The following is a 72089-nucleotide window of genomic DNA, read 5'->3' on the forward strand; positions in this document are numbered from 1 at the left end:
GAATAGGACAGCCTAGGATAAGGAACTTTCATCTAGGAGCTCCAAGGTAGTTAGGCTGGTGATAGCCAAGGCCTATAAAGCTAATTGGGCAGATAAGAAAAAGGGGTAGAATCCAGTCTGGACATGAAAAGGAGTCGTTCTTCTGTGCTTATTGGCGAGTAGAAGCTTCGTTGGAGCGGTGATCTATAAATGCATTTACTAAAGAATTAAACTTTAAAAAGCATTGCCACAGTGAAAAATATAGCAATAAACCTTGCAATTTTGATTGTTTTTTTTTAAAAAGGAAGACTATATTTGGGATATATTAATTTAAAATGGTTTTTCATTTACATTAACTTACCTTATAATTGATGTTTAGTTTTATAGATAGTCTTTTAAAGTTCATTTTGACTGAATTTATTTTCATTTATTATGTTCAGTTACACTACTATTTTAAAGGGATGGAGCCTGTTACCTAGCTCTAAATAGATGATTTCTCTTGTCTACCTCTCTAGCATTTTTTAACCCTTCCACATATGCTGAGAATCATTTTATGTTGGGTTTTCTCTTTAGTCCCTAGGAAAGGTAAATGCATATTCTAGGTTTTAGAAATTCCTAAGAAAATGCTACCTATGTTATTTATATGATATTAAGAAAACCTTTCAAAGTACTGAAAAATTACTAAAACCTAAGTAAACCAAAAATAACTTCTTGTATCATTCAAAGGAAGATTGGGAGATGCAGAAATAGTCTGCAAAATTTTTCAGTTCCTAGTGATTTTGATACTTCAAAAGTGAAAGATGATTTATGCATTAATTCAAATGGTAAGCTTGCCTTTCAGAGTCTTATATACATAGTATACTGTTAATTTAAACATACTTTGATTGAGTAAATTAATTGGGTAACTATAAAACCAACCATTTAGTCTTCCTATCTGCGAATTAGGGAATTCCATTAACACAGAGAAATATAATGTCTTACATTTCTTTTTTTTTACAGATGCATATGCATAGATTTTAATGGCATAAAAAATGAATTTGTTACTTTAGAAAATGAATGCAGAGCACTTTCAACAATATTATCACCACAGATTCTGATTGCTCAGTCCAGACATAAGTAGTAGATGCCTTCTATGGTGATATGGCTCTTCTCTGCACTAAATCCCATCAGCTGAGAAAGAGGGCAGGTTAAATAAAGACTAGATTGTTGCACAAAGGAACACTTACTTGTCAGAGCCCACTAATCTCTTCTGTGCCTGTTTCCTGAGCTACCTTCTTGCTGAAGCTTTATTGATCCAATTCGAGGTTTCATAAGGAATCCAACTCATGTCAACATCATTCTGACTTGATTTGCCCATCTCCATCTCTGCTTTCTCTATGTGTCTCTTGAACCACCTAGATTCTGAGAGTTGATGAAGGCCAAAAACAAGCAAGAACCAAAGACATAAAAAGAACATATACATAAAGGTGGTTTCTCCATCTAACCCATCCTCTCTTTCTTGTTCTTTTAAGATTTTATTTATCTTTTTATTATTTTTAGAGAGAGGGGAAGGGAAGAAAAAGAGGAGAGGGGCATTGATGTGACAGAGAAATATTGATTGGTTGCACTTGCCTGGACCAAAGACTGAACCTCCAACCCAGCACATGCCCTGACCAGGAATCGAACCCATGATCTTTTGCTTTGCAGAACCAAGTCCAACCAAATGAACCACATTAGTCAGGGCCCATACTTTGTTTCAATAATTATAACCATTTGATTGAAGATAGCATCTTGAAATATATTGTCATTCAAATCTTTGTAGTTCAGATCATGACTTGACCAAAATGTTGTCAACATTTTGACAACATTTGGACTCTGGAGGAATGAAGGAATACTCAAAAGTTGCCAGTGTCTAGGGTGGCAGTCCAGTGTTCACAGAGGAAGAGCTGTGAAATTCCAGGTATAAAACTGGTAGTCCCAAGGATAATGGAATGAGGCATCTAGAAATTCAACAACAAAATCTTCTGTACCCTTGTTTATACAGCCTACCAAGAATTTCATAGTGTTAATTTCTGGGAAATCTCATTTCACAAAATCTCCACTTGGTGAAGATTCAGGATCACCAGTTACATTGTCTGCCTCTTTATCTTCTGCCAAATCTGTGGGTTCAGCTTCCTCCACCCACGCTTCATCGTCTTTACCTTCAGTTATCAAATCTTCCACTGTTTCTTCGCCTTCTGTAATCCCTTGAGCTGATGCTACTGAACCTTGGTTTTCTGGCTCTATCTCTGGGCCTCCTAATTAAATCTTCCAAGTGTTTATTTCTCTCTTCTAAACTTTTTCTGTCATCAGGTTTCTTTCTGCATTCTGTCCTGCATTTCTTTTGGAAGAACTCTAAAAGACACATGTTTCCTAAGAAGAAAAGGAGAGCTCGGGAAATCTGTTAAAACACGGGTTACTTAACGAAAGAAGCAAATTATAATTTTAGAATTTCAAAGGAAGGTGAAGCTAATAACATGAGAAATGGGACAGATAATTTAATGTGTGAAAGGAGGAGAGGTATGAAGTTGTCAGCATTCCTTCCCAGTGGCTAATGTGGGCAACCATCACCTAGGGAGTGGCTGCAGGAGAAAATCCAAACGCAGTATTTCACAATTTTTCTTATGAAAAATCAGAAGGACCATGAGAGTCATAGTATTACAATGACTAGAGGGAAATCTAATATCCCTTGTTCCAAGAATATATGCTTTTAATTTTAAGTGAAATGTATGTTTACATAACTAGAAGCTTTTACTATTACATAATTTTGGAATTGTTAAATATTTGTGTTTAGTAAATTAATTCAATTTGACAGGATATCTGAATCTAACTTCATGTATGTAAGATTGACATTAGAATTTTGTATTAATAATAAGTCATCAAAGCTCAAATAATTTTTTTTTATCTACCTGCTCTACCTCTCTTTATTTTTAGATAACAGTATACTCCTGCATAAAAGTATTACAGTACAATAATATAGAATTTTTGTACTAGGTGAAAGTTTAATACACAATTAGGACTGTGCTTTCTTCTAACAAGTGCTACCATTCAACTTTGAAAAACAGCATTTCATTGAGTTACATAGCAGAATTTTGTGTTATTGTTAACAGTAATTGTTCACCTTGCCATCTTTGGCATCAAAATACATTGATCTCAGAATTTCTCCAAGAATCACACATCTAAAGGGAAAAAGTAAACTACACAGAACAGTTCTTCACTGTGAAAAATAGCAAAATTCCACACCTACAACAAATTGCAAATTTTCACATATTTGCTCCAGGCAAAAATTTGCAATTTTCACAGCAAATAAGGCTTTTGGCTCCAATACACATTTTTTTTTTTTGTCTTCTTTTCCCTTAGGAAAAAAAACTCACTCTTCCTATTTTCAGAAAACCAGAAAAACATTGAGGCAAAATTATTATTAATATCATGCTTATTATAGGTTTTTTAATTTTGATAATTTTGATATCTACCAATTTGGACCAAAGAATATCACTTCGACATGACTATGCTTGAAGGAAGCATCCATGAGTTTATATAAGGGCCCTGAAAACAAAACCCATTATTGTGACCTGGGATACCCAGTTGCAATTTGATCGAAGGGATTGCTCTTAAAATGTATCTAGTGCTTTTAGGACATAGAAATTTTTTTCAGCAATCAAGTAAAAAGAGAAGTTGGATTTTCCCTAAAATATTTATTTTTTATGTTAGTACGTATGACTAGGGTTCTCAGGCAAAGGACACCAAATGGTGTTTCCCACCCAATCAGCTATGAAGTGCAGAGAATTTTTTTTCTACTAATACTTATACTAGCATTTGTTTACATTAAAAAACTAAAACAAAAATCTAGAGGCAATACAAGGCTATCTCTATATTAATCTTTAATTTACTTGTCTTCTAATATAGTTTATGGAATGGAAATGATAATTATGACATTATTATAAAAAGTCATTAAATGTTGTGCATACTCACCTATAGGAGAATCATTCACAGCCTTTGTGCTGTGGTGAAAAGAGAAACAAAAAGTTGAAAGGTAGAGCATTGCCTTTATGTTACAAAGAGAAAGTATGTTATCTAACCAATGTTGGTTTAGGTTTTCAAATTTATAAATACTATATTATTCAGTTTCTTTACTTTAGAATCACTTTATCTAGTAATGTAGGTGTGTGTTGTGTCTGTGAGTGTGTATGTGAGTGTGTGTGCTTGTATGTGTTTGTATGATGTATAATAGAGACATTTCCATTGCAAAACTGTGTGATTTGCTCCTGCTTTCTATATAGGATCAGAATATTATTCTGAGGGAAGTCATTTTAAAGTACAGAACATATGAGGTATTTCTTCTCTCCAAATCATGTCTTTTATTTGATAACAGAAAAATGTCCAGGCCCTTTAGCCTTTTTTTAAAGACCAAGTACAACTTGGTCTCTGTCTACATTACCAGGTTCCCCTTTCATATCCTTTTGTCATCTATCTTTTGTGCTACCAATACCTGAACATTAGGACATGTTTAATCCCATCTGAATGTTTTTGCTTGTGCTAGTCTGGCATGTTCTCTTTCCATATAGTTTCCCTGCTGAATTCCTCATCAATCAAGGTTGACCTAATATACCATTTATTCAGTAAAACTTTTTATAATCTCCTTACTTGGAACTTTTTCCTTTCTTCTGTACCTCTACCTCTATAATACCATTGTCCCTTTTATTTCACAATTATTCACTTGTTGAATCTTGACTGAGTAGCTAATATTGCCAACATAGGATAGAGACAAATACAAAGTTTATTAAACATATTTTTGCTTTGTAAGAATTCATTCTGAGAGGCATTGTCCCAATCCAATTATATAAGTAACTCAAAGGACAGACTCTCTGTTTATCACTTACTAGTGCTTTAGTATGACAAATTCTTACAATTTTTTTTTTCAAAAATAAATTACCATGCTTCACTATATGAGGAATACACATAGCCAATTTGTTCAAAAGTTGATTTATGGAAACAGTGAGAGCAAAGAGAACCCAGACTATGAGAATTATTTATGTAAATTTATTTTTAAAAGTGCCATCATCTCCCCCACAACTGAAAATACAGTAAATTTACTGAGGGAAATACCCTGCTGGTGTGTTTGGGGAACTTTTTCCTGACATCAGCAGTGCTGCCAGTAGTGTCTACAGCAGCTTCCTATTGTGAGTTACTTTGTCATTCCGAACAAGGAAGAAAAGATTTGACCAAATAATTGTAAGACTTTCTCTAATTCTATTAATTCAATGTATATCTTAAATTCACCACATGTAGTATAAATACAAGTTAAATATTCTTTTTCAACTTCTATCTTCTGCACTTTTTAAATCTTAGGCTAATTGCAATAAACACAATGGAGCAAAAGTTTTTATTTTATTTTATTTTTCAAAGTATATTTTATTGATTATATTGTTACAATAGTTTCAATTTTTTCTCCTTTACTCCCCTCTACCCAGCATCTTCCCACCCCCAGTAATCCCATCTGCCCCCCCAGTTTATGTCCATAAAAGCTCTCCAGCTTCACCCTTTCCCACATTATTCTTTTTTTATGATTAATTAATTATTTTTTATAACAATAAAAAATAACAGTCCCTCCCTCTCAGACTTAAGACCCTTTATAATCTTATAAAGGACAATGGGCAAAGGTCTTGTGCTCATCTAGCTGCTTCAAGCTGGACATGGTCGTCGTCCTACCTACCCTTGGGTCCAGAAACCCTAGTAAGAGTGGGGGTGTGGAGGGGAGGGTGGCCTTCCCACAAGGGGAAGGATCGTGCAGACTCCAGGTTGGTTGGCTGTCTCTGGACAACGGCATGCTTGGTTTATCAGGCTGGTATCCTTGTTGTATTCTGGGGGCAACAGATTTGGCAACAGAGTTAAAAGGCATCATTCAATCCATAACCACTCGAAGACACAAGGCAGGGATTAATTTTTCAATGTCCCACATTAGGGGAAAAGAAAAGGGCTTCTTTGGAGGAAGGTGTGCCAGGCACGTCACATCTGTCCAAAACCCTTTTGCCCACTATACTTAGTTTGAGCTAAGGGGATATTTTAGGTTTCCCCCCTCTCAGACCTCTGGGCCCTTTCTGTCCAAGCCATTAGGATAGAAAAGAGAAACCAGTTTTAAAGTGAAGCCCACAGACCACCCCATTCTTCATCAACCCAGCAACTTAATTCAGCCAAACTGTTCAGTCTCAGGAGGCAGCGATGCAGACATGATTAAGTGGGGTCTATACTTTCAGACAATCGCTTAGGTAATGAGATCATAGGCTTATGCCCTCTGGTTCAATTTTTCTCATTTGTTTGTGTTGTTCACTGGTCTCCTGTAATAGGTGATAGCATAAGGCATTTTTCTTTCATTGCCTGGCTTATTTCGCTAGGCATAATTATCTCTAGTTCCATCCATGTTGTTGCAAATGGTAGAAGTTCCTTCTTTCTTTCTGCTACATAGTACTCAATTGTGTAAAAGTAACAGTTTTTTGATCCACTCATCTACAGATGGGCACGTAGGTTGTTTCCAGCACTTGGAAATAGTAAATAGTGCTGCTATGAACATAGGGGTACATAGGTTCTTTTGAATTGGTGTTTCAGGATTCTTCGGATATAATCCTAGCAATAGAATTGCTGGTTCAAAAAGAGTTCTATTTTTAGTTTTTTGAGGAAATTCCATACTGTTTTCCATAGTGGCTGCACCAGTCTGAATCCTCGCCAGCATAAGTTGTTTGTTGATTTGTTGATGATGGCCATTCTGACTGGTGTGAAGTGGTATCTCATTGTGGTTTTTATTTGCATCTCTCTGATGGCTAATGATATTAAGCATTCTTTCATATGCCTATGGACCCTCTGTATGTCCTCTTTGGAGAAGTGTTTGTTCAGGTCCTTTGTCCATTTTTGAATTGCGTTGTCTGTCTTCTTGGTGTTGAGTTGTATAAGCTCTTTATATATTGTGGAGATCAATCTCTTGTCTGAGGTATCATTGGCAAATATATTTTCCCATATGGTTGGTTCCCCTTTCATCTTGCTGATGTTTTCTTTTGCTGATCAGAAACTCTTTAGTTTGATGTAGTCCCATTTGTTTATTCTTTCCTTTATTTCCCTTGCCTTAGGAAATATATCAGTGAAAATGTTGCTACGCGGGATATCTAAAATGTTTCGGCCTATGTTTTTTTCTAGAACTTTTACGGTGCCATGGCTTATATTTAAGTCTTTGATCCATCTTGAGTTTATTCTGATGTATGATGTAAGTTGGCGGTCTAGTTTAATTTTTTTGCATGTCCCTGTCCAGTTCTCCCAACACCATTTGTTGAAGAGGCTCTTTTCACTCCATTTGATGTTCCTTCCCCCTTTGTCAAATATTAGTTGACCGTATAGACCTGGGTTTATTTCTTGGCTCTCTATTCTGTTCCATTGATCTATATGTCTGTTCTTATGCCAGTACCAGACTGTTTTTATCACAGTGGCCTTGTAGTATAGTTTGATATCAGGTATTGTGATTCCTCCTACTGTGTTCTTCTTACTCAAGATTGCTGTGACTATTCAGAGTCTTCTTTGGTTCCAAATAAATGTTTGAAGTATTTGTTCTAGGTCTGTGAAAAATGTCATTGGTATTTTAATAGGGATTGCATTGAATCTAGAAATTGCTTTGGGTAGTATGGACATTTTAATGACGTTGATTCTTCCTATCCTTGAATATGGTATATGCCTCCATTTATTTGTATCTTCCTTAATTTCTTTCTTCAGTGTTATGTAGTTTTCCAAGTTAAGGTCTTTTACCTCCTTGGTTAAGTTTATTCCTAAGTACTTTATTTTTCTTATTGCTATGATAAGATTTTTTTTCTAGTTTCTATTTTTGATATTTTATTGTTGGTGTACAGAAATGCCTTCAATTTCTGAATATTGACTTTGTACTGTGTTACTCTGCCAAATTCACTTATTAGGTTGAGTAGTATTTTCGTGGAGTCTATCAGGTTTTCTATGTGCACTATCATGTCATCTGCAATAATGACAGTTTCACTTCTTCTTTTCCAATTTGGATGCCTTTTATTTCTCTTTCTTGTCTGATTGCTGTGGCTAGAACGTCCAAGACTATGTTGAATAGGAATGGAAAGAGTGGACATCCTTGTCTTATTCCTGACCTCAGGGGAAATGCTCTCAGTTTTTGCCCATTAAGTATGATGTTGGCTTCAAGTTTCTCATCTATGGCCTTTATTACATTAAGGTATGCTACCTCTATTCCCATTTTGCTGAGAGTTTTCATCATATATGGGTGTTGTACTTTATCAAATGCTTTTCTGCATCTATTGATATGATCGTGTGGTGTATTACATTTATTGATTTGTGAATATTAAACCATCCTTGCATCCCTGGGATGAATCCCTTTTGATCGTATTGCATGATCTTTCTAATGTGTTGCTGGATCCAGTTTGCCAATATTTTGTTGAGGATTTTAGCATCTATGTTCATCAGCGATATTGTCCTGCAATTTTCTTTCTTTGTTGTGTCTTGACTTGGTTTTGGAATTAGGATAATACTGGCTTCATAGAACGAGTTTGGGAGTCTTCCCTCTTCTTGGATTTTTTAGAATAATATGAGGATAGGAGTTAGTTCTTTTCTCAATATTTTGTAAAATTCACCTGTGTAGCCATCCAGTCCAGTGCTTTTGTGTGCCAGGAATTTTTTTATTACTGCTTCAATTTCATTAGTTGTTATTGGTCTATTCAGGCTTTCTGCTTCTTCTTGATTCAGTTTTTGAAGACTATATGTTTCCAGAAGTTTGTCCATTTCATCTAGGTTGTCAAATTTCTTGTGATACAGTTGTTCATAAATTTCTTACAATCCTTAGTATTTCTATGGTATCAGCTGTGATTTCTCCTCTTTCATTTCTGATTTTATTTATTTGGGTCCTCTCTTTTTTTTTCTTGATGATCCTGGTTAAAGGCTTGTTGATTTTGTTTATCTTTTCAAGGACCCAACCCATACTTCTGTTGATTTTTTTTGAATAGTTTGTTTAGTCTCTATGTCATATAATTCTGTTCTGATCTTGATGATTTCCTTCCTTCTTCTCGCACTGGGCTTTATTTGTTGTTATTCCTCTGGTTCTTGTAGCTGTAGTGTTATATTTTTTATTAGAGATTCTTCTATGCTTTTTAGGTAGGCCTGTATTGCTATGAACTTTCCTTTCAGGACTGCTTTCACGGTATCCCATAGGTTTTGGGTTGTTGTGTGTTCATTATCATTTGTTTTCAGAAACTTTTTGATTTCTTCCTTGGTGTCATTGTTAACTCATTCATTGTTTAATAGCATGTTATTCATTCTCCATGAGTTTGAGTGTTTTTGAGTTTTTTCCTTGAGGTTGATTTCCAGTCTCAAGCCACTGTGATCTGAGAAGATGCTTGATATAATTTCAATTTTCTTGAATTTGTTGAGGCTTGTTTTGTGTCCTACCATGTGCTCTGTCTTTGAAAATGTTCCATGTGCACTTGAGAAGAATGTATATTTTGCTTCTGTGGGGTGAAACATTTTATATATACCAACTAAGTCCATTTGACCTGTAGTGTTGTTCATTGCCTCAATATCTTTGGTGTTTCTTTGCTTTGAAGTTCTGCCCATTGATGACACTGGGATGTTAAAGTCCCCCACTATCAGGATGTTGCTGTCTTTATACTTCCTGAAGTCTTTCAAAATTTTTCTTACATATTTGTGTGCTCCTATGTTGCATTCATATATGTTTACAAGTGTTATAACTTCTTGATGGATTTTTTCCCTTAAGTATTATGAAATGTCCTTCTTTGTCTCTTTTTATGGCCTTTGCTGTGAAATCTCTTTTGTCTGATATAAGTATTGCTACCCAAGCTTTTATTCATGTCCATTTGCTTGAAATACTTTTTTCCATCCTTTCACTTTCGGTCTGTGTAGATCTTTTGTTCTAAGGTGGGTCTCTTGCAGACAGCATATATGTGAGTCATGCTTTCTAATCCATTCTGCTACCCTGTGTCTTTTGATTGGTGCATTTAATTCATTTACATTTAAGGTAATTTTAATGGGTACTTATTCATTGTCATTTCCCCCCCTCTGTACTTGTTTTCCTCTCTATCTCTCTCTGTTTCTTCATCTTCTTAAAGCAGACCCTTTAGCATCTCTTGCAATGCTGGTATTCTTTTAGCTTTCTTTTATCTTGGAAACTCCTTATTTCACCTTCCATTTTGAATGAGAGCCTTGCTGGGTAGAGTATTCTTGATTGTAGGCCTTTGTTTTTCATTGCTTGGAATATATATATATTTTTTGCCATTCCCTTCTGGCTTGTAGTGTTTCTGCTGAGAAATATGATGATAGCCTTATTAGCGCTCCCTTATATGTTGATAGCTGTTTCTCTATTTCTGCTGTTAGGATTCTTTCTTTGTCTTTGAATGTTGCCATTTTAGTTATGATGTTTCTTGAAGTGGGCCTGTTGGGGTTCATCTTCATTGAGACCCTCTGTGTTTCCTGGACTTGTGTGACTCTTTCTCCCATCAAGTTAGGGAAGTTTTCTGTCATTACTTTTTCAAACAAGTTTTCTATCCCTTGTTCCTCTTCTTCTCCTTCTGGAATTCCTGTGATATGGATATTATTATGTTTCATGTTTTTCTTCAGCTATCTTAAAGCCTCTTCATTCTTTCTCAATCTTTTTTAATTTGTTGCACTGTCTGGGAATTTTTTTTCTTTGTTGTCCTCCAGCTTCTTGCTCTGATCTTCTTCTTCCTCTGGCCTGCTTTTAATTCCTTCTACTGTGTTCCTCAATTCATAAATTGTATTCTTCATTTCCTCCTGGCTCTTAATGATAGCTTCTATGTCTTTTTTTCATTATGATGTAATTCTCAGTAACTTCCTTTTAGTTTCCCTGGAGTTTTTTATAGTTTTCCTGGAGTTCTTTATAGTTTTCTTTGAGCTTGCTGATCTCATTGAGCTTCCCTATAATTCGCTTTTGAATTCCATGTCTGATAGTTTGCTTTCCTCTATTTCATTTAACTCTCTTTCTGTGGATTTCTCCTTTCTTTTTGAGAGGGGGTTGTTTCTCTGTCTCCCCACTTTTGTGACTCTCCTTGTTTGTTTCTGTTTCTTAGATTGATCTGAACTTCCTGGATCTGCCCCTGGTGATTTCAGATCGTGTACCAGTCTAGGCCTAGGCAGCCTGTTGGAGACTACCAGAGATCTACTGCCTTTGTCTTTCTGTTTTAGTTGTTAATCTATTCAATCTGTGATTAGCTGTCAGGCTTAAGGTTGGAAGGTGAGGCAGCTTAATTCCTGTAGGCGTGGCTTTTGCTTCCCCTCAGGCTGATGCCACTTGGAGGGGAATGGTCTGCCTACAGTGTGGGGATGAGTCAGCACTGGGACCTGGTCAGCTGCTCCCCCAGTTCTCCCCTCAAAGCCACCACCCCCAATTCTCCCAAAGTGTCTCTAGTACTCTCTACCCTCCCTCTGCTTGAGCCCAGGGTAAGTAGGTGCCAAAATATTTTCATGTGTGATCAGCTTAAGAGCTGTTTTTCTCCAGCTGTTTCTCTCAGGCTAGCGATAAACCCTATGGCTTTTCGCTTTTCACAGCTGGATACTATTTTACTTTTCAATCTGTTGCTGTAGGCTGGGAAGCCCAGGTGGGGGTTTAAACCCTGCCCTTCTCAGGGGGAACTTCTGGCTGCTGAGCTGTTTCTCAGTCCCTTCATCTGCCACCCATGGGAGCCCAGCCAGCCCTCTTGTGTCTCCGCAGTTCCTACTAGTCATGTTGTGATGAAGCAGCCTTTTCTGTCTCTCTGTGGTTATAAGACTTCTCTCCAGCTAGTGTTCAGGTGGTTGTTCCAGATGATTTCTCCACAATTAACTTGTAAGTCCAGACTTGTCTTGGGAGGAGGTTAGTGTCTGGAGCAAAAGCTTTTAAATGCCAACTCAATCAGTCAATTTAGTGGAGAAAACAAAAATAAAAGTTGATCATTATTTTTTGTTTTGCTTAGTTATGGGACAGCTGTATAGCTATTTTTTAATTAAAAAGAAGACTTTAATTATATATTTTAATCATAGTGATATGATTACCACATACCTAATACTATATCTATTACATTTTTTATTCAACACACATTGTATCCCTTCTACTTGCTGGACACTGAGTACCAAATATTTCCTCCATCCTTTCACAAATTTAGGCCTTTTTCTCTTAAGTGAACTGCTGTGATCATCTCCTAACTAAACAAACTCCCTCTCTTTTGGCTTAAAGACAGTATCAAGAATGATAGCATTTACTGGGTGTTATAGAATGCTTTAACATATTAGCTTATTTACTCTTCATGGAGCCCAATCAGAGATAGATAATATTAACTATTATATGTAGTTTTCAAATAATTAAACTAATGCTCTTAGAGGTTAAATAAATTGACACTCAAATTTCCTAACCAGAAACTGTTGGAGTTAGGATTTGAACCCATGTGATCAACACAGAGACCACGCTTTTAGTCATGATAGTACTATCCTTTATTTTCTCTGGCCAAGTTTTGTCAATTTTTATGTATTTCACAACAGTTAACTCGGGGATCTAGCCAACATTAATCCCAGTAGATTATGCTTTCATTTGCACAGGACATAATGTAAGCTCAAAATCGCCCTCATGACTTTGTACCCCTCTGGCTTTCCAGGCTCATTTTTTACTAGTCTCTGTTTCTCCTCTCTTTTCACATAATAAAGAACTGCTTGTAGCTTCGTTTCTTCTGTATTCTTGGCCGAACTTTTATGCCTATGTTCTTACCATACCTGCTTCCCAGAAAACTCTTCCTACCAGTCTTTGCTATATAACTCTAATTCTGATTGATTCAACACTGTTGTCATTTTTAGGGAACTTCTCTAATCCTAAGATAATTGAAATGCCATCTTACCATGCCTGAAATGTCTAACATATTGCACACAAAAACATTTAAGCATTTATTTACATTAACTTTTTACATATATCTATTTTACTAGACTACGTGTACTAAGAGGAAAACACTGCTTATTTTCATCTCCACTTTACTTGGCATATAAAAGGCATTCAATAACTGAATATTGCCAAACTGAAATAAATTTTTGGTTATAGAAGGCGGCAGAGATGGGCAGGAGACCATCCAGCCCATAGTGTCATTCAGTTTTATTCATGTGCTTTGTCATATCAAATATAAGAGGAGGACTTATTAAAATTCTAACAATTTTTAAAGTAATTTGTAAGGTTTCACATATTCAACACTTGGGTAACTCTTCCTGACTTTCTTCTATTTATGATTTAGTTTGATCTTCACAATGAAAGTGTGAGGTAGGCATTATTATTAACCCCAGGTCATAGAAGAGGAAATTCAGATTTAGAGAACTTGAATGACTTCTTTAAGATGACACTATTAGATGGCAGCCAGAGAACTGAAACCATGCCATCACACTCTAAAACCCTTTCTCTTACACTAAACATTAAGGTATTAAAAATAGTAAAAAAAGAAAAAAACAAACAACAACAACAAAACACATGTATTTATGGAACCCTCCTAGTGCATCAGTGATAGTCCACTGACGAATGGCCCTGGTGGAGGGGCAGTCACAATACATGTTTGGTCCTATGTGATAGAAAAGTGTCTTAATTTTGGAATTTTTATACTTATGACATTATTTTGTAACAAGAAATACATGTTCAATGAGTGGCAGTTAATGCTTATTCACTAGTTTTATTTTCACTTAAGTCTTAGAGAAAGGGCCAAAAATATAGTTTTTGAGGGGTTATTATCAAGTTTAGCACAAGAGTTTAAGGGTATTTTATGGCTAGACGAAAATACATAAAAGTAATCAACTGAAAATACGTTATCTTACCAATACACACATACCTATGCCAAAACATCCCTACATGCAAATGCCCCTCCCATGAACAATGGCTAATATGTTCTTATAATAAATACTTCTTATTTCATGAGAAATAACCCTACTAGACTGTTAAAAAAAAACAAACCCTGCTTTCTGCCCCATGATACTTGTGTTTCCAATACATGAACCACTGAAAAGGTGACTTGTATGGGATATGCATGCCTTTGTAGGAAAAAGGGTGGAAACACTATATTAGTAAAATGTTGTCATTGCCATGTTAAATTATTTTTTTGAAGTTAAAATTCAGAGTTTAAACACCTAAAATATTCACACTCAAATACCCTAATCTGGATATATCTATGAATAATAATCCATTATACTTGTTTATGACTATTGTTTCCAAAGCACTTTCAAATCTAATTTTTTGAATGGCATGATTTTAATATATGTCAAAAGGGCACTTAGCTTTTATTTAAGCAGAAATCCTATGTGTCATGGGAAGTTAAAATGCCAACATACAATTTTGATGACACTCTACTTGCATATTTCCAGATGGTAATTGAATACTCAATGCAACATTCTGTTTTAGTTATCTTTCTCTGGACACTGATTATAGTGCTTCTTCATCACTTCATGGGGAAGTGTTTACTAAACATTTCCTGTGACCAAGCACTCAGGGAGGTGTTGATGGTCATATGAAACAAGTATTCTGACTTAAGTATCTTCTCATATAAGGCCCTCTCAACTTGCCTACTACCTTCTGTAATATTGCAGTTCCAGCTTCTTACCTATTTTGTGTTATGTCCCACTTTAACAGTTATTAGTAATTCTTCTGGAAACCTTGATGAAGGCACTCTATGTTACTGTGCTGAATAAGAAGTATTTTATAATTGGCTGCTTTATAAATTTTACAATAATCCAATTGTCCTGAGATGGACTGAAACCATGTTGGTTACATGGCCATCAATAGGCAAATACTCAAAATCCTTTGAAAATGGTACTAGTGTCACCTAATGACATTCAATCCTGTGGAATAATGCTTCAGAGCCAAATTTTTGAAGCCATTGAAATTAAGATTTTACATAGTTAGTCTTTAATTTTGATTTCTTAAGTATTTTCCCATCAAGATTTTGAAGGACATTATATAACAAGCAATTTGGAAGTCATGCCCTTGAGAATGTCTGGAATTCAGGTTTCCTATATTGTTAAAAAATGGCAAAGATCCCAGATTTAGAAGTCGGATTAGGTGGTAATTTGCTGTTCTTTTGTACATTCTGGGAAAGTTGTTTTTTGTTAACTTGGCCCTTTACCTTTACTCTTCTGAAAGATCCATGGGACTGGCTAGCAGAATATAAAATGGAGGCAATATTTTATTGGTGACAGTAAGAGGAAGAACAATAGCTTCATGATCTAAGTTAAAAATATTTTAATTAATTAATAAGCAGGGAGAAATGGTGAATTGAGTAAGAATGTTGGTTCAATACAGATTCGTTATTCAATAGTTGCACAGTCTTAGGAGAGTGTACTAAAAATCTCTATATATTGGTTTTTTCATATACAAAACAGGAAAGGTTTATAATTTATATAACAGGGCAAGTGCTCAACCTAGTGCCTAGTCCATGGTAAGCACTCAACAAATGTTATTTGGCAATAGTTATCTGCCCCATCTTCCTCACCATTGTTACACAAGAGGGAATTAGGGTCAGATTTCTGACATCTCCCACCTCCAGTTTCCCCGAAGGAGCAATGCGGCCAAGACCTGACTGGCGAAAATGCTGAGAGAAATCCCTTCACAGTCTGTGTGAGGAAAAGAAACAGGATGTGGTCTGAATGAACATTTTAGAAACCCAATATGGCAGGGTTTCTTCCTTCTCTGCAGCCAGAACAAACAGAAACTTTCTGAGTATAGGAGAAAAAATACTACCAGTTCTATAAAAAGATACATTATGTCAAAACAAGGAGCATTCCTGAATACTTAGAGGAATTGATTCAACAAAGTAGATATAGTGTAAAAACAAAACACAACTCCATGAAGACCACACAACAGAATTTTTTAAAAAATTAATAATACATTATTAGAAGCTTTCTGATTCATGATTGTGTTAAGATTTGATAGAATATTACCTATTTATGTGGAGGAAGGAAATGTGAAATAAAAACAATCTAATATCAGAAAACCCTACATAAGAAAAAAATATGATTGTTTTATTGAAACTAGATCAGTTTAAAAAACAGCAAATAAAATGCATTCAAAAACTGACCTATAGAAGTAAGATCTAAGGACTTCAACCAAGACTCAGATGAAATCTTTAAAAAAGAAAAAGAAAAAATGAGAAAGATCAAATACAGATAAAGATATAAGACAAAAGCCCAAACAAGAACAAAAATCAGAAGCAATAATCAAATAAATTATTTTTCAAGAAAATATTATTGGGGTGGCAAAAAATACAAAGTTACAGACTAATACATCTCAATAAATATCAAGAACAAGATAATTGAAGAAGATATCACCTAAATATATTTTAATAAAAATTTTAAAACTTAATGATAAAATATTATACTAGCACCAGATAAGTAAACCTAAAGGCAATGATTAAGTTATAGCAAATGAATTAAATATTGTGAGTGATTATTTAAGAATTATTATGTGAATCAAAAACAAATTTTATCATTACATTATAAAATTATTTGAGCCAAGAGTGAGGGGAGAAAAATTATAGGGAATGTCTCTTGTTACTCAGGATGATTTCAAAATTTCTGTATCCAACAATTATTATGTTAAATGTTGACTATAAGTGGCAGGCATTGTGTAGTGAAATGGATTTATTGGTAATTTGTTTCTTTTAAATTTTATAATATTTTCCAAACCTTTGTATTGAAAATGTCATAAAAAGAAAATATAAGCAAAAAGGAAATTTATTAGTAAAAGAAACAAAGGAAAGATAACAGAGGCTAGGGGATTTAGGAACTTCACTAATATTCCCACTCAGGAGGGAGGGCAGCTCCTCTTTTCATTGAGCTGCATCATGCTGATTTCCAAAGGCAAAGCTTTTTCATTTTTCCTCAGCAATCTCACAAGGGTATGGAGTCCAAGGCCACAGGTGAGGTCTCACAACAGTGATGCCATTCAAAACCTTGGAAACATCTTCACACATTCTCTTCCCTTTCAACACCATTCTTTCACACCATCAGCATTCTAAAGAGGACATGGGTACTCTTCTGTTCCTGTTTCTTCTCAGACTAAGCTGCAGTCATTGTTGACTCTGTATTCTCAGACAAGCCATTTTCCTTCTCTGAGTTTTAATTTTTGCCCCCTGAGCAATAGATGCAACTGGTCAAAGTGAGTAACTATTCTAGTTTGTGTATAGTTTATGGGTTATGACAGTGGTTTCCAACCTTGACTAACATTGGAATACGATGGAGGGTTTTTGTTTTGTTTTATTTTTTTAGAATACTGATGCCTTGTTCTTATCCCTAGATTCTAATCTAAATGGCCTGGGATAAGATTTGTTCATCAGGAAAAAAAAAAAAAAAATCTGGTAAAGATCCATGGAACTGATTTATTGGGCACCAAGAAAGTATATCCATGTAAAACATTATATAGTGGGAGGGAGTTGGATTACAGTAGCAAAAAATTAGTTAGTTGCTTTTAGGGAGCATCATTTGCTAAGAAAAAAATAAGTGCCTACAACATTAAGATCTTTCACAAAATAGGTTTCTTAAAAGAAGCCTTTTGTGCCAAGGAAGACAGTTGTTTTGAAAGAATTCCCTCTGAGCATACCACGTACAGAGCCAAGCCACGTGACTGAATCAACCCAGATGGGCCTTCCAATGACTGTACTCCTAATCAGGCATCTGACTACACTTATATGAGTGGCCCAAACAAGAAGAGCTCAGTGAGTACCTCCCAAATTTCTGACCCTTATCTACAAACTTATGATTGAAATTAAAATTGTTTTAACCAAAAGTTTTGGAGTCATTCATGTCACTAGTATATTAACTACAGATTAAGGAGCCATATTTCTGTAAACTTTCTAGTAAATAAATGTTCTACGAAAAATTAATTTCTTAAATGATCTGTTCATCTCAAACAGCAAGTTTCTCAGGAAGATATTTTAGACTGACATATTTTCAAGTTTTAAGTGGCTTGTAACTGACTTAAAATGAAAGTAATTCCCATTTTCACATAATCCATTTGGTATTGCACTTTACTTGTCAGACACTTGTCAGTTGTGCCCTATTCCCCTTCTTTCTGACAGTCTTTGCCATTTGTGGTTTCCCAAGGAAAAACATGCCTCAGATTTAATTCAACTAATGCTGGTTAATTTTTCTGTAACTAATAAAGTTTTCCAATGGATTTGGCCCTTAAACCATCATTTGGAGGTGTTAAATATATTATTAAATTTGGTCAATTTGGGGGGGGTGGATTTAGAAAAATATACTTAGAGGAGTAGAAAATTACTTGTCTATTCTATTATTAAATATACAAATTTTTATATAGTCACAAACATCTAATTACACAGGGTGCAGATAAAATTTTGGTGATGACATTACCAATCCTTCCCATTAGATATTCAGTACAAAGTATGACATGTGCTTACTAAGTAAATATATAAAGAACAAAAGGATTTCATACTGATTTCAAACACTAAGCAATATATACAATCTATATATTTTTAGCAGAAAATATAACATTACATAAGATGTAACAAATACATCTAATTAGGATATGAATAAATAGGTAGGGCACATTCCTGTTAGAGAAGGTTTAATAGAGTCTTAAGAATTGGGCTTTGAAATCATACTTTCTAGGTTCAAAACTAGCCTCAGCCCCTGTGGTAGAGAATGCAAACCATTCACCAAAAGTATCTATTTTTTTTCCCCTCTGAGCATATTGCTAAGCATTTCTTGCTGTTAGGAATACTGTATATCTGAATTCTTGATAATAAAATGTGAGTAGAAGTAATATGCAACATCATGGTCTATAAAGTACAGCTTTCTTCTTTCATTGTCATCTTTTAAGATGATATAGGAAAATATGTGTTTAATTTTCACATAACTTTTATCAGCCTATTTCTATTAATCACTCTTTGGAAGTTTTTCCACTCTCCTCCCCAACTCACCCCTGAGCTGAGACTGCAATGGGATATTAATGGAGTGAAATTCTTCCAAAATGTTAGGTTTATATATTATTATAGCCATATAACCCTAATATAAACTCTTACTAGTGATATGACCTTGAGAAAAATTAAAATTTCAGTGCCTCAGTATCCTCTTGTATACCACCTCCTTATGGGGTGATTAAAAGAATTAAAGTAATAAATGTTGAATATTTAGAACAAAGAATGATTCACTGTAAACATCATGAAACCTTAGCCATTATCTTCATCATCATCATAAGGATTTAGTACGCAGAATGTCTAACTGTGAGAATAGTGTTAACACTAAAGATTATGTATTATGTTTAATCTATTAAATTAAAAATACAAATACTTCTTTCATTTTTTTTTTGTACATTAAAATACATGCAGAAGGAAAAGCATGTGCCAAACCAGGAGGTAAGAAGAAGGATTTTAGAACCTTAACGGTAATTGAAGCAATGTAAACATGTGGGGAGATGGAGGGCTATGGGGAAAGATAAAATCAGAGAGGAGAACTGGGAAAGATCATGAGGGGACTTTAATCTTATGCCAAGGGCTTTGGGTTCAAATGGAGGAGGGCTGACATGACAAGATTAGGGTTCTGGAAATAAAACTCTATTTGCAATGTGAGTATGGATTGGCAAATACAAGTGTGTTCCCCTACATATTGTTAAAATTATTAGGAGGCTGGGTGACAGCTGATGGTAGCTTTAGTAGGACAACAAGAGAAATGATTGAGATCAGTAAATGAAATAAAGGCCTATCTAGATGGTAAATCTATGGGTCTGGAGATTGTTATTTGTGAAGGTAGGAAGGAGAAGTCACAAATAACACCAAGATTTATATAGGCTGCTTAGTGACTGAGAGCATTTTAGGGTACTAATGTTCAGAAGGTAAATCCGCACATATACCCTTTTTTTGCCCAAATGAGTGGTGTAAAAAGCAAAAAAAGGAAAGAGCCTGTTCTTCATCTTAGTTGACCTGAGGCAAATTCAAGTTCAAGAAATGTATAAACTTCCAGCCAAGGTAGAGACATAGCTACACACATGTCACCTCCCTTCACAACCAGAAGGATTATATCTACCTCAAAGCAACAACAACGACAACAACAAAGCAACCAGAACTACCAGAAAATGAATTGCATGGAAGCCCAACAAAATAAGATATAAAGAAATGATATTCATCCAGACAGGTAGGAGGGGCAGATACAGGGAGTCAGAGCAGAGACATGTTGCACAGCAAAACCAAGGCAGTAGCTGTGGCTGGCTGGCAGAATGAGCAGTCACACTTCATAAAAACTAGGAGGGACACTTGGGGAGTGATTCCAGCCCCAGCCCAGACTGTGCAGCTTATGGTTTCAGTGCCAGAAGATAAAGCCTCATTTCTTCTGGCTGTGAAAACCAGTGGGAGGTGGGGAGGTGGAAGAAACTGCCATCTCTCATAAGAGTCCATTTAGAGGCCCCCATGGTTCTAGAACATATGTAAACCCACCCACTCTAGAAATCATTTATCTAGGACAACAGCTAGAGAGGTGCCAGTTGCATACAGGAAATGGGTGAAGTGACTGGAAAAGGGGTAAATGCCAAGCAAGCAAAATTGTTCCCTCTCTGACCCCTCCCCAATATAGAGCACCACAAGGTGGTGAAACAGGTCGTCAAGCACAGACAAATACAGTACCTAAGGCTCTGCCCCTTACAACATAACAGGTGCAACAGCTCTACCTAATACACTGAAGCAAACACAGTAGGCTGTCAAGTTGAGGAAACAAAGAAGTATGGCCCAAAAGAGGGAGCAGATCAAGGTTCCAGAGGTAGAACTAAGTGACAAGGAGATAGCCAACCTAACAGATACAGAGTTCAAAACACTGGTGATTACAATGCTCACATAAATTATTGAGTATGGCAAGTGCTCAAGGGAAGAAATGAAGGCTATACTAAGTGAAATGAAGAAAAATCCATATGAAACTAATGGTGAAGAGAATGAAGCCAGAGTTCAAATAAAAATTTATAACATAAGGAAGAAATAAATAATCAACCATTAATGAATGAATGAATCAAGAACTGAAAATAATGAGGAGAGGCTTAGGACTATCTGGGACAACTTTGGCTTACCAACATCTGAATCATATGGATACCAGAAGAAGAGGAAGAGCAAGAAATTGAAATCTTAGTTGAAAAAATAATGAAGAAAACCTTCCCTAACTTGATGAAGGAAATATACATGCAAGTTCAGGAACCACAAGGAGTCCCAAAAAAGTTGGACCCAATGTGTACCACATCAAGACACATTATAATTAGAATGCCAAAGGCTAAAGTTAAGAAAGAATCTTAAAAGCAGCAAGAGAACAACAGAAAGTTACCTACAAAGGAGTTCCCATAAAGCTATCAGTTGGTTTCTCAAAAGAAACTTTGCAGGTAAGAAGGGACTGGCAAGAAGTAGTCAAAGTGATGAAAAGCAAGGACCTACAAGCAAGACTACTGTATCCAGCAAAGCTATCATTTAGTATAGAAAGGCAGATAAAGAGCTTCCCAGACAAGGTAAAGCTAAAGGAATTCATCATCACCAAGCTCTTTTCATATGAAATGTTAAAGGGACACATTTAAGAGAAACAAAAATATCAAAACTATGAAAAGTAAAATGACAACAAACTCACAACTAATAGCAAATGAATCTAAAAAAGAAAAAAGAAAAAAACTAAGCAAACAACTAGAACAGGAACAGAACCATAGATATGGAGATCATATGGAGGGTTATCAGTGTGTGGGGGGAGGAATGGTGGAAAAGGTACAGGGATCAAGAAGCATAGCTGGTGAGAGCAAAACAGAGGGATGTTAAGAATAGTATAGGAAAGGGTGAAGCCAAAGAACTTACATGCATGGTCTATGGTCATGAAATAAGGGGAGAGGGATTGCTGGAGGGGATGAAGGGTACCAGGCAGAGGAGGGCAAAGGGGAAAAATTGGGACAACTGTACCAGCATAATGAATAAAATATACTTAAAAAAATGTGATTCATGTAATGTTTATATCTTTATCTAGCTGATGGAACCATTTGGAGTAACAGGGATTTGAATGAATATTTATTAGAATGATTTAATAAAGGAGAAGATTCCTGCATTCTAAAACATATTTTAGTGATAATTCCATATTGAAAAATCTCTCCTCAGTTCTCATCATCACTGTAGAAATTGGAAGCTCTGGGAGAACTACTTAATAAAACCCTGCTTTAAAAGAGAGAAAATCAATGTAATTGATCTGAATATTGATAGAAAATAGAACCTAGTCACCTTGAAAAGGTTTTTAATTGCTGCTTTACTAGATGAGTTCTTTAACTTTTTATTTAGAAAATATTTACAATAAATTATTTTTCTGACTATATAAGTAATACTTAATTTTGGAAAATATTGATAAGTTAATAGAAAAAATTCCAAATACTTAAAAGAAGGCAATTGTTACTGTTTTTACCTATTTCCTTCTAAAACTTTTAATATATAAACAAATTCTCTACAAAAATTATCAGTATAACTTTATATCTTGTTCTTATTCATTTTCTATTTTAAACTATATCTCTAAGTCATTAAATATTCTATGAAAATTCAAAATATTAGAGTTGATATTATACTTTAAGTGTTGATCCATTCCCCCATTGGATATAATAGGGTTCTAATTATTCTTCACTACAAATAACAGAGATGGTCTTTATACATGGTAAAAATTCTGTGTTGTTAGAAGTGGAACTGTTTGATTGAAAACATATGCCTAGGTGATGTTTAAATCATTTGGTTATTTACTAGTGTTACTGTAGGGAAATTACATTCCAGAACCTAAGCAAAATGGAACAATTAACTACCTTCTTACCCTGTAGTGATGTTTTCTGTTTAAGTGAGCCTTATAACCAATGATTGTTTGAAATAGATACCATGGAATTTAATGCTGGTAAAATGGTAAATTTTTCTCTAAAGTTTCCTTTGAGCGAAGATCTGAAAAAAACATGTTTGCAATTCCCTAAAATGGTACTATTTACTTCCACCCAATGCTTATATCTGTGTGGAAACCTCGAAGCCATAGCTTTCTTCATAGCTTTAATTTACTTTATTCTGCATGACATTGAGAGACAGTGTCAATTATGATGAGTTATGATGCTTACAACTAATGATACATTTAAAGCCAATTCATTTGTCTCTTTGATCATGAAGATGTATTGGCATTCACCAAGCCTGCCATGATAGAGCATTATAGCTACTTTGGAGTCATTTCTTTGTACACTTATATATCAGTGCAGCTGCCACTAATGTTTACAACTCCATGTGCTACATATACTCATGATATTTTTGCATAGGTTAATGCTCATGCACAGTAGATATATTATTATGAAGGCAATAACAGACCCACAGGAGCCATTATAGCTCTTAAGAGATTAGTGCTCCTGATTACTCCCATTTTATTCTATCTTCTTCTTACTCTGTTGATCTGGTGAGTTCTTTTTTTAAAAATTCTTTGCTCACATTTAAACTATTGTGATACATTCTAATGGTGAAATTATTCACATACCTATAGGTTATATGGCTTAGAAAATATTTTGTTTGCCTGTAAATCAAACCTATAGCTCTAATTCTTGCTCCTTGACTTTAAAGTTGTGTCCCTGTTATTGCTAATCTACCTTTGATGGTAGTCTAGACAATAATTTACTATTACATAGGCAATATTTCACATCTTGAAAGGTTTTAGTTATTGTGAAATAGTAAGTGATAGTAAAGCATACAATGTTATTTCCGAGATTAACACCTTGCAACCTACTATACAGAGAGGCTTTCACTTCAAGAAAAATTCTCGTTGCAATTCATGTTTAGTCTGTTTTTCCTATCTTATCCTTAACAGCTGGGTTATATCTGCTTCCAGGGAAATGTGTTATGTAAGCTTAATACCAATAGCTAAGAAAAACTTTGAAAACTGAAAATAGCCTTACATTTAAGTTTAAAGCAAGCTGCCAAATAATTTTTTAAGTTGATCAGCAATTGACAATCATAATATTAATAATTAATGAAGAGTATAATGAGTTAAGGTCCATGCTACAGAAATACAGGCAAGATAATCAAAGATAATAATTTTTTGTTTAAATTATGACTTAATCCCTAGCATTACTCTCTTTGTATCTGAAAGCTTATGGTCCAGGACAAATTTGTTTTAAGTAGAGACTATATTTTGTCCATGTTTTTTTGAGGCTAGTTTGTGAAGACAGGAGTTCCATTCTTTCTATGACATTACTGATGTCACGCTGCAGAAAAGTCTTCATCCTTGCCAAATAACATCCTTGGAATTCACATGCTTAGTCAGGAAGATTTTTGTAATATTAAGCTAGTCTCGTTCCTCAGAAGTACACCGTTTTTGCTCAAATCACAAGGACTATTGGCCAATGGAGGCATTACTCACAGAGTATTTGTCAGGCCAGCTGTATTGATGTTCACCAGCTACCTATGAGGCAATGTCTCTGAATACTGAGTCACAGGGGAGGGGTGAAACTTAAACAATTACAAGCCTGCAGATGTTAGCAAGGGAGGTCTAGTTCACTGAGAATAATCATAGACCATTTTTAAATGAGGCTTAAGACCAATAAGAATAAAGGTATAGGTGAGTACTGAGTTATGTAATTTGTATTGAAAGATGGTGTACATAGGTATTGCTCTACCCAATGACCTCAATATTGAGCAGGAGTGTTAATGTGAAAATGGTTTTCTCACCTCAATGCAGTGTTAGCTATCAATGGTGGGTAAACAAGATTTCCTAGCTCAACCTACTGAAAGAACTATGAGACTCCCAATGGATTGTTTGTTTCCCAGGCCAACAGGGAGCATTTAGTGTTGGCACAGCCTATGAAAACCCTAGAACTAACTTTATGTTACTTGTTTATATAAAAGATATTTAAAAGGCCATTTTGTTTAATATTCATTTGTACTCTTTCAGTTTAAGGTAACTAGACTGGATTCAATCATAAAAATATTAATGAATTTTTTAGCCAGAGAAGTATCTCCATATAATCTATACCAGTATTTTTTTAAAGTCCATATATATTCTATACTATTTTATAGTAATATATGATAGGGTTATACTTGTGGTATATTCAAACCCCACTGTTATTTTAAAACCAATTTGAAAAACAAAACACCCTGTAAACTAGATTATATTTTGTACAACTAACACACTAATAATAGTGAGACTGGTTTTTCTATAACAATAATATTTTCCTTTCTAAAGGTTAGTCATTCTTTTCTCTCAGCTCAAAGGAATATTATACAGGTAGCAGTGCCCTAAAAGATAAATAGCCTTTACATCCTGAGGATTTGGTGCTATATGCCTTCTGTTTTGTGAAGGGACCGTTTCATAATGCATAATTCCAGTTAAAAGCACTGATTTTAGTTCAGTGTATACAAACCTACAAGCTATGATAGGTGGATTTTTAAATAATAGAATGAACCATAAGCCTAAATTCATTGAGTGACAAAGGTAGGTTTTCTTCTTGGAAATCAATGGGAGGGTTCTCTGATGTTATTAATCCAATTCTGGATAAGACAAATAAATGAGTTCTTTAAAAAAATTGTGTCATTACTATTTTCTGAGATGTGGTGAAATGCTCGGCACCAGAAAAAGTATTTATTTTCGTATAGCATCTGCAGGATAGGGGACTGAGGCATAGTAACAAATTCCATGTGAAAATTGTTTTTGTTTTTGTTTTTCCCTTGCAAATATGAAGAGTATGTGAGCAAACAAATTATATTTGTAGTATGAGAATGAACTATTTTAAATCTCATTTTTTAAAATATAGAACTTTCAAACAGCTTCCAAATTGAGATACTGCATCATTAAGCATTTGACATTTGTCCAGTTAAAACTATTGACTCATGCTTTCATTGCTCCCCCCTCAAATTACTACAGTGCCACAGCTGATCTGACTATATTTTCCATTTCTTATAAATAGCCACAAGAAAAGTATTAATTATCCTTGTACGATTTAATGCACCAACTGCCTTAACCTTTCAGGTTTTCTTAAACGCCAGCATAACAAGGCATATCCATGGCAGCAAATGTGATTTATGACAGGAATCTTTAATTTCTGTTTTTAAATATGTTACCCACCGATCTGCATACATTTAAATTCGCCTGCAACACTTTTCTCTGTCTTGAGGCTGTTGTTTAATATTCAAGAATGATTTTTGTCCACATACATTTTGGTCTATGTCACCTCAGATTAAATTATTACTGTTTTCAGCCTTTTCAGAGCAGGCCTCAGGCCCTTATTTACAAGAATCAATGAAACAGTAATGAAAATCCATTTTTCATACTATCAGCTCTGGCCTGCTTTTATTTAGTTAGCTGTGTCTAAGCAAGCAATTCATTTTGTGCAAATGTCATGTAGAGAAAAAAGGATGAGCCGTGAAAGGGTTAATCATGAAATAAGACCTAAGCTTTCTCCCATATAAAAAGCATCCGTAATGTTAAAATTAAAAAAAAAAGCCCTTCTTAATATATGCAAAGTAATGTATATTGACACATAAGCAAGGCTTTTCATGATGAATATTGAAATATATATGCAAAGCACAGGAAATGTGTAACATGTTATAGATCTTTCAGTGTACATTTAGAGGAAATGAACCATTTATATTCTACAATTTAGTGAATACCTACTGTTTATTGGTACAGAGCACATAGGAGTATATTTGTCTTAGTAATTTATTTAGGTAAATATATTTATTCTTCTAGGGGTTCTTGTGCTTTTCTTGGTTCTATAGTCCTAGACATAAATATTTAACAATGCATTGTCTCAAATGTTATTCATGTAATTTATCAGTGAAAACAGTGGAGTTGTAATAACTTTCAAGCCTGCACCTTCTCTTAAACCTGAGATTGATTTTGAATGCAGAAAACTGAGCTGGATTTTTCTCATACTGCTGAGCAGAATTATGCACTAGTAATAACCAGGAAAGCTAACCGAGTGCAGCTACCAAAAGAACAAGATTCATTTACTCTTTTTTGAATCAGCTTTCTTAAGCAAATACTTTGGTTGTCAAAGAAAAGGAGTTAGTGAGAGAAGAAAGCATTTAATTATCATGAATATATTTTGCTATATTTGCTGACCTACCCACTTTTCTTTATATAGAGATATATACAAAGAAATATACATATATATTTCCCCTTGTGAGTATTCCTCTTGGGGATTCCTTCTGAATTTTAATGCACTAGGTTATATGATGTCAGTTCAAATTATGACTAAGATCTTGTAAAAGTGACTGTCCACTTTTTAATATTACAAAGAAATGAATAGAGACTAAAAGCATTTGGAGTCTTCATTTTTGCTATGAACTTTCTTGGAAATATATTTTAAAGACATAATCTGGATTTTTTTACCTGTACATTTTTTCCATTATATTTGGCTTTTAAAAATCTGTTTCCTATGTTTGGTGATAGAATTTCTCATACTGGTATAATGTGCACCTGAAAAGTCACTTTTTTGGTAGTTTTAATTACATTCTAAAAAGCTGACAGTAATTTTCTGCTGAGCCAAATCAGAAAATTTCTGCATTATAACCCTAAAGCTGCATCTGAACAGCAGATTCCATACTGCCAGTGCTTGTATAGATCAAGGCATCAACTGGTAATGAAACAGGTCACTGTAAACTAATCAAACATGAAATCAAATTGCCTAGTCAACCCCCATTACCAATGTTATACTTACCTCCTCAAGTGTTCTTATCTATTACAATGTGTGCACAGAGCAGTTTTTATTCCAATATTAAAGCCCTATGTACTGATATTTTAAAGTATAGGAAAAGCACAATCATCTGAATTATCAGAGTCTGAATTTTTATGATAAATTGGTCATTAAAATATTTTATTATTGAATGAATGCTGTTAATTCAAGTTTGATAAAAATAAAAATTACTTGACTGGTTAGTGAGTAGTAGTAAATAAGTTGCTATTTTATATATTTTGTTATATAGTCAGCCCACCATTGGCTTGTCTTCATACACTGGCATTTATAAAAGGTGCATATGACTAAAAGGTTCCTTACCAGATGTATAAACAGAAAACAGCAAGGCACTGTGTTTTAAATTTCTCAAAATATTTAAGATAAGGGGGAAAGAGCACACAGCTTTACTTCTAAAGTTTAAAAACAATCCATTTGAGTTTCATTTATTCCAACAAGTCACATAAACTTTTTCACTTTCATATTTTTCAAATACATATAATTGCATTACAAATCCAACCTCTATAGGAAGGCCAAAGAGGTAAAGATTATGTTTGCAAGCTATTTCCTGAATTGCAAACTCTGTTTACAAATGACCAGTAGATCTAAGACCTGTTTTCCATGCTTTTATATATGATGAGGTATGGCTCATTTATATTACATTGCATCTACAAAATTTTGGTGAAAACTTAGGAAAATGTCAATGTTATATATTAAGTTTAAAAAAGAGTAATCTGCTATTAATCTCTTAGCTGTTTATCTACTTACAAAATACAGGAGACCGGGTGTTGGGAAGAAGTATACAAACATTTTAACATCTGATTTCTCTGTTGGATTAATTTTAAAATTACTTATTTTTAAAATTTTTGTATATTCTTATAATCTAAATTTGATCAAATGTATAGAGACTAGATAGTATTTTCCTAATAGAAAGAACTTTTTTTTTTTTTTTTTTTAACAGGAATGAGGTGTGGAAAGGAAACTTCCTCTATAAGAAGAAACAAGGCACACAAAGCGGGCGCAGAACCAATACCACCTCTCCCACCCAAAAAGGGTGTTGTTTTTTTTCCTTCACCTTTATTTTATTCTATTTTTTTCCATTACCGTTTATCCTCCTTATACCCTCTTCCACCTACACCCCCCGCACCCACTCCCCGCAATCAACACACTCTTGTCCTGTCCTTGAGTCCTTTCTCTTTGCCTGATCCCTCCACCTCTAAGCCCCTCCCCCAGAGCTGTCAGTCTGCTCTCTATCTATGAGTCTGTCTCTGTTTTCCTTGTTAGTTCAATTTATTCATTAGATTCCACATATGAGTGAAATTATATGGTATTTGTCTTTCTCTGATTGGCTTATTTCATTTGGCATAATGTTCTCCTGTTGCTTTTGCAAAGGGTAAAATTTTCTTTTTTACTACCGAGTAGTATTCAATTGTGGAAATCTATCATAGTTGTTTTATCCCGTCATCTACTGGTGGATAACAATTGAGCTGTTTCCAAATTTTGGCAATTGTAAATAACACTGAGATGAACACAGAGGTATTTGTGTTCTTTCAGATTAGTGTTTCAGTTTTCTTCAGATAAACTCCCAGAAGTGGAATCACTGGGTCATAAGACAGTTATATTTTTAATTTTTTGAGGTATCTCTTACCGCTTTCCACAGTGGCTGCACCAGTCTGCATTCCCACCAACACTACAAAAGAGTTCCCCTTTCTCCACATCCTCACCAGTAGTTATTGTTTGTTGACTTATTGTTGATAGCCATTCTGACAGGTGTGAGGTGATATCTCATTGTCGTTTTAATTTGCATTTTTCTTATGATTTGTGACATTGAACATCTTTTCATGTTCATTGGCCATCTGTATGTCCTCTTTGGAGAAGTGTCTATTCAGGTCCTTTGCCCATCCCCATAAGATATTTACCTCAATTCAGAAACAATATCTTTAAAAATTCCTCTGAGGAGCTTTAGAAGAGATAGTAATAATTAAATACAAATTATTGCTTGCTTCCTAACTTTGATCAGCTGTGTGAACAAATGAAGAGTTTGGTGGCAGGGTGTAAGCAAGGGAGAAGGAGGCACATGATGTGAAGAGTAGACCTTGGTGCAGGGTCACACTGGGACAAGATTTGGAATGAAATGAATGTGCTGGAACCTGACACTGTTGCTTTTCTATTGTGTTTAAAAATTTTTGAATCCCACTCTTCTATTTCCTCATCTGTAAAATGGTGATAATTTTAGTACCCACATCACAGACTTGTGGTTACAATAAAATAATACCCATGAAGCATTTATAATCATTCTTTGTACATGGTAAGAGTTTAAAAATTGTTACCTATTACCTATAGAAAGTATATCTAAGTGTGTAGGAATCACTGGAGAAGATTATTTTTAATTGGAGATAGATTCAGAAAGGGAGATATACAGGTATAATTTTTTAAATTAAATATTCTAAAATGGTATGAAACAGTTTGACTCCAAGAAAGAAGGGAGGATGGAGGAGTAATCATCTTTATTACCCTCCTCATTCTCCTATCCCCTGAAGTAGCAGGGCTCTTGCTGTCAAGAACCAAGGCTAGTATGATTAGCATTGATTAAATGGTATGATTTATCTGTGAGCTAGCCTGGGAACCTAACAACTCTATTCTGTAGTAAACATGTTCCTAATGAGATACAGCCGATCTACAAATGAACATTTATCTACAAACAAATATTTGGAATACACTTGTCCATGAGTTGACCTTCATATGTTATTATATCCTATTTGCCATTTTCTTAACAAACATATTTTAAAACAACATTGATATATATTCAATTGTAGGCAAGACAACCAAGAGGGAACAAGAAAACAAGAAAAAATACTATAAAAATAATTTTTCAGGTAAATATTAGTTAACAAATGTTCTCAATAAGCAAAGGCCAGAAAATATTTATTTATTATTTATTTTTGTCAGCCCTAGCTTGGAATTTAGAAAATTAGCCATATTTACGAATATATTCTATTGCCTTGTCCACATCTCATATAAACTCAAAATTGAAAAAATAAATAAAATTTTCTAACAAATACCTGAAAATGATTCAGTGTCTGACTGATGCACTTACATTTAAAACTGGACAGAACATTTAGTTGCCTTATTAAGTAACTGGAGAGAAGGGACAAAATAAAAGAAAAATATTTACATCTGTATTTTTCATGAATACCCTGTCATAGCACAGAATGTTACAAACATGAACAAAAGTAGCTATGCTTCTAAAAGAATAAGAGGAGGAATTAATTTATCTAAACATATTCAGATTCCATCGATGATTTATGACCATTTATGAGAGAAAGGAAATATCAATTTCTAAATTTATATTTAATATTTACAAATATGTAAATTAGATTGTCTCGGAAAAGAGTAGCAGATGTCTCTATCTTCTTGATGCTGATGGACTGCCTAGGTATTACTTTAAAATGATAGATTGGCAATGAGAATATTATTTTCTACTCTATTCCATCATATTCATTTGGACGCATTAATTCTTTTGAAAAAGATTATATATGCAATCCAATCTTGACAGCCTGGCTCTATTTAATAGGATGTTCTATTTAAATGTGAGGACATATTGATCTCATTCTGAAGTTTCTATCTAGTATCTATCAAGAAGATAAAGTTTGAACATTTTCCATGTTGGATCCTGTTCCAAAATTTTTGAAATTGAATATGTTGTAAAGAAAAAAAAAAAAAAGTAACTTTCACTTTTTGATTTGTAGACATTTTAAGAAAAAAAGAACATTGAAGGAAGTTGTAATATTTCTTTACATAGCTTCTTTTAGCAGGAGGACAGAATACTTACCTAAAAGGAAAAGTAAACCAAAGGTCCCATTTCTCCTACATTTTGGTAACTTAATCATTTTGTTCAGGGGATCTGAGTCATAAACTGTCACAATCTCCACAATGATCCAATTTATGGTAGTATTGTTCCTTTACATATACAGAACATTTCTGAGATCTTACTAAAATGATTTAAACTAAGTAAATCAATTTACTTTAAGATCTTGGATTGGTCTTGACTATTTCAAATTGGGCTGTTGAAGTGTTTTCACTAAATTATATTTATTTTTTATATTCCTGTGTAAAAAAAAAACAATTATTTTAGTATCCATTCAATGTGGGGTACATTTAATATAGAAAGAAAGTGGAATATTTTAATAAAATAAAAATGGACTCTAACCAAAGGCTGAGATCAAGAACCATCATTTTGATGTGTGTGTACATGTGCATGTGTGTTTACAATATATCATATATTCTAAACCAAAAAGTAGAAAAAATTTATAGAGTGCTGCATAAAGCATAAATAATGTTGAATAACAAATGTTGTTTATTTAAATATTCCACATTAAAGTGTTTTAGCCTAGTAGTGTTCTCCCAGTAACATTTGGATTCCATTTTGCATATGAATATCAAGTGCAATAATTTCTCATCATAAATCACTATATTTGTATATGTGCTGCTGAAGCAAACACATAAAATATTATGTTTGGCTAATTTAAAATATTTTTATTTTAAAACAAAAACAGAAATGACTCATATATACAGAGTTCTCTATATTTTTCATAGAAATAGATTTAAATAAAATTTTGAGCATTGATAGCATGTGGTGAAGCCTATCAAAAACACAATTTAAGAATACTTATTAGCATTTTTGTTTGCATTATACTAATGATTATATTAAGTATAATGCTTGCTCTTAAAAGCATAGTGTAATTATATTAATAAGCACCCAGTTACTGTGTTATGGAGATGTAATGAAGTCTGAAACAAAATCTCATACTCTAAAGGGCCCAGAATATGAATCTGGGATACCTAACTACCAATACAATGAATTTGAAACAATAAGTATAAATTGTGTGTTTTTGTAGAGATTTTTTTCTACTCAAATATCTGATATAAGCACAGTTATGATTAAAGCATAAGAACAAGAAATGCTTTATGTGTATATGCTATAGAAAGGTTATGCAGCTAATTTGACTATTGTTGGTAAAAAAAAAAAAGAAAAGAAAAGAAAAGAAAATAGTGAATTTGAATGCAATTACTCAGACTGGAACTACAACAGATTTAGTGCCAACACACACAAAAAGTAAAAATAAAACTCTATCTTAGAAGTAAATGTGTATCCATTTAATATTCACAGAAAGTGGAATGATTTTCCTAAAACATGCTCCCACTTATCTTTATATTATTTTTCATCATATATGAAATAAGTTATCTCTTCCTGACAAACTCATGGCTTTCTGCACACGATATATTTTTCTCAGGAGGTATTCACTATATGTACTTTTCTTAAAAGAAAAAATGTTACACTTTTTATTAATTACTATCTAACTGGAACCAAAATGTCAAAGGGATCTAATTACTAAATAAGAAAAATTAGAAATGGGTTAAATTTTCATTTATCTGGCTTAAAATGAAAAACAGATAGTTCAAAACATATACCAACACAATAGGCATTTCTCTTTGTATTTGTAATGCATTATTAAAATCAATTTGTATTACATAGCTAATGACTAAAGGAGTTGGCCCAAATCCACTCTGAAAGATAGTGGGAACTCAGCCTGAGAGTCAATTTGCAGAATGTTCCCTCATTCAAGTGAGTGTTTCTGTAGAAAAGTTGAAAGCTGAAAAATGTTCTTGGTGTATGGCTCTGAATGATCAAGTTCAAAATAAATTTGGAACCTCTTCCTCAAGGACCTATACAAGGCAATCTGGAATTAAGTTTTTTTTTTAAAAAAGACTTTTTTTTACTATTTTTGTTAATTTTCAATTAGAGTTGACATTTTAATATTATATTAGTTTCATGTGTACAGTATAGTGGTTACACAATTATATAAATTTACAAAGTGATCCCTCTGATAGTTCTAGTCCTCACCTGGACCACACATAGTTATTACAATATTATTGGCTATATTTCCTATGTTATACTTTACATCCCCAACACTGTTTTGTAACTACTGATTGATATGTCTCAATCCCTTCATCTTTTGCACCTAGTCCCCCAACCTCCCTCTCTTCTGGCACTCCTCAGTTTGTTCTCTATATATATGAGTCTGTTTAAAGAAGACTATTTTTTACTAATGGATGATTATAAGTATTTTCAAAATAATGATTAATAATAAACTATCTGTATATTGTATCCTATGTGTCACCTTTTGTATATATTAAGGAGGAAAAACAAAAGATTTCTAAAGAGGATGGTCTCACATGCACTTCCAAGTCCATTTTACCTCTCCTGTTCTGCTGTCAAACCTTGACTCTTCCTCCCTACCATATTTCAGTCTAAGTCATTGTTGGCTTCATGGCTAATGACCTCTGAAATTCCAGGATTCATAGTATTCTTTGGTTCATGGTGGTCCCAGCTATACTTGCTTCAATAGAATCATACTGTAGGTAAGACTACCCTTCCATTTTGAATTCTCCTTTCATGTTGTCCAATAGTTAAAGATAGAAAAACTATTTTATTGAACAAACAGGAGAAAGTAAGGGGAAAACAATGTTGAAAACTTCCTCTTAAAGACTTAAAGACTAAGGAACACATCTCTCTCTCTCCGTCTGCCTCTCTCACTCATACAAACACACTCTAACACAGGTGGTCACTGTGTTGCATATTTTTTGCTCTTCCAAGTTCATTGCCTATCTTTCTACATTCTGTTCTGCTTTGTGTTCTGGGAAGCTGGGTTGTGAAGACACTCTCTACAATACATTTTCTTTTGCCTTTATATTTAGTTTTAGCCAATGGGAATGTTAGATATGTTTGGAAAGTGGAAGGAAAGTGAAATGAGAATATATATTTCACTAGCTCACACTGTAGGTCTTCACTTTCCTAAAGGGCATGAATGTTGCTTAGTGGTGCTCTACTGAGTGATAATCTCAGAGAACCCTTAATTATCGCCACTGCTTTCTCTTCAAACTATAGATGGTATACTGCCTTGTTCTTGCTAGTCTTGGGTAAATGTATCATTTATTTATTTTCCCCTAGACTTTATCTGCTACTTTAAAAATAATTATTTTATTAAACCTGCCTCAATTATAAGCCAGAAACCTGATTGAGTAGTCCGGTGTTAGCAGAACCCTATTTCTGACCCTGTTGTCCTTCTGGGATCCTAACCTTCTTTCAATCTCTCCTTAGGGAGTACCCCTTTCAATTCTCTTTAGGTAAATAAAACCTACAGATCTCAAAGAGAGTGTACCAAAAGAATCATGTCCCTTCTTGTACAAGGGTAATATGTAGTACAAAGTAGTTCTCAGCACTATCTTGCTGAGTGGCTGGTTAATTTGGTCCAGGTTATGACCCTTTTTTGTATTTTCTAACTTCTGCACTCTCATAGGTAGTTTTATTTTATTTTTTTAACAGAACATACACATATCCCAAAGGCAAACAATGATTCTCCTAGATAGTAAAATCAAAATATTGATAGCAAGTTAACAATTTCTGAAAGGCAAAATATAGATGTGACTACCCCTCTTTCATAGATGTGGCTCTGTACATGATTTTCCAGAATGTTGAAGAATGTTACTTCTCCTTTTCCCAACTTTCAGTTTCCAGACTGAGCCCCACAGCTTACCATACATAAAAAATGGGGTTCATTATAATGCTTTCCTAAAACAACATAATGGCCACCCCTGATTAAATTATTTTTGAGCAAAAGTAAGTTCAACAACTAGACATTAATGTGCATGCAAAAAAGTGAATCTAGACACACATCTTGCACTCTTCACAAAAATTAACTCAAAATGAATTATATGCCTAAATATAAAACACAAAACTACAAAATTCCTGGAAGATAACATAGGAGAAAATCTAGATGACCCTAGTTATGGCATTGATATTCTAGACACAACACCAGAAGCACTACCCATGAAAGAAATAACTGATAAGCTGGAATAATTAAAAAGCAAAAAAGACCTTTTGTTCTGCAAAAGACACTGACAGAGGAATGATAAGAAAAGCCACATATACACTGGGAGAAAATATTTGCAAAATACATATCTGATAAAATACTGTTATCCAAAATATACCAAGAACTTTTAAAACTTAACAGTCAAAAAAAAAAAAACAAACAAAAAACTTGTTTTGAAATTGACAAAAGACCTGGACAGACACATTGTCTTTTGGTGATCCAGCGATTCCTCTGCTAGAATCATACCTGAAGAATCCTGAAACACCAGTTCAGAAGAACCTATGCACCCCTATCTTCTCATGTTCACAGCAGCACTGTTTACAATAGCCAAGTGCTGGAAACAGCGTAAGTGCCCATCTGTAGATGAGTGGATCAAAAAACTGTGGTACAGTTACACAATGGAATACTATGCAGCAGAGAGAAAGAAGGAACTCCTACCATTTGCAACAACATGGGTGGAACTAGAGAGTATTATGCTTAGTGAAATAAGCCAGGTAGTGAAAGACAAATACCATATGATCTTACCTAATACAGGAACCTAATCAACAAAACAAACAAATGAGCAAAATAGAATCACTGGCATAGAAACAAGGAACAGACTGACAGTGAACAGAGGGGAGAGGGTAAGGGGAAAAGTGGAGAAAGAAGGGGGAAGGTCTAGTCAAGGAACTAGTATAAATGGCCCATGGACATGGACAACAGGGTGGGGATTGACTGTGGGAGAGGTGGGAAGTGGGCAGGGCAAGAGAGAGCAATGGGGCAAAAATGGGACAACTATAATAGAAAAACAATAAAAATAAATTTAAAAATTTAAATGACAAAAAAAGATTTACAGATGACAGATAAGCATATGAAAAGGTATTCCGCATCATATGTCATCAAAGAATCTCAGAATAAAACAACAGTGAACTACCACTACACACCGATTAGACTGGCCAAAATTTAAAATGCCCATTAACACCAAATGCTGACAAAAATGTGGAACAAAAGAAAACCAGATTCATTGGTGGTAATAATACACAATGATACAGCCACTTGAGAATAGAATTTATCAGTTTTTTTTTTTTTTAACAAAACAACATACTCTCACCATACAATTCAGCAATCATGCTTCTTTGCATTTACCAAAATGGAGGAAAATTTATGACCACACCAAAACTTCCACATGGATAAAACAGCAGCTCTATTTATAGTTGCCAAAATTTAGAAGCAAAATATTTATTTTTCAGTATGTTAGCATATAAATAAATTGTGATACTTTCAGACAAAGAAATATAATTCAATACTAAAAACAAATGAGCTAATAATCCATGAAAAGACATGGAAGAACCTTTAAATCATACTTAAATGAAAGAATCCAATCTGACCAGGGTACATACTGTACGATCCAACTATATTACATACTTGTAAAGACAAAACTATGGAGACAGTGTAAAAGTCAGTGGTTGTCAGGAATTGGAAGGAATGGACAGGTGAATCATAGAGGATTTTTTAAGTCAGTAAAACTGTATTTATGAAACCATATGTTGGTTATACATCATTATACATTTGTCAGAACCAACGGAATGTACAACATTGAGAGTGAACCCCAGTGTAAACTATGAATATGGGTGATAATGGTGTGTCAATGTAGAGTTCTGGTTGTAACAAATGTACCACTCTGGTGCAGGATATTGACATTAAGGGACACTGTGCATGTGTAAGGACAGGAGGTATATGAGAAATCTCTGTTCCTTCTGCTCCATTATTCTGGGAACCTAAAACCACACTAAAAAATAATCTGTGTAAACAACAACAAAAAGTAAATCTGTAGTGAAGGTTTTCACTTCTATTTCCATTCTTCTTCATATCAAAACATAGTTAGTAGACAGAACCACAGAAAGAAGTTGTCTTCTGTTTTGCACAGTGATTGTTCTCCCACCATTATGTCACTTCCTAACTCCAGAGTTGAGCATTATGGATTTGTTAGTTCTAGTGACTAAATGCACAAGCATGTAGAACAATCTCAAATAATTCACATTCAATAGAGTAATTTAATGGACCACACAGTTGAAAAACAAGTTTGCTGTGCTGAAGGGGCTATGGTAACATTTTTAAAAAATTCTACTGTATAGACTTACATGAAAAATTAGAGCTAGAGAAAACTTAGGTCTTTAGAATTCCAGATTTTTCAAAATATGTGGAAAAAATTAGACTATTTCACAGAACCAAGTCATTTTTAAAAATTTCATTAAATAATATATGGATGCTGTCTACATTGCAATTATATAAACTTTCAAGCTATTAACTTGAAGTTAATAATTTGGTCAATGATTGTTTCTATAGATATTTCTACTATGACTTCCTCATTGTAATTTTTTAGAAATTACAAAATATTTTTATGTGTGCAATTTTATTCTATCTTCATCCCAGTTAAATAGAAATGACCATTGATATTTTCTAATCACCTAGGCCTGGTCACCTGTTGATTGAACCTGAGAAAAAAATCTTACATTTTCCTTTCTTGTTTTCTTTTCTTAATAAGTTTTTCTATCATCGTCACTTCCTCCACCTTGATGGTAGGTTTACCTCTGGAATTATAAATTTGTGTGGTGTGTGTTTGTGTGTGTGTGTGTACCATTCCCATGTAACAACAAACAGAAAACCGGTAACCCATTTCCCACAAGAAAAATATTCTAATTCCACATTTACTCTTAACCTACCTTTCTAGTCACACTTCCTACTACTAACCCATTCCTTAACCTATAAACTTTATTTTCAAGACCACAGAATTTATCAGCCTTGTAACAGCATGAGGATCATGTTCCCATGTCTTAAATCTACTTCCTCTTCTTCTTGGAAGATCCTGCCTTTTCCTTCTGGTAAATCATCTAAAACCCAGCTAATATTCTTTGATCTATGAAGTCTTACCAACTCTGACATCCCTAGAGAGAAATGGTAGCTCCAATTCTCCCATGTCTTTATACATACCTATCACATTTAAGTCAGTCTAGTTCACTAGGTTGAAATTTCCTGGAGAAATTATTCATTTATACAAATCACATTGTAGACACATGATAAATGCTTTCTGAGAGAATGAAGGGATAAATGAATGGATCACCATCTTTCAAACTGAGACTTGGTGAGGATAAGTGACTGGGTGACTTAACTAGAAAATGAATTAATCAGAAAGATGACATGGATACTTCAGGATTCCACTATTCTTTCTACAGAAATGACCTGGAATTTTTTTTTTTTTTCAAAATATAAATGTCACATATCAGGCCAGACACAATGCATCAGAGTCTCTGAGCCAATATGTACATATTTCTAAGACTGCACAGACAAATAGTGTCAAAAATGAGAGGTGAGAATGACTTTTAATTGTGTCTCATTGCCCCTCTCCCCCATCACACCTACAATTGAGTACAGAAACACAGTTGCTGGCACCACAGACACTACAAGTCTTCTGCCAATATTCCTGGAGTTCTAGACTTTGATTCAGGAAAAGGAGTATTAGGGGCATGGGACTGGAGTGACATGTGTCGTACAATAAGAGGAAAGGTAGACTGAAACCATGCTTGCCAGGGAGAAGCAGCATCTGGCCATTTACCCTTTGCTGGTGAGTCAGGGATATTGTGCAACAGAGGGAATAAACCAGGCTAATATAGACTTGCTGCTATAAGATACAGGCACATCAAGACAGAGACAGAGTTGCCCACAAATTACAGGGAAACAAAACAGCTGCTATTTATTTAGGCTGAGATACCATTTGATATTCCCATAACCTATCACCTTTTCGAAATGGCACCTAATTTTAATGGAACAGAGGTAATTCAAAACTCACCTTTGCTTTTTAACTTTTGCCACATCCCTTGAAAATGACATCCTATAGCTTCAGAATAGTGGGAGAATCATACTCAGAAAGATGGGGGAAAATTGATCTGTAGGTAGAGAGTATATCTCTAAATATATACTTGTTTTTCACTATGTGCAATAGGGTTGTTTTTGTTTGTTAGTATGTTTTGCCATCAAAGACTTTAATAATAAGACATTGAGTAGTCATTTGTGAACTAATTTGAATGTCAAATCACTGTTCACTGAGCCTTTCTCTGTTGTTATTGATCACACATGAATACCCTAGTATCCCAAGCTATACATAATTTTATTTTATTCCTCCTATTTTCTTTCTATTTACTATTTCCTTTGCCCTGACTTACTAGGTGTCACATTCTGTGTGAGTGCTATAGGCAAGTCATTTATTTAGAGGGGTGGTGCCTTGTTCCCCATGGGCCTGCTAAAATAATCAACTCTGTGATTCTTTTGTTTGTCCTGGTCCCCTAGTTTTTTCCCCCCTAAAGCCAATTGCTTACAGTGAGGTAAGATCCCAAAATAGAGTCAAGAGCATTGCTGCATGATCTTTTTATTATTTCAGGGTTGTTTTTTAGATTCTCTGTTTCATTTGTATGTTGTTGAGAAGTTTGAAAGCTCCTAATTCTAATGAGCATTAAAATCCTCAGGAGTAACTCTTCTCTTCCCATCAGCTATTTCTGTGTTCTTGCAGAGTTCACTTCCCCTTTAATCTTGGGGCCTCATTAGTGACTTTTATACTGGTAAAAAGGGTAGAGTTTTACAGAATGGAAGCTCACACTCTGAAAACACTGACATTTCCTCTGTCATCATGACCTTATATGGCAGTCTCTGTTACTGACATTTGTCCAAAGATTTAGTATAAAAGATAAACTTATTTTTCTTAGGTGCATCAAGCTAATCTTTTTTGTTCCATAAATATTCATGTAAAAGATTCAAGAATCAGGAAGAACCTTCGGTAATCATATCATTGCTCATGAGAAAAATTAAAGGAAAACAATAAATATTTGTTTGTATGTGTGTTATACATATATTAGAAGAAAGAGAGAGACAGAGATAGACAGAGAGGGAGAAAGAATAGAGGTCTAGGTTAGGGCAACTCTCAAAGTCTATTTCATTTATCCATTAAAGAAAGAGTGCATTAGAATTTCAGCAGTATATCCAGAGCCTAATGTGAGACCTTTGGGATGGATGCTTTAGAGGCACTAAAAGATTATCTCTGACATTGAAAATGCCTGGTGCCTTGTCCTTGCCTTTTAGACCCTGTGTCTTCAAAGCTTCACCTCGAGAAGGACTGACTGCAGTGATATGCTTATAGCTCCATTTGCAGACTTTCTTATAGGTTCATAAATGGAGACTAGAAGGAGGAGGGAAAGGAATAAAATTTAATAACTGAATAAAAATGTAAATAAAGATTTGCCTAAAATTACTTGTCCAAGAAATAATTCTCCCTCCCCCTTAAGCTAATACTTTGATAAGCTCAGCACAGTGATCCTGATTTGGAGCGTGACCTTTGAAAATGCTCTCCAGCTTGATTAAAGATGTATTAAATTTGTTTAAATAAACCTCGTTGTAATGGCACATCATTTGTAAGAAGCTATTAGGGGGCTGGAAACTGTGCTGCTGTATTTGCATGAAAATGTGCCCTGCTCGAATAGAGGATCTCTCCTGAATTAACTGCAAAGGGAAAGTGACACTTTCATAATTTTTTCTGACAAAAAATAAAAGAAAGGAAAACTTTATGCTAAGCTCTGCAAGAAAGGGGGCAACAGCATGCCAATTACAGAGCCAGACATGAAGTCAGGGCTCTCAGTCCAATCAGCATTCTTGACGTTCTCAAGGTATTTGGTTAAATGCAATCGATAATATTTATTTTGCTCCCAGAATGGCTTCATCTTTTAGCCTATGTGTGTGAGCACATGAATTGTTTCAGACTAACGAAATCCACAGCAATGTCCAAAAGGAAACTGTATTATCATATATCTTGAAATTCCATGACTGGAATTCTTCCCTGGCTTCAATGTTGGTGTCATCTTTGCAAAGGTAATGCTCTCTGGGTTTTGGGAGAAGTTGGAGCACGTGGATGCCTTTGTCCACCACCCTCACATGAAGTCTATAGTTATCAGATGTACTGTAATTCCTAGCAATGGCTCCCAAATGAGCTTCCACTGTGATGGAAAAGGGTCTCTCCTCTGAATCAAATGTTAAATTAAAACCTTTCAGATTTTGTAGGAGTCAAGGTTCCAAGCCATCTGCTAATTGGAGGAGCTCCAGCCTCTTTCTTGTCACTATTTTCTCATCTTCTCAGGTACAAAAATGCCCATTTTTAACCTAGCTTCTTGATCAGTCCTTCTGTTTCACTGTTGAAAAGTTCTAATTGTATCTGTTTGCTGAAAACTACCACAGCTGACCCAGTTTATGGAGTCTTCTCACTGAGGTGCATAAGGACCAGCTCTCTATGACATAGGAAGTGATCAGGAAATGTTATTCAGCTCCCTGCCACACTCAAGCAGCTCCTCTGTTCCAGGCATTGTGCTAAGAATTTTCTTTTTTTTCATTCTTAAAATAACCTCATAATTAGATAATATTCCCATAATTATAAGTTGACGAACCGAGGCTCAGTAACTGGCCTGAAATCGCATAATTAGCAAGTGGTGAAGCTGTGTTTTCAGCTTAAGTGTGTCTGACTCTAATGCCCATGCCATTTTATTATACTAACTTTGAGTCGAATTTACCATCTGGAGGTAAATTAAAGGACCCAGCTATAAGGCATGACTGGCAATATTGATTAACATTTGCAGATTCTGAGACACACAGGAGAGTGTCCTCCACAAGATAAACCATTCATGTAGCAGGACAATGCTATCCTGGCCAGCAATGTTTAGGAGGTCAAATTGTTGTCTGTCATTTAGAACCTCTCTCATTTTTCTCCTTTTTAAAATTTCTTTAAGGCTGTGGCACTCTCTGTTAAATATTTTTAGGTAGCACATTTTCATCATTAAAACTAATTTTTTAAAAGAACTTAATGTAATTTGAGATTGTCTAATGATTAAATCAAGTTATATTTTGAACATGACTTGTATTATCCTAAATATGTAATAATATTTCTCTGCCATCTAAATTTATATGAAGGCAATTCTAATAAAGTTTAGAGTAATGGAAACTTTTTAGAGTCAGTACATAGTTTTCTTAAGTGACTACTATAAAGAAGATAATGAGAAGTGAAAGGAAGAGAAGGAAATTCAAGAAGCGTTTACCAGAAGACCAGAAAATGCATGAAGGGAAGTTAGGGGATGGCGGGATCTAGCAAAAAGTATAAAGGATTCAGGGACATGGATCACAATGTGGCAATTGCAGGGGGAAGAAGAATATAAGGGGGTTAAATGGTAATTTAAAAAAAGAAAGAAAATGCATGAACAAACATTTGTTGATTGTGTCTGAGAGGAGGTCAAAGAATGTTTGAGACAATTCCTTTTTATTAGTAGTAGTAGTTGTAGTATTATCCTACCTAAAATTTCATATCCATTTGAAATTTTAGAAATAACATTTTTAATAATAGAAATTTTTTAGAATATTGTGCCTAACACCCTCATTCAGTAAAAAACAGGACAAACTAAACAAATAAACAAAAAGACCTGTCAGAGGTAGTTTCCCAACCTATAGCTTATCCTTGTTTTCTTTCTGTTACATGGCTCAGTCACACCTAATAACAAGTCTTACATTTGATGTCTTCAAAACTAACAAGATCTTCAGAGAAAGTGTCATGTCAGCCTTGTAAAAATTTTTTTATTCTTTCATTTTTTAAATCCAAAATCTACTTTAATTTTTCCTCTTGATTTGAAATAGAAAAAGTCACAAAATAATAAATGCTAAAAAAAAAAATAGGAAGTGATAAAGCTATAATTTCCATAGGGTTCCAGTAAAATTTTTGTTTTCTTTGGTTCAAATGAGCTGCCTGCTCCTGTTCACAATCTTCATCAACATGAAGCTCTGAAGCACCACCTCCAAACCATTTTCTAATATTTTCCTTAAGCAGCACTTAACATTGAGATAGTGAAGAAAGGTACTTCTTTATTACCTAAGTGGGGTACAAGTACTACCCCTGCTCCCCTGAGGTTGGTCGAGGCCCACATGGCGTTACACACTCTTTGCCAGAAATCTATATATGTTCGTTTTGCTGGGGAAAAAAAAAAGCAAAAGGGAACTCTTTCTGAATCTTTTGCATAGAGACCCAGAATTTAAACTAATGCTCCTGCCTTCTAGTGCTTTTTTTCCTCCTCATTTCCTTTCAGTTTTTAATTTACCATTCCCAGCTGAGATACTTGAGCAGATAGAAGCAACCCAGCTCCAGGCTAATTGGTTCATCATGTACTTTTATGATAATTTTCATTCTGGATTTTGATTAGGTCAGTGTGGGGACTGCTTTGGTCAAAGATTGTAATGATCTGCCCATTAACTCTGAAATAGGGTCTTTGACTGTACTCATCTTATTAGATATGTCAGTTGACTTTAACTGTGCTAACCATGAAATATTACTGAACTCTCTTAATGTCCTATGCTGGACTCTAATATTTTCCATAGTCATTTCAGTCCTATTCAACTCAATTTGTTACTTTTGCTGGAAGTTCTAAATGTTGATGATGGACAGATGACATACTAATTCTTCTTAAGAATCAGTAAGAATTTGTAGGATCAGCTCTTCACATATATCTAGGGTAGTGAAATATGTCATTGTTCTGAATCAGACAGACATGGTTGCATTTGCAGCTCCACCACTTACTACATTCTCTAATTGGTGACAAAACACCCATTTTTTGCTTCTGTTTCTCCAGGTGTGATCCTAAAATCCATGACACGTCTATAATGCATGATACAATGATATGCATATAGGAAAATTACAATTAGTGCTGCTACTATTACTCCTGTTTTAAGGTTATCGAAACAAATTTAAAACATTGTAACTCATTGAAATGTAGGTTTAGAGTATAACACAGGGAATATTACAGTTATTCAGGGTTCAAGCTGTATCAACTGAGATTTTGCTTTCTTGATATTTAGTGGTATTTGGGAATGTGGAAGTACTTGGACAGTTGATTCTGTTCTCACTTTCATTTTGTGTGTCTCACATTCTATTAGGTTTTGGTTAATTTCACCTTGGACTTGATTGATATCTATTTCCATTAAACGATATTACAGAGGGGCAACACTTTGTCTACATTTTGTTGAATCAGACTCATTTCAATTTACTTGTTAGCAATTTTGAGTTCATTTTGGATTATAAATTTTGTAATCCATGTTGAACACTACTTCCACGTCAAGTTTGTATTTTGCTTCTATTTAAGATTCAGTTACTTTAACCATTTGGAAAGTTGTTTTTAAGTCCTGATGTGATTTAATTTATTTCTGATATTGTTCCCCCTTTAGCTTGTTATTTAATGTTTAGACATGAGCAAATTTTATTCTCAGAAGGCTAAAAATTGCTAACAGAACTGCTTTTACACAACCAAAGTGAAAATCTGAGATAGAGTTTTCCAATAACAGATGTCTTCAGGAAAATAATTTACTTATCCCAAATTATCTTAATGATCAATATATTTAGAAAAAAAAAACCTGTTTTTCATATAATATGTTTTCATATACTATATATGTTTTCGATTGACCTTTCTATTCTATCCTATTATGTTTTATAAAGCTTCATTTTAAAATGATTGAAAGTGAGTAAAATATCAAAGATATAATTTAATTACATTTTTGAATTTTTGGTTATTAGGTAATAGACTGCTAAAGTTTGTATGGTTAATAAAACAAAGACATATAAAATAATAAAATAAATTATTATTCTATTTTTATTTAATATAATTTTCATTTGTTAATGTTGACTAAATTACTGAGTCATGATTTGTATATAATTTTTATTCTAATGTAAATGATGATGTAAAGGGTAACAAAATAAAGTGCTACCACATTCATGGAATACTAAATTTACAAAAAATGAAAAGTTAGATATTCTGTTTTCAGAAATATTTTTAAAATGTAAATGGTCAAAACCATCTATTAAAATTAAAATCAAATATAAATGATAATTACTAAACACAAGTTAAATTATTTAAATAAATAAATAACTTAATTTAAAATTTGAAAGTTTTATTAAATCTTATCAAATACTTCTCTATGAACAGTTCTTGTGTTCTGTGCTCACCTCACCCAGATGTAAGGAAGTGGTGTCATGCACCACTGTGTGACATCTGGAGCTACATAGAAAAAAAAAAGTTAACCATGAATTGTTTAACATTGAAAAATAATTCTCAGCCATCAAGAGCAACTGTCACAAATACTGTGTTAATTCATGAATAGCTCCAGAACTTCAAATTACAGCATGAAAAAGAGCATGAAATGGACACTTGACATTCCTGGGAAATTATACTTTGTGAAAAAATTCATTGCATGCATTCTCCCTGGGAGAAAGAATTTGATGAGTTAATTAATTTGTCTTTCAATTTACCAAGTATTTCTACTGCTCATGCTCTTTACTCTCTGACAAACCATCCCTCTCTGGTGTGGGCAGGAGCAAGCCCTTCACATCTTTATGGCCTTCTGATTCAGTTGTCTTTCATTTCAAGGACATAAAGCAGAAGGTATGGAAGAGCATTTCCTGAAGCCAGAATGGTGTGAGCCACAAAGTAGACCTCCAGGGTTACGGGTCTTACTGTGCCACTGCTGAGTGACAGTCACGCATCTGTAATTACTCCTTTTGTGTTTCTGATATGTGAGATCATCTAAAGTGTGGAGTTCCTCATGTTCAGGTCTAAGGCTTAATGTACTCAAGTTTCCATGATACAACCTCTCTCATTAAAGGCTCCCCACTGTCTACTGAAAAGTTTTAGATGACATTCAGACCTAAAGCCATGACTCAAATATTGCCTACTTGTCTAGATTCATTACTTATCACTCCCACACCCTGCATTGGTTCCCTTTGCTTATTTTCCTCTTCTCATAATGCCCCCTGATCTTTTAAGTGGTAGTCAGGACTTGTACACAATATCTCAATTCAGGACCTGTGTTCTTAACCACTATGCTCAGCTATTTACCAGCACCCAGTTGTCCATTTCATTATTAAGCATCTATTACTTTCCTTTCCTTCACAAGGGCATTTAATGATTCCTACCAACTAAGGGAAATGTTTATATGCAATTATATTATACCATCTTTTGACTCTCATATGCTTATTAAAGTGAATCATTCCCTCTCTTTTCATATTAGGCATATTTATTCCAACCAGATTATATACTCCATTAAGGCAGAAATTATGGCTTATACTTCTTGGTGTACCCTTTACTGCTAAATACCACGACTATGGCATTTAATAGTTACAATCTAAATAAATCTATTTTACATAAAAGACTACCTATAAGTGAGAGATGCTTTGTGTATAATGAGTCATTTTGGTTTTTTTGCTTATTCTCTCCAATTAATTTGGTAAAATTTCCAGTTAGAACATAATGTCTGTAAAAATTTTTATAGGTTCATTCCTCTTTTCCAGTGGGGATACCTTCTTGTTCTACATTTGTGTGTGCTTGGGGTGGACACCTGGTGGAAGGTCTGTTCACAGGCATGCAGATGGCTACTGGGAGCACACCGCCCCCTCATGAAAACTGGCTAGCTACTGAGAGAACTACCTTATGTCCCAATCCAAAGTCATCCTGCATGTTTTCTTTACCAGGAGTTAAAGAACATACCCTGTTCCTATCCAAATGTAAGTAGTTTAATTTCAAAATGAAAAGTGTCACAATAGCAAAAAGAAAAAAAGTTGAAAGATTCCTTACATCATTATCAATTGGCATATCTTCCTTTTACTGGTTATGTACATGGTACAAACCCTTCTAAAATATTCTTAATAAAAAACTAACATATATTTTATTCTTGAAACTGAATCATTAAAAAAATGTCATAAGTAATTTTTATCCTCACACTGTCCAGTCTAGACATGATAGCTTAAGAACTATTTGTCTTTACCTCTCAAACATGTCTAAAATCTCTTCTGCCTTGAAAATGTTCTTTTCTAAACCAGCACTCACATTTCTTCAGAAGGGACATATATACAGCTAGTTGTTATGAATCTAAGGGACTTATAATTTCAATTGCAATTATCTTTTTTCTACTAGAGTGCCCCATCAATTCAGTAAAAAGCAAAGGAAAAAAATTAAGCAACAGCTATAAACCAGGTGTTTTGTCCAGCAGTTATACAAACAAACATTAGATGAACTCCTTACCATCTAGAAAAATTGATTGTTCCTGTTAAAATGCAAATGTCACCTAAATAAGCTAACACATCAAACTGCTTAACCATTAATTTTTGCCAAATTATTAGTTAGTCACCAAGCATGACACTTACCTGATGGATGGAACTTGATATAGGTAGGTGTGTCTGAGAAGTAATAGGGATCAAGATGATGCTTAAATAAAATGTTCAGAAGACTGGTAGATTCTGTGCAGTTTATCATGCAGGTTAGGTAAATAGAAAAGTAAGCTCAGAAATTTTAGAGGTATAATTATTTCAATTTTCATTTTATCCTACAGCTAACTGTGGATAATGTCTGTATCAAACAGTTATGGATTTAATGTTTTCCTACTACTAAGATAAACCTTTTCAGGGTGCATTTTGATCATATGCTTTATGTTGAAAAGAAAATGGGCTCAATAATATTTTTTATTGTTGTTCTATTACAGTTGTCCCCCGTTTTTCCCTATAGTTCTCCCCTGCCCCACCCATTCTCAGCTCCCACAGTCAATCCCCACCCTATTGTCCTTGTCCATGAATCATTTATTCCTTGACTAGATCCTTCCTCTTCTTTCCTACCTTATCCTCTCTCCTCCCATCTGGTCGCTGTCAGTCTGTTCCTTGTTTCCATGCCTCTGGTTTTATTTTGCTTGTTTGTTTCTTTTGTTTATTATGTTCCTCTTATAAGTGATCTAGATAATACAGTATTTGTCTTTTGCTGCCTGGCTTATTTCACTTAGTATAATACCCTACAGTTCTATCCAGGCTGTTGCAAAAGGTAGGAGTTCCTTCTTTCTTTCTGCTGCATACTATCCATTTTGTAAATGTATCAGTTTTTTGATCCATTCATTTACTGATGGGCACTAAAGCTGTTTCTAGCACTTGACTATTGTAAATAACACTGCTATGAACAAAGTGGTATATAGGTTCTTTTGAATTGGTGTTTCAGGATTCTTAGGATACAGTCCCAGCAGTGGGATCACTGGATCAAAAGGCAGTTCCATTTTTAGTTTTTCTGAGGAACTAACTATAGGGAACTTTGGTCTGTGGGAGTCCATGGGCCCAGATGTCTCAGGCTATAGGCAGCCTTCCTTTTTACCCTAATCTGTTATACAAATATTTTATTTAAAACAAAATATGCTTTGAAAGGAAAAATGTGCTTTATATTAAAAAATTATTTAGTTCATTTGAGAGATACAAGATGGCAGAGGAGTAAGTAGAAGTTATACTAACCTTCTCCCAGGACCAATCTGGACTTACAACTTAATTGTGGAGAAGTCATCTGGAATAACCAACTGAACAATGGCTAGAGAGAAGCCTTATAACCACAGACAGATGGAAGACACCACTTCACTACAACATGACTGGTACGGAGTTGAAGGAGATGCGAGAGGGCTGGCTAGGCTCCCATGGGCAGCAGATGACATGCCGGAGGGAAGTTTCAGTGGCTGGGGGTTTCCCCCTGAGAAGCGTGGGGTCTAAACCCCAAGCTGTACTCCCTAGCCTACAGCACAGAGCTGGCAAGTAACTCAGATAACATCTAGCTGTGAAAAGCATCAGGGTTTCTGTCTGCCGGGGTGAGACAGATAGATATATGGAGAGCCAACACATAAAATTTTGTTTGCAGCCACTTACCCTGGGCTCCAGCAAAGAAGAGTCAAAGTGGACTAGAGGCACTTGAGGAGAATCTGGGATTGGTGGCTCTGGGGAGAGAATGGAAGGAACAGCCACCAGGATCCTCATGCTGAGTAATTCCCTATACTGCAGGAGCCATATCTCTCAGGCAGAGCACTCCTCTCTGAATGGAATCAGCCTGAGGTGAAGCAATAGCCTGACTCCCAGGAGTTACTCTCCTCCACCTTGTGGTGCTTAAGCCTGACTGTTGATTACAAACTGACTAGATTAACAATTGAAGGAGACAGTCACAGACTATGGGTCACTGGCAGTTCTGAACAGGCTGCCTAGTGTCAGACGGGGACACTATCTGACATCTACAGTGGTAAATCCAGAAAAAGACAGTGCACCTATACAACAGCATACAAAATATGGTGGGCAGAGTAACTCTCAGTTAGCCAAATAAAATAATCAACAAAATGAAAATCAACCCATTGAATGGGAGAACATATTTACCAATGATACATATATCAGATAAGGGATTAATATCAAAGTTTATAAGAAACTTATATAACTCAATGCAAAAAAAATATCCAGTCAAAAACTGGGCAAAGGACCTGAATACACAACCTCCAAAAAGGACATACAGATGATCAATAAACATGAAAAGATGCTTAATGTCACGAATCATCAAAGAAAGCAAATTAAAGCCACAATGAGGTAGCACTGCGCACTTGTCAAAATGGTTGTCATCAATAAATCAATAAACAACAGGTGTTGGCAAGGACATGAAGAAAAGGAAACCTTTGTGCACTGTTGATGGGGATGTGAAATGCTGCAGCCACTGTGGAAAGCAGTATGGAGTTATCTCAACAAATTAAAAATGCAACTGCCTTATGATCCAACTATTCTATTTCTGGGAATATATCTGAAGAAACAAAAAATACTAATTTGAAAGGATATATACACTCCTATGTTTATTGCAGCATTATTTACAATATCCAAGATCTGGAAGTAACTCAAGTGCCCATCAGGGGATGAGTGGATAAAATAAAAAAAGCTGTGGTACATTTATATAATGAGATACTATTCAGCCAGAAAAAAGATGGAAATCTTACCTTTTGTGACAGCATGAATGGGCCTGGAGAACATTAGGCTAAGTGAAGTAAGCCAGTCATAGAAAGACAAATACCATATGTATTTCACATATAAGTGAAATCTAATGAACAAAATAAATTAACAAAGAAAACAGAAACAAAGTCATAGGTACAGAGAATAGACTGACAGTTGTCAGAGAGGCTAGATGGGTTGCTAGATGAAATAGGGGAAGGGATTTAGCAAAATAAAATATAGACACAAAGTATGGTGCTTACTAGAGGGAAGGGGGTGGAGGAGGCAGGAAAGGGTAAAGGGAGAAAAATTGTGATGGAAGAAGATGACTTAGGGGAGTAAACACACAATATAATATACAGATGATGTATTATAAGATTGTAAACCTATAATCTATATAATTTCATTAAGCAATTTTACCCCAATAAATTAAATAAAATTTTTAAAAAGAAAAGTATTTTAGAAACATTTATTATTTACTATATTCTAAGCATATGTATGTACATTGCTTCAATTGTCCTTCAGAACACAACAAAGAGGTCAAAATAATTGTCCATGGATGTTTATCTTCAGAGAGAATAAGCATTCAACGTTACAAACAGTTTTAAAATGACAAAACTGAAATTTAAAATTAATTGGCTCAAATATTTAAGCCAGCATTCTCTCCATTGTTTTAAAACAAACAAACAAACAAACAAACAACTTAATGAAATTCATGGGAATTATATTAGGACACAGCCTTCCATGACTCCTGTAAGGTTTAAGGCTTAAAAACCATTATTTTTAAAAATGGTATCTTACCATCTGTTATGAACTGAATGCTAACTGCACCCACCCCCGATTCATATGTTGAAGCTCTAACCACCAATATAATGGCATTTGGATGTGAGGTCTTTGGGAAGTAATTAGGGTTTGGTGTAGTCATCAGAGGGGGGCCTCATACTGGAATTAGTGCCTTTATAAACCAAGATACCAGAGAACTTGTTTTCTGTTCCTGTGTGTCCATAAGAAGGGGAGGACTCAGAATGAAACCCACCTTGCCAGCACCTTGACTTTGTATATCCCAGCTTCCAATAGATTTCTGTTGTTTAAGCCACTAAGTCTATGGTATTTTGTTATCACAGCCACAGACTGACTAACATACCATCTTATCAGAACCTAACTGACTACAATTTCATTTTAAGAATTAATATGAAGAAAAAGAGACTGGTAGAGAGGAAAATCCATTTCTTTCTACCTCAAGAGATATGTTCTACTACTTGCTCTGTTTACCAATTACAGTGTACTCTTCTGCTAACCACCATTGTAAATGTATGGTTTATTTTCAAGTGCAAAATAATATTCAGTCAATGATAGTCTTACAGTTCTTTGCCTTATTCTAGATTTGTAACCTAATATAAAATCCATATGTCAAAAGAATTTCTGAGGTTTTTGGTTGAGTATACTCTCTTCTCAGATTTTCTATCAAGTTACTATTTGAGAAAAGCATAACCCATCAACAAATGACATTGATGAAAAACTTAGCAAAAGCCTAAGCTCTCTTCAGACTATGAGAGATAATTTGTATGTAAAAATTTTAGTCATATAATTTTAACTTTCAAAATAAATAACAAACTTCAGGATTTAGGGTACTTTGTGGTAATTAAGAGACAATTATTCATTGTTTAAAGTAGACTTAGCTTTTCATGGTCAAAGAAGTTGAAATAGATAATGAGCATTTGAAATGCAACAATAGAGCCCATAATTAACCAATATCTTTTTGCCTTTAAGTTGTTATTTACATTTCAACTCCGTAATATAATTATCTCAAGGTAACCATTAATGAAGTCAATACTATATATTTTTAGAAATGGATTTTAAAAATTAAAAGAAAAACAAATAAGCTGGAAACTAAATTCTCAAATAACAGCATGTTAAATGAAGGAGGGTGGTCACACTTTGACAACAGTTCTGTTTTCATCAGGACAAACATCAAACATGTGAGAAGTTATGCTACTGAAAGGACAGGGGAATTTTCCTGAGACAGGAGGTAAAACTCACAACTATGGTATTATTCAACTATTTTTCAAATCTTACCTCCACTTTTCTTTCTCCATGTTATTAAAGGTTTGAAAGTCAAAAACAGACAATTCACTGATATTTTCAATTTAGCTACCAGTTCATTAGAGTAGACAACTGGTAGCACTTTTGATTAAGTGTGCTTAGCTCCTAAATAAGCGTTGAATTTATATTTAAAGGTCTTGTTACTGTGTGGTGATTACAGGAAGCAGAGAGATGGCACATTTTGGGCTCCCTGAAGGGGAACTGGAAAGGCTTGACCAAGTTCCTCCCAATAACACATTCTGCACTCATCTTTTAATTCTTCTAATCAAAATTATCTTCTCTATTAATAAAAGTAGCTGTTCTCATTGTAGCTAATATGAAAAGTCAAAAATAGAAGAAGTTACATTGATTTTTATATATTAATATTTGTTAATTTTGAATTCTATTTTTATTATTAAAACTACTTCCTTTTAAAATGACATGATTCCTACATCTAAAATCCTTCAATTTCCAATGATCAACTTTTTTCCTTTCAAATAACAATTTCTAAGACAAAAAATAACATATACTTCTCTAAGTATACCTTCTCTAAATGTATTCCCTTTCCTATATTTGAATGTTGTGAATTGATTTCTTACACATACATGTACGAGGTCTGTGCAGAAAAAGTCTAGCCATTGTTAATATAATGAGAATGGCTTGTGTGACACTGATGTAACCTGACTGCCAAGGAGAGTGGACTGGAATGCGCACACATGAAAAATGTACTAGTCAGTTGGTTTTGTAGATGCCATTGAGTGAGCATGTGTTCTGTGTGGCCAACAAATTCAAAATGACTGAGAAAGTAGAGCAATGAATCTGCATCAAATCTTGCATTAAACTTGACTATTCCTCCATGGAAACTATTTGAATGATTCAGAAGGCCACAGCTATGGGCATATAAAGGGAGGTCTCTGCAATGGTAGATTGTGTGAGGGAAAAATGGCCCCCATCCTAGAGCCACACAACTCAGTCTGTCCAAGATGCTGTTAAGTCCAAATTCAACAGGGCAGAGCCCTGAGTGTTGGGAGGGTGTGACTAGTGGCTCTCCTGTGAGGTGACGGTGCTGGTCAAGCTTGGGGGAAGGTGGAAGAGTGACCCCTACACCAGAGTCACACAACTTGGTCTTCCCCAGATTCTGCTTAGACCTTGGCAGGGTGGGGCCTCCAGGAATCAAGAGGGTGGGACTGCCTGGAGCAAGGATGGTTGAGCTAGACAATCCACCATGAAGGTGGGGCTACTAGTCAGGTTCATGGGAAAGTGGGAGGAATGGTTTCCTCTCCGAAGCCACACCTCTCAGTCACTGACACCCCTGAGTCTGCCTAAGCCTCTACACCTAGGCCCAGGCAACTGACTCTTCATCCAGGCATCAACTCCACAGGCCAGTGTGACAGGAAGTTCAGAGGGTGGGGGCTATTGCATTCCCTCATGCTGATGTCATAGAGAGGGGAGTGCTCCAGCGAAGAAAGATGATACCTGCAGTGTAGGAGAGGAGTCAGTACAGGGGTCCTGGCGGCTATCCCTTCAGCTTTCTACCCAGAGTCACAAATTTCAATTCCCTTCCCATGACTCTAGTCTACTCCACTCTCCCTCATCTGGAGCCCAGGGTAAGTGGCCATGAATGAGATTTTGTGCATTGGGCCTTAAAAGAGGCACCTGTTTCCATGGAAACAAGGAACAGACTGACAGTGACCAGAGGGGAGAGTGGAAGAGAAGAAGGGAGGAAAGAAGGTGAAGGGTCTAGTCAAGGAACATGTATACATGACCCATGGGAATGGACAATACGGTGGGGATTGACTGTGGGAGTTGGGGTGGGGGATAGGGGAGCCAGTGGAGAGCAACAGGGGGAAATTGGAACTGTAATAGAACAACAATCAAAATTAATTAATTAATTTAAAAACAGGGGTGTCAATGTGTCTAGCAGACTCCTGCTTTTCCCTGGCAGGCATAATCCTCACTGATTTTCACAGTCAGATGTTATATGGGCACCTCTTCCTAGCTCTGCGGAGCCTGGCATGGAGTGAGACACCACCCTCTTCAGCAGGAACCTTTGCAACTCAGATATCCCTCCAGAATCTCAGCCACTGCCCAGAGGATCAGAGTTACCCCTTTTGCATTTTTATCCTTCCTACCAGTTTCAGCTTGGCTTCTCCTCTGAATATTTGGTTATAAGATTTCTATTCAGCTGGTCTTTAGTAGTTATTCCGGCTGATTGCTCTATATTTCAGTTGTAATTTTAGTTTGGTCCTAGGAGAGAGTGATTGTAACATCCACCCACTTTGCTGCCATCTTGTATCTCAACTAGCTCTAAAATTCTTTTCAATGAATATGCTCTTACGTATTATTGAATAAAAGAAACACACCATGCAATTAAGAGGCAATTTTAAAAATAACTATAATTGGCCACAGTCTCCACAGTAAATATGCAAGGAAGAACATATTCTATCTTCTGAACTTCCTATTTTACATTAAATTATAAAGTCACTACATTGATTATAATGAAAAACTTGGAACAGAAACAGTTTTTTTAAATATATGATGATGTATTTAAATGACATAAGTTGTATCAGTAGTTTTACAACCAGTAAGAAAAAACTTAAAAAAAATTGTCTATAAATATAATCTGTAATATTATAGCATGATCTTCTATGAGTAATCATTTTTCTTGAGATCTCTAATATTTTTGTTTTTGTTATCTTGGTTCGTTTTATGTTTTTGGCCATCCTGAATCCAATTCTTTGCATGTATTTCTTTCTCTTTTTGTAAATTTTCTTTAACATTCGATGGGGGAATTTTGAAATACTGAGTTACAGAATATGTCCTTAATTTCAGCAAAGACATAATCTGAGCAGACATGAATCTGTATGCTCCTGTAGAGACTTTTTTCAATATAAAAATAATAGTGTTAGCTCATAAAGTATTTTGCCTTGTTTATATCTTGCCTTACTGTAGCTAATTCCCAGAAGAAAACTGCTTGAGTGGCTGTTAATGAGTCATTTCCAATTACTCCGTTGACTAGAGTAACCAAGATAAGATTTTGGAAATAACTAGTACCTAGAAGGAAGGTAGGCTATAAAGCTAGGGTTTGGGGGATGTGTATAAGCAGAGAAATAAGTGTGTAAACTCTCATCTAAATTTGTCAATTTCACCATCCTGTACTTGAGAATCTCTGGAGTTATAAGATAGCCAACTGGCAAAATAAATTTAATGTTTTTGACCCAAGGTGTAGTGTCACCTAGGCAATACAACTTGTCCAATGGTATTTTAGAAACATCATGTCATGGTGATATCACAAAACGGAGGGAAAGCTCTTCTAATGATGTGCTACATTATCTCACACCATATGTTCACAAAGAATGTAAGTAGCTGCTGATCAACTTAAATTATCATAACTGCTGTTCAGACAGTTGTACATAAGAATAATAGTATACAGTAGTCCCTCTCCATATCATGGTTCACTTATTGCAGCCTCACTGTATCGTGGGATTTTAAAAAATATTATATTTAATTATTTATCACAGATTTTTCTCTATATCATGGGATTTTGTGGTACTGTATATGTATGTTAAAATTACATAGGTTTAAGAGTGTAGAATATGTTTAAGAACATAAGTAGTGTTTATAAAAGTGTGGAAATGTTAATAAGGGAGTGAGAAAGGTTAATAAGGAACTGGGGATGATTTATAAGTGTGTGGGAAGGGTTTATAAAGCCTTAAAATATATATAAATACTAAAATAAATGTAAGGTTCCTACTTCACAGATTTTCACCTATTGAGAAGGGGTCTAGAATGTAATACCCATGGTAAGTGAGGGAATACTATATCCAACAGTGTTCAGTTATAAATGCAGTAAGACAAAAAGACAATTTAAAAAATGACAGAAAACTCTGGGTTAACAAATTTGAGGCAGAAGTCTATCTTGCACTGGATTTAGTAGTTAGATGATATTAATAGGCTTGTTGAACAAATTCATGTTGAATGATTCTAGATCACAAACTACACACGAGGTGGCAAGGTGCTCATTCTAAGCCTCACTACTGTGGAAATAACATTATTAACAAGTGTATTAGAACCTGATATTACTCACTTGCTTGAGGTCCTTTAATTTTATCTTACTGAGGGAAGTTTTGAATTGGAATACATTCCTGACCCGAAATTAGGTCTGGGTGTTTATATAGTTAAAGTGGTGTTTTCAGAGGTGATCAGTAAAAATGATAAATGACAGATTATAAATAAAAGTTTTGGTGTCACCATTCTATACAACTCCAGAAGACACTATTTACATTGCATTCCTTATTATAAATATGAAATACCACTTACACTGTATTTTGTCTAAAAATAAAAGTAAGAACTTACTGATATAAATTATTGCAATATATGCAAACAGTCTACTGTGTAATCATGCTTCCTCTGGAGGCTTTTAAACATAGATTGATCACATCTATAGAATGGTTTATTTAAGGTTGGTCTCACTAAAAGTTATAATGTCTTTATGAAAGAGTAGAGTAAATGGAAATTGTTGATGAAAATAAAAACAAAGGATTTTCATAAGCTATTTCATTTAAAGATTTAACGTCATCTATCATGGGTATTTTTTGTTGTTCTATTGCTTACATAACTGGCCACTGCACTTTCAATTAAATATGATGTTTCTATGCTCTTCTCTTTGTTTTCTCTTTACTTTTTTAATTTATAAGAGACATGACCACCTTAGTTTTGTCGTCAAACTATTATCCCTAAAATATGGTGATATGAAGGGTGCAAGAACTGTCAACAGGTTTTCCACAGTCCCTGCACAAAAATACCTTGGCAGGAGAAAGTCTAGGAGAGGGAAAAAATGTAAACTACAGACATTTAACCTTTCAGATTTTTGTCACAGGTGACTCTAACACAGATCTATGAAACTACCCTATTCCCTCATACCTACAGAGAGCCAGGGAACTTGGACTCAATACCTTTTGTTAGAATTCCAATAGTACTGTCTTGGGAAGAGGCTACTTCCAAGAAAATATGCTCAATTCTGGAAATGCTAATGTGTTGGCAGCACTCCCCCAAGTCTTTCTCGCTTAAAGGAAATAATGAGGGTGGAGTGCAGCAAGTTACTAGGAGTACTTGCATTTCCTAAATCCTGCAAATTGCTTACCTATAATCTCTAGTGCTTTGCTTTCTTGTGAAACAAGTCCCATTTCTGATTATTTAAAATTGCTTTAATGGGTAAAGTGGTGCTGGGGACATGCTGTCACCTATGAATGTGCACAGGGCTCACATACATGCCCGCCCCAAATCAAACATTTGTTTTCCAACCAGAAAAGGGGAAGTAGATTCGGATTCTACTTTCTTTAGGGACATACTCATGCTGAGAGGCAAATGAATGGCCACTGTGGGGAATTTATTTCTCCTGCTGAAAAAGCAAAGGCTAATAATAATTGAGGTTGATTTGCAAAATGCACAGCTTTACAATAATCATATGATACCTAGTAATTTTGAAATTGAGGTAAAAAAAAAAAAGGAAGCACTTCAGAAGCTGGAATTATGAAAATCAAGAAGTTGCTTAAAACATTTGAGAGTGTGCTTAGTTAATTAATTGCCATATACTTAATTTGCTTCTGAACAGAGATTATGTTTTCTGTTGGAATAAGTTGCACACACAGGTGTTTGATACAAGGTTTATAAGCTATGAACAGGAACCAGAATGTTTGGGATTGGGATAGGAGGTTTTAATTTGGAAAAGGTAGTATGGGGGAGGATGGAGAGAAAAGCACGGTGCTAATAGGAGAAAAAAAGTAAGTTTCTTAGCCATGTTTGCAAACTGGATGTAGTTGTTAGAATTTACCACCTGAGTGCATACAACCTTGATTTATGCAGTCAAATTAGAATTCTATTCTCAACTACTTTGCTTATGAGTCACTGGTGTGACAGAAATGAGATAAATAATAGAATATATATATATATATATATATATATATATATATATATATTTGCTTGTTCTGTTTCTGTTTCTATTATATGGGAACACTACAGAAAGCTATGTTAATAATTTCTTTTCCCACTCACAGGTCCCAATGGAATTAGGGATCACCCATTCTCTTGATGAGAAAACTGAGACTGATTTTAGTTAACCACTGTATGTGTACAGCATGTATGACTACAGTGATACACATTGCTTCTCATACTGACAGATGTTGATACATAAAGTCATCAATGTCTGAAAAATAATGTATCAATATAGTAATCTCTCTGGGGGAAATATAAAATACTGTTTAAGTTGGAGTCTATAATGAACATAACCAATGCAAATTGACCCATGTTCATAAAGTAGATAAACAGTTTGACATTATTATATATTCATGCTTCAGGAAATCATAAAACAAAAACAAAACCTATTAACTAGAGAGAATGAGGTCCACTCCACATATTTTTGATACTACGTTGACTTTTCTTACTAATATATAAACTTTCATGGTTTAGTCTTTTGACAACAAAACATCAGAAGGAAAGAGTAAATTTAGCCATATTCAATAATCAGAATGACCCCTTTTTGAAGAGACTCTCATAACTGGTCTTTAAAAAATAGCCTGTATATCCTTTTAATTTTTATTTAGACTCTTTCCTAGTAAGGAAGCCTTTTGAAACTAAAAGTATTGAAAACAAAAAGGATACCTTTTAGAAGCTCTGAAAGCACGTTTTAAAAAACACATGCATAGTAATTGAATATGATTGTCAAAAAATTACCTACAAATATCAGAAATTAGCCATTTTAGCTTCTAAAGTTATTTTAATTATGACAAATTTTCTTAATTCTAAAGAGGTGTTTATTATCCCTGAATATAAAATAGTTATATTTATTTCTCTCTGAATAAATATTAAATTATTAAGTTAATTTTCATCGTGCTTTTATTTTCTGAAACTAAGTACAAAGCTGATATGTTGCATCTTATTAAAGATAAATTTTAAAAATTTAAATAATAATGATTATTAGGAAATTTTTTGTGTTCCTTCTAAAATTAAATAATAGCAAAAATGGGATGTTAAAATCCTATGACATTAACTTTTGCCAATTGATAAATTGTACCAATGCCAATGTCATAGATGCTAAATAAGAAAATATCTCTTCTTTCCAGTGTATTAAATAATAAATCCATTGGTAAGGTTTTTGAAAGAAATCACTCGTAACTGGTTTGAATAATCTAAAAATGTTATCTTTAGAAAACATGATTTGAGTTACATTCTATCTCTTTTTGATAGAATATAGTAATGTTAGGAATCAGTTGAATTAAAAAGCACTAAAGGAAATAAAATGCTATTTTAAACACGGGTTATTAGTGACATTTGAATCTTGAACACACCCAGAATTGTATAATATTTATTTTTGTTTTGATTATAACAACTTCAAATAAGTGAGTATATGTGGAGGTAGATCAAGAGGGTTAAATTGTATTGATGTATTACCGGTAAATTTCCAAACTAGATCACACAGCAGCATAAAACCAGCTCAATCTGTACCAATGTTACAAATATAAGGGCTGCTGGTGATTTTTATATTTATAGCTCAATAATCAAAAGAAATATTTTAAAACAGTAATTTACTTTTCACTGTCTAATTCTTTATCTTTTCTTTCTTTCAATTTGTTTATTAACTCCAGTGCAAATGGATAAAGTATTTTACTCGTTACTCGTTCTCATACATATGACTTGAGAAGATTTTAAAATGTAGCTAAAAAAATAGAGTGAAAATTGCTTACTCCGAACAATTTTACAACGTTATATAGTAACAAAATAAGAAGCATTTAAAAGATGTAGAAATATTTTCTTTTTCTTTTAAGAAGATCCTGTATTTGAGGATAATGACCTAAAGTCATAATGGATTACTACCTTGTTCATTTTATTTGTTACTAAGGATTACCTCTGATAGGAGCAGGGGATTCGGAGAAGATTTTCTCTTTTCAAAATAGTCTACTCATTTAACTAATAATGGGAAGAAATTTCTTCATCAGTACTGGGTTACTCCTTTAATTTAATTATATGTTATGGAAGTTTTAAATATGTACTTTTAATATACTGAGTAGCTTCTTTTAATTTTAATGTGTGTTATGTGATTTTAATTCCAGTACTGTGTGGGATTATCTCCTGTTGTTTTGTCACTTGTTTTTTTTTTTTTTTTTATGAAAATCCTCTAGTAATCTTCAAAGATAAAGAGTTCGCAGCCCAGCTCATGTTCATAAGATCTTTATTCACTAATTTATTTGCTAAGTTTCAAACATAAGATGTACCATTATAGATGCACTTTAAATAGGCAAATACATTTCACTAAAATTTTTAAAAAATTTTAAACATGAAAAAAATACATCTAGTATTTTATTCAATGGTTATAGTCCAATAAAAATAAAAATGATGTATAATTAAAATTATAACACAACAAATAATTACTTTAATTTTGATGGCCTCTTTCCTCTAATTGTCTTCAGTGAAGTGTCTGAAATTCTTATTGTATGTATACCTGGAATGTGGAATTAAAACTTAGGCTTTCTTTTTCTTTTATAGTTTAAAATAATTGGAAATTTAGAAATAGTTAGTGTCATTCTCCCTCTGCCTTTACTGGCATTTATTATCTGGCAATGCACTGACTATACAAATAAAGTTCACACATAGATTTCATGCTGAAGAAGTTATAAGTAGAATATGAGCTTTAAAATGATAAAATGTATACTGTTTTATTTGATATCAAATCACATAATTTTTCATTAATATCTAGGTTGCATTTCCAGAGAGTATCAGATAATTAATAAAATTATAACTAAAGCCATTAATCATTTCGAAAAGAATACCATTTCCAGACAATATGGATTTAAGCCAGAAGAATAGAAACCAGACCAATATAGGACCACATTTGGCTGACTCAATAAAAACACTAAGATGTGATGGTGATGACATAATGACATCACTACTCTCTTGGGACCAATCATTTGGAATGCAGGTGGCAGAGCTTGACTGATCTCATCGGAAAATAGCTAACCCATATAAACCAATATTTTGAGGGCTTAAAACTGCATTTTCTGCCTATTTACATCACTGGATTAAAGATTCTGTATAGGTGGTATTACAATATTAAGTTAATATTATAGATAATCTGCAGCAAAATCTCCTGCTTAACAGTGAAAGTGTCTACTTAGATATTAATTAAAACATTAATACCAGTTAGACCAAGGTCTCTTTGTAAAGCCTAATAGTCAATATATGTAGATTACCATTACTTTTTTGGCATCTATTCAATAAAACAATGTTTCCTTCCCTTCCTCCTTTCTTCCTTCCTTCCTTCCTTCCTGGCTTCCTTCCTTCCTTCTTTCCTTCCTTCCTTCCTCCTTCACCTTCCTCACTCCTTTATTTCTGTCCTTCTTATGGACTATGTAGTATCAACATTTAATGATATAAACTCATAAGGTGTGGAAAGAGTTGTATAAATTGAAGTAGAATGATTTTCCCTTCATATGATTTCATCCTTTGGAGTAGATATAATTCTAATGTTAGAATTATAAAGATATAGCTGAGTAAGTTAATTTTTAAATTTTATTTTTTTCTGATATTTTATACATGTACATCCAAAAATAAAGCCACCTAAGTTGAAAATTGCCTTTAAGATCCGTCAGACCATTTGGTTCAAAGCAGTTTGGATGGTACCAGATGGAAATATGAGATGTAATAGTAATTAAAAATCCAAACCTAATGCAAACCTGATTCATGACATGACCACCTGATAGTGTTTTATCCCTTCTAAGTATCTGATTCCTTGATGTTCCTGCATTTGCACGTGTTCTAAATACCTACAATTGTCAATGCATCAATAAAGAAAAGCTTGAAATCTAAAAAGAATAAATCACATAACTAATAAATAATAATTGGTTTTTTTTAGTAATTATCCCTATGTTTTCAGGAAATGTTGCTATTATTCACACGTAGTAAAAACACAGATGGATAATTCTTTGCTGCAATAACACCAATGTTCAGATGAACTTTATAAAACAGAGAGCTAAACATTTTATGGAAAGGGCAATATTCTATTTACTGAAATGTGTAGGGGATTTTCTTTGGGAAATTAGTTTGTTTTGAGTTCGGTAAGTTATCAAAGACAGAAGAAAGTTGACAACCTATTTGTAGCCATAATTTAAAATTCATACCATTTCCTTCTCACAGTCACTCATTAACAAAAAATACCACTCTATGCAAGGTTCCACAAATAAAAATTCGTCCATTTGGATGGCCTTAAGAGAGACTTGCAATGACAGATGGTTTGGTTAATTACAAAATTAAACTTTATGCTATTGAGACATAATTTCAGTGAATAATATTTTCCAGACAAGGTTTAATAAGCAGCTTGCGGTTGAGTAACCTTTTGCCCAAAAAAGAAAACCAGGTTTCAGTGACTACCTTCTATATTCAGAGAGCAAAAGGGTAGAGGATGTTAACATGACCACCCTAGGAACTAAGTTTCAGTAACCTTATCAGAATCTAACAGAATTACCCCACCCCAGATGTTGTGAAAGAAGGATTGTTGAAATAGCACCTGGCATTTTACCCTGAACTCCGGTAACACTTGCTGATTCACTGACCACAGTGAGGGAAAGTACATTAGATGATCAACTGGCCTTCCTGGGTGAGTCTTGCTGGTAAACTTGGACTCATCTGAGAAATCACAGGTTTTAACATTCACATACAGAAACTTTGATTTTCTTCCCCCTAAAATGTGGTAAAGCAAACCAATTTTTAAAATGTACAAAGATTAAAAATAGAAATATAAATATTTGTAAAAGGAATTACTTTTACAATATTGGATACTTTTATTGTTGTTCTTTATGTATTTCTTGCTGATAAATAGTTAGATTATTAGCACCTGGTTTGACCAGAAATTTGATTTTTGGTACGCAGATTTTCTCCAAGTAATTTAGGAAGGCTATGCTTGACTGCACTTGACTAACCTGAATGGGTTAGAGAGAAGAGATTTCATGCTGAGGCCACTAGCTCTATCTTTTTAGTTTTAGAAATATCATCTGATCTGAGTAGAGCCAAGAAAGATATTAGGAAATTGGGAATATATGCAGTGATCCACAAGATTTTCTTTTACTGTTTTATATGTATGTTTATATGGATATATGTTTGGGAAAACAGTTATACACACACACACGCACATGTATATTTATACTAAACTTACTGTGAGACCAAAATGTACTCTTTTATGTTGCTTGTGCTTCATGAAATAAATAAACTACAGCAACAAAGTGGACCTGAATTTTCCTTGCAGTAAATTAACGAGCTTTTGCTAAGTCAAAAGCATTGAAAAGTCAGAAGTAACTAATGATAAATTAACTGCCACCCAGACAATATTCAAATAATTATCCTATCATGAATATTCTCCTGTTCAACTCCCTAATCATATCTTCAGTAGGCTTTTTGGAAATGTTAGTTACATGACAGTGTAATCTTGTCTTTTTCATTTTTATATCACTACAGGAAACAACACAGTGTATACAGCACATTTAATGGAAAAATTTAAAATCAGTAAATGACTAGAGACATCTTACAATATAACCAGAAAAATTTAAATTAATTCAACAAATGATAATCTATAAAATATTGTTTACTTTATAGAATTTACAGATTATCTCTCTGCTCCCTGAATTAAAGAAAATGCCCTATTTTTTAAACGATGATAGCACAGACTGTGGATTAATGGCCTAGGGACAGAGTTGTGATAAAACATTAGAATATCAGAATAAAAATACAGAAGCTACAATGACAATGATTAGAATATTTCTATGAGCCAGTGGGAAAGTACCTGAGAAGAGTAAATCAACATTTATTGTGCCCCCTCTTATGCATATATTCCATACCTCATTGAATTCCATATTAATGAAATTGGTAAGAATTTATGACACTAAATATTAGGGCAATTATTAAATTGTTCAGGACAGACAGAACAATACAAAGCTTACCAATTTGTAAAGGTTTTATTCACTTCAGTATGTTTGTTTAATTTTTAAACTATTGAGGTATAATATACATACAAAAATGCACCCACTTTAAGCTTACTGAAAAAAATATCCACACAAGTAACTATACCACAATTAATATGGAAACTTTTTTTATAAACTCATAAAGTTTCTTTGCTTTCCAAACTAGTGAACACCCTCCCCACAATCTACATCAGTAAACCATTGAGCTGTTGTCTCCATATGACTTTGCTTCATCTAAAATTTTATATCAATGATGTACATAAAGAGTATGTACTCTTTAGTGTCTGTCTAATTTTGGTCAGTAAAGTGGTTTTGAGATTTACCCATGTGTTGTATATCAGTACTTCCCTCTTCCCTCAGGGAGTTCAGAGACCATCAAGGAGATGGCTCTGTCCAGAACACTCGTGCACATGCAGGCAAGTTAGACGGCCTCCAGCTAAGCGACCAATTCTGACCACTCTAGCCTTCCTGCTCCGTTTGACCAGAGATCTCACTCTTCACCCTGAATGTCAGACTTAGCTGTAACCTAAGGATGAGGAAAGACACAATTTTTGTAGTGTCCCTGACCAGCCTGGGTGCCAGAGCACGGGGAAGTGGTCACAAATCACTCTATCAACCAGTCAATGCAGGGAGGAGTTGGCATTCTACCTGGGAGAGGGCTGCTGGGATCCGGTGTCCTGACTGGCTTAGCGCCATCGATTCCTGCCATCCTGAATGTTAAGCACAGCCACACAAGCAAACCCAAAGAAGCTCCCTACTGCTTTCTGGCCAGCACACATGGAAAGCACTCCTGAAATCTGCTTCCCAAGGGGGACCCAAAAAACCCTAGAATTTATTGATTAAGAATTGTGTATTATTCTTACATCAGAGAAGGAAAACTCTGACTCCAAAAAACCTCCGCTGCCTTGCGGCATACCTCTTCAGGGGAAAGGCTAAGGGAGTAAACCCCGACAGAAAATCCGGAGCCGGAGTCCCTAAGGCGGTTTGACGTTGTAGTCAACACCGGCAACTCCTGCGGCGCACCTGAAGCCAAGCTGTATTGACTCCGTCTTTCCCTTGGACCCTTCAGCTGCGAAGAGAGGGGGGGTCTGCTGCATGGGCAACAGCAGACCCTCCATATCACCCTGCCCAGGCTCTGTAGCTTCAGCTTCACTGGAGAGGACACTCCAGCGTCATCGCAAGATGTCGATTCAACACGGGAGGAGACAGATACCGTGTCACTCCCGAGTCGGACTGCACAGCCATTCTCGGTGGTGCAGATAGACTCTTAAGAAGCTACACCATCATCTCTTGAGACGGACGGCTGCCGACGACGACGATTCACTTACAAGATTTTATTTTTTTACTTTTTTTTAAAACAGAGAAGGACAGCCCTAGCTGGTGTGGCTCAGTTGGTTGAAGCGTTGCCCCTTAAGGTCAAGGGTTTGATTTCCAGTCAGGGCATGTGCTTAGGCTGCACAGTTTCATTCCTGGTGAGGGTGTGTAGGAGAGGCAACTGTTTGGTGTTTCTCTCTTCCTCTTTCTCCATTCATCTCTCTCTAAAATCAATAAATAGATATATTTTTTAAAATAGAAAGGGACATGTGTATTCATGTTAGGTAAATACCCAGAAATGGGGTTGCCGGGTCATATGAAAAAAAGTAAGTTTAATTATGTAAGAAATTAGAAAAGAGTTCCCTAAAATGGGTGAACTTTTGATATACCTTTGCTCCCATCAGAAATGTATGAGATTTCCAGTTGCTCCACTTCTTCACTGTTACTTGATTCTCATAATTTTATTTCTTTATTTGCTTTATTTGTTTGTCTCTGGCATTTTTTGGGGTATGTAGTAGTTTCTTACTTGGTTTTAATTTGCAATTCCTCCATGACTAATAATGTTGAGTATATTTCCACGTGCTTATTGTCCATTTGTATTTCTTCTTTTGTGAATTGTTATTTTTCATAATTTTCCCTTTTAATATGACTATTTGTTTTTTTTATATATTCTGAATACAAAACTTTGCCCAGTTATATGCACAGTGAATATTTTTCCCCAGGCAGTGACTGTCCTTTACATTTTCTTAACAATGTTTCCTAAGAGCAGAATATTTTGATTTTGCTAAATTCAATTTATTTTTTTCTTTAGTGATTAATGAGTTTTTCCTATCAAATAAATATTTGCTTACCCGAAGATTATGAAAAATTTTTCTCTCATTTTTTGTGTACTATAAAGAGAAAATTTAATAAGTACTTTTTCAACTTGTATCTCCAGTTAATTCATATCAGTTTTTGAAAAGACCATGTTTTCTCCATTGAATTACCTTGTCACAAATCAATTGAACCTACAGATTTTGTTTCAGATTAAAGACTTTTCACTGCTAACATCTCCCTATCTTGATCACTTTAGTTTTTTTTTTTTTTTTTTTTTTTTTTTTGGACAGTTATTACATCAGTTTGCATATATCCTCCAAATTTGTTCTCTTCAAAATTGTTTTGGCTACTTTATATTCTTTGCTTTTAGAATCAGCATTGTTAGTTTTGTGGTATTCTAGTAGACTCCTAAGATTTTGTATGTATAAGAATATGCCTTCTCTAAATAAATGCAGTATCATTTCTTCTGTTACAATATATGTCTTTTTATTTCTTTGTTTTGTGTTAATGCACAGCTAAGGCTTTGTGTAAAATAGTCAATATAAGTAGTTAAAGGAGGTATATTTTCTGTTGCAGTCTTAGAGAAAAGTATACAGCCTTGATACTCTTACTCTATGTAACACAAATCCCATTAAATTTGCTTTATGGTCTACCATATAGAATATATTGGTGAATATTTCATGTGCACTTAAAAAATATGCATTCTGGCATTGATGTTGGAATTGGTGGTGCTCTATAAATGTCAAGCAAAATTGTTTCTTAATATTATTTTTATTTTCTTTATTCTTACTGATTTTCTGTACTTAAGTAATAATTTTTTGGATAATTATTTTTTAATTCAAATAGATCCTTAGTATCTTTTATATTATTGTGATCCAAAGTTTTAATTTTGACTATTTTATATCTGTAGAAAGTAGACAACAGTGATGTCATTTAATACAGTAAATGTTTGCTTAGAAAGATAAAACTTAGATATTTTTGGTTCATGCTTTGCTAGATTTCTCACATCCTTTCAAACATAATTTTCTTTCTTGTTTTTTTAGGTGTCTTTTATCATAAAAGCTTTTGGTGTCTGTTTGTCCCACAAATCCTTAAAATGTGAATTATCTGAGTATTTAAGTTCTCTAGGACTACTTTAACAAAGGACTACCAACACACAAGCTAGTGGCTTAAAACAGAAGAAATTTATTGTTTCACAGTTTTGATGTCTAAATGTCTGAAATGAACATACCAGCAAGGCCAGGCTCCCTTGCAAAACCTATAAAGACGACTCTGCTCTTGCTTCTTACCAGCTTTTGTTGGTGTGCCTGCAATTCTTGGCATCCCTTAGCGTGTTGCTATAAGACTTTTGTCTACATAGTTACATGACATTCTTTCTTTTATATCTTTGTCCCTCTCTTTTTGTAAGGATATAAATCATATTAGCTCAAGGAACTAGCAACTCCAGTATGACTTTGTCTTAGTTTAAATAATTACATCTACAACGACCGTATTTTCAAATCAGGTCACATTCTGAGGTACTAGATGTTATAACTTCCACATGTCTTTTTAGGGGACACAATTCAAACCATAACTCTGAATATAGAATTCTGATGGACAGTTGTTTTTTTCACCAGTTTAGTTTTTTTTTAAAATTAACAATTGTGAAGAGTCATTGTTTTTTTCCTTTCATTATTGCTGTAATTAAAAAGCCAGTTCTTCTTGTCATTTACTTCTAGTTTATCTGTGTTGTTCTTCCTCTGACTGCTTTAATATTTCCCTCCTTACATTGCTATTCTTCATTTCACAGTGATTTGTACTGATATGCATTTCTCCATGTTTTTCAGCTCAGGATTGAGTTGGCTTCCTGAGCCCAAGAATGATAAAACTGTTGAAGTCAGAACACTTTTAACCAGATGTTGTCTTAAAAAATGCTTCTCTCCAATTTTCTCAGTTCTTCTGAAACTGTGTGGTTAGGTATGTTTTAAATCTTCTGAGTCTTTATTATTATTATTTAAACTCCAGACACAATTTCTTGTTGCTCCAAGTTGCCAGTGTTAGTCCTATCTTCCCACAGCAAACTATGGATTAATAATTTACCTTTGCTAAAAATATGCACTTTTAAAAATTGTCTTTGGCCTATAAAAAATACCCTTAATCATATACATATAAACACTTTTCATAAATAGATGAGCTGTCATATATATATATGGATATATATATATATATCCATTAACAGTTTTATTTATTTATGTTTTGATCTGTTTCCAGTAGGGCTGTATAGAAGGGGTTTCTATAGACATCTGGTCTCCCATATTGTAGGATATGAAATATGTTTAGTATTAAGGTCAGTTTAATATAAAACAATCTATATGTTTTACTCCAACATAGAATTTAAATGATGACAACTTATAATTTATTTTTCAAAATGATCTTAAAATGTGGCTCAAATAAAATAATTGACAAAAATGAATTAGATCTATTTTTCCTATCAAAAATAAAGAATTTTGATATATGACAAACTTTGATAAATTCAGGAAGCACACTATTGTTGAAATATTATTGAAGCCAAACATAAAATAATAATCTTTGTATTTACTTAAGATCTGAGGTAAACATAAATAATTGTTCTTTTATTTTTAAACTGTTTTCTAACAAATTTAATATATGATTTGCTCTTTTTCCTTTAGATTAGTATTCTCTTTGCTAAATTGTTAAAAACTAAGTATAGGTACCATATATGCATCAGATTTACAAATAGAAGAATATTTTAGAACTTTAAATTGAATATTGTTAAATGTAATTTCCTTTGGAATCCTCTTCTTTGGTTTCTAGGCAAGCTAGCTGTTTTTCTTCTCCTTTCAATTCTGCTTAACTTAAAAGTAAATTCTATCAACTGTGGGAAAGTGGAACAGCTCTTTCCACAACATATTTTAAGTGATAGTGGTACAGGATACAGACAGTTCTTTCATATTTCATTGTCAGTAATATCAGATAAAAAAGACTCTGTGACTTGATTAATTAATTGTGCTATAAAATCATTAACTTGTTTTTTATGTTAATATTATCTAGGTTTTGATGTTTTCAAATGTTGGGAGAAAAGGTATTTACTCTATTTTTTTTTTTTTTTTTTTGCAAATGAGTTGCTCTGAGATTTGTTTTAAATCTACACATTAAGAGAAATACATTGAAAATCCAGCATACACTTTTTAAAATAGTTAAGAACTACTTTGGGGACTACGAGTTGACATCAGAAAATAAAATATAAATTTTCAATAGTTGATATTATCCTTTTTTTATTCCTGTTTTTCATGTCATTTAAGGGTAATTACAAAGCATTTCTCTACTAATATATTATTAATTGATACTCTTCTACAGAGTGTATGAAGTTAAAGATTTAAAATTCATATATAGCAACTATTAATAACCATAATAAAATAATATACTTTTTTCCTTAGGTTGAATTGCTAATATTAGCATTTAGAATAAGAAAGATAATTTTTAGTGATTCTAATATCTAGTCTGATAATTCCAAAATTAAAAATAACTGATTACTGAAAACATCCAGCCAAGATGGAGGCCTAGACTGACACGCTCCATCTCCCTCCACAACTAAGAAGGAATACAACTACCACAAAACCAGAAATAACTAGAAGTTCCAGAAGATAAAGCTACATGAAAGATGAACATATGAAGTTATAAAGAAGTGGTGCTCATCTGGACGAGTAGGAGGAGTGAAGCCAGGGCAGAGAGGTCAAGCTGTGCTGGCGGTGGCAGCTGCCCCAATGGCGGTGGAATGGCGGGGGAGCAACCCTGGCTATGGACCAAACCCATCACCTTGTGATTTCAATGCCAGGGAAGGCAGACCCCCATTGCCTCAGACTGTGAGGACCAGAGGGCATGAGGATGGAGGAGAAGGCTCCTGGTCTCTCAGTAGAGTGAATGGCAGGAATCCATCTTGGACACCTACCCCCACACAAAATGCCATTATGTGGTGAGAAGGGTTTCCCAGTTGTGATGAGTGCATGGGGCTCTACCTCCTATAGCATAGGAGGTGTGACAGCCCCACCCAGGAAGCAAAGGTAAACACAAAATTGTCAGGATGGCTCAGATTATGATAGAGATCTTAGTGATGCAGCTGACCAGAGAGCAAATATGTAATCTAACATCTCAGCAGATAGGAAATATTTCTGAGGCACAGTTCAGAGCTTTGGTTATATGAATGTTTACAGACCTAACAGCAGATCTTAAACAAGACGGGGAAGGAATGAAGGCCAGCCCTGCTGCAATGAACAAAAACACATATTAAACTAGCAGTGAGGGAAAGAAAACCAGGGATCAAATCAACAAATTGGAACATAGGGAAGGAACAAACAGTCAACCAATGCAGAAAGAGGAAACAAAAAGTGAGGAAAATGAGAAGAGGCTCAGAAACCTATGGGACAGCTATAAGAGGGCCAACATCTGAATCATAGGGTTGTCAGAATATGAAGAAGAAGAACTAGAAATTGAAAGATTATGTGAAAAAATAATGAAGCAGAACTTCCCTAACTTGGGGAAGGAGGTGAACTTACAGGTCCAAGAAGCACAGAGAGTTCCGGATAGACTGGACCCAGGGAGGACCACACCAAGACACATTATAATAAAAATGTCAAAAATTAAAGATAAAGAGGGAATATTAAAAGCAGTAAGAGAGAAGAAAAGAATTGCGTACAAAGGGGTCCCAATAAGACTGTCAGCTGATTTCTCAAAAGTAACTCTGCAGGCAAGAAGGGACTGGCAAGAAATATTCAAAGTAATGAAAAGCAAGAACCTACAACCACAATTATTCAATCCAGTGAAGCTGTCATTCAGAATAGAAGGGCAGAGAAAGTGCTTCCAGGACAAAGTAAAACTGAAGGAGTTCATCAGCTCCAAACCACTGTTATATGAAATGTTAAAAGGACTTGTTTAGGAGAAAGAGGATCTAAACTATGAACATTAAAATGAAAACTGTATCACAACAACCAAAACAGAAGCTAGGGAATCGAAACAAAGGCAAACTAAGTAGGCAACAAGAGTGGGGAAAAAAATTATAGGTATGGGGAACATTATGGGGGGAGGTCAGCAGGGAAGGGGAAGCGGGGAAAGAGAGGGAGATGGTACAGGAATTAAGAAGCATAGTAGGAGTCAGGGCACATGACTAGGTTGTATGTCAGGTCCTCAGTTGGGGGTGCAAGTGAGAGGCAACCACGCAGTGATGTTTCTCTCCCTCTCTTTCTCCTTTCCCCTCTCTCTAAAAATAAATAAATACAGAAAGAAAGAAACAAATTAATTAATTAATTAAAAAAAAGAAGCATAGTAGGAGGGAGTAGAGTAGACAGGATGATGTTGAGAAGAACTAT

At 34.5% G+C, this 72089-nt stretch overlaps 1 pseudogene; it reads right to left on the minus strand.

The window, feature by feature from the left end:
* Nucleotides 1-1201: 1201 nt before the first annotated feature.
* On the minus strand, nucleotides 1202-49528 carry LOC150021994 (translocon-associated protein subunit alpha-like; annotated as a pseudogene).
* Nucleotides 49529-72089: the final 22561 nt, after the last annotated feature.

The sequence above is a fragment of the Furipterus horrens genome, unplaced genomic scaffold, assembly GCF_987537825.1.
Source record: "Furipterus horrens unplaced genomic scaffold, mFurHor1.1.pri manual_scaffold_1, whole genome shotgun sequence".
NCBI lineage: Eukaryota > Metazoa > Chordata > Mammalia > Chiroptera > Furipteridae > Furipterus > Furipterus horrens.